The sequence below is a fragment of the Arachis stenosperma genome, chromosome 5 (assembly GCF_014773155.1).
Source record: "Arachis stenosperma cultivar V10309 chromosome 5, arast.V10309.gnm1.PFL2, whole genome shotgun sequence".
Lineage (NCBI taxonomy): Eukaryota > Viridiplantae > Streptophyta > Magnoliopsida > Fabales > Fabaceae > Arachis > Arachis stenosperma.
In genome coordinates, this window is record NC_080381.1 from 132,936,457 (window position 1) to 133,008,545 (window position 72,089).

The 72,089-nt window shown below is 32.5% G+C and overlaps 6 protein-coding genes and 1 long non-coding RNA gene across 8 annotated transcripts in view; 4 read left to right on the plus strand and 3 right to left on the minus strand.

The window, feature by feature from the left end:
- The window catches only part of LOC130980147 (uncharacterized), a 3,047-nt gene extending 183 nt beyond the window's left edge, over positions 1 to 2,864 (minus strand). Inside the window, exons 1-2 of the long non-coding RNA XR_009086885.1 lie at positions 468 to 2,864; positions 1 to 367 (exon numbers count right to left, since the gene is read on the minus strand). The exon at positions 1 to 367 is cut by the window's left edge and continues 183 nt beyond it. This is a non-coding gene — a long non-coding RNA (uncharacterized LOC130980147). The remainder of the gene's footprint in view (positions 368 to 467) is intronic.
- The window catches only part of LOC130980146 (protein SRG1-like), a 7,393-nt gene extending 2,400 nt beyond the window's left edge, over positions 1 to 4,993 (plus strand). For both annotated transcript variants that reach the window (XM_057903791.1, XM_057903792.1), the window contains exons 4-5: positions 3,593 to 3,917; positions 4,464 to 4,993. In XM_057903791.1, coding sequence (XP_057759774.1) covers positions 3,593 to 3,917; positions 4,464 to 4,736 — 598 coding nt within the window. In that variant the 3' untranslated portion in view covers positions 4,737 to 4,993. The remainder of the gene's footprint in view (positions 1 to 3,592; positions 3,918 to 4,463) is intronic.
- Positions 4,994 to 25,206: 20,213 nt separating this feature from the next.
- On the plus strand, positions 25,207 to 27,210 carry LOC130983023 (uncharacterized). The gene is made up of 5 exons (XM_057907190.1): positions 25,207 to 25,552; positions 25,623 to 25,726; positions 25,829 to 26,000; positions 26,150 to 26,272; positions 26,346 to 27,210. Exons 1-5 carry the CDS (start codon positions 25,367 to 25,369, stop codon positions 27,000 to 27,002), a joined length of 1,242 nt encoding a protein of 413 aa, XP_057763173.1. The 5' UTR covers positions 25,207 to 25,366; the 3' UTR covers positions 27,003 to 27,210.
- A 397-nt stretch (positions 27,211 to 27,607) lies between these two features.
- On the minus strand, positions 27,608 to 29,545 carry LOC130983071 (homologous-pairing protein 2 homolog). The gene is made up of 6 exons (XM_057907247.1): positions 29,439 to 29,545; positions 29,227 to 29,252; positions 28,562 to 28,829; positions 28,349 to 28,419; positions 28,056 to 28,244; positions 27,608 to 27,971 (listed from the first exon to the last, which is right to left on the minus strand). The coding sequence occupies exons 1-6, from the start codon at positions 29,464 to 29,466 to the stop codon at positions 27,873 to 27,875; spliced, it is 681 nt and encodes a 226-aa protein (XP_057763230.1). The 5' UTR covers positions 29,467 to 29,545; the 3' UTR covers positions 27,608 to 27,872.
- A 3,896-nt stretch (positions 29,546 to 33,441) lies between these two features.
- LOC130982709 (uncharacterized) lies at positions 33,442 to 37,851 on the minus strand. Its single transcript, XM_057906780.1, has 5 exons — positions 37,321 to 37,851; positions 36,276 to 36,369; positions 35,330 to 35,367; positions 35,100 to 35,235; positions 33,442 to 34,223 (listed from the first exon to the last, which is right to left on the minus strand). The coding sequence occupies exons 1-5, from the start codon at positions 37,681 to 37,683 to the stop codon at positions 33,811 to 33,813; spliced, it is 1,044 nt and encodes a 347-aa protein (XP_057762763.1). The 5' UTR covers positions 37,684 to 37,851; the 3' UTR covers positions 33,442 to 33,810.
- Positions 37,852 to 38,108: 257 nt separating this feature from the next.
- On the plus strand, positions 38,109 to 43,270 carry LOC130981440 (aluminum-activated malate transporter 4-like). Its single transcript, XM_057905037.1, has 6 exons — positions 38,109 to 38,647; positions 40,844 to 40,981; positions 41,260 to 41,523; positions 41,658 to 41,794; positions 41,946 to 42,092; positions 42,671 to 43,270. The coding sequence occupies exons 1-6, from the start codon at positions 38,335 to 38,337 to the stop codon at positions 43,268 to 43,270; spliced, it is 1,599 nt and encodes a 532-aa protein (XP_057761020.1). The 5' UTR covers positions 38,109 to 38,334.
- A 21,670-nt stretch (positions 43,271 to 64,940) lies between these two features.
- LOC130981751 (lysine histidine transporter-like 6) overlaps positions 64,941 to 72,089 on the plus strand; it is a 9,081-nt gene continuing 1,932 nt past the window's right edge. The window contains exons 1-4 of the mRNA XM_057905416.1: positions 64,941 to 65,059; positions 65,129 to 65,268; positions 65,926 to 66,309; positions 70,925 to 71,318. Of these exons, the coding sequence (XP_057761399.1) occupies positions 65,033 to 65,059; positions 65,129 to 65,268; positions 65,926 to 66,309; positions 70,925 to 71,318 (945 nt within the window). The 5' untranslated portion in view covers positions 64,941 to 65,032. The remainder of the gene's footprint in view (positions 65,060 to 65,128; positions 65,269 to 65,925; positions 66,310 to 70,924; positions 71,319 to 72,089) is intronic.

The following is a 72,089-nucleotide window of genomic DNA, read 5'->3' on the forward strand; positions in this document are numbered from 1 at the left end:
TATCACTTTGTACACTTTTCATAAACCCCTCTTCATTCTTAGGGGAAGATTAGGACTGACCCTAAGTTTGTCTTGAAGGATGTTGAACATATTGAATGATTAAGGTTTAGTTAAGGCATATCGATTTGGTCTCTTGCCGGGATATGCACCACATAGAGTTGTCGACTGTTTACCATTTATAGACTAAGAGATTGAAACTCGCTCAAAGTGCCAAATTGAACTGAAGCTAATAAAGCTCGATACTCTGCCTTTGTACTGCTATGACTCACTTTGGTTTGCTTGTGACATTTCCACAAAATCAAGTTACTCCCCATATAAACATAGTAGCTAGTAATGAAGCGACGATCATTTGGATCACTTGTCCAATCTACATCAGCAAAACCAGATAATCTAAAGTTAGTGCGTTTAGAAAACGTAATTCCATGACTTACTATGCCAACCAAGTACCTTAGGATATGCTTTACAACCTTTCAATGATTTAAAGTAAGATCCTGTATGAATTGAGAAACTCTGTTCACAGAATATGATAAGTCTGGTTGTGTCATAACAAACTTTTGTTGAGATAGATGAATGCCTCCATTGTCCAGATAAGTTTCCTCTAGACATAAGAAAAAGTTGAATCTTCCTAAGCGGATGATCCAGCACACAAGCCCTCAGCATATTTTCTAGGGTTTGTATCATCCTCTCCGATTGACCATCGATTTAAGAATGGTACGCAGTGCTTAAGCTCAATTGAGTTTCGAAAATTCTCTGAAAAGTTTCTCAAAATCTCGAAGTGAAACGAGGATCTCTGTCAGAAACTATGGTGTTAGGGATACCATGCAACCTTACAATCTCCTTAATGTATAAGCGTAGCAACTCCTCCAAAGTATAATTCATCCGGACGGGCAAGAAGTGAGTTGACTTCGTTAACCGATCCACAATCACCCAAACTGTATCAAATCCTGCCTGAATCCTCGGCAATCCAAACACAAAGTCCATTGCGACGCTTTCCCATTTTTATTACGGAATTTCCAAAGGTTGCTGATACGGAATTGACAAATAATTCACTATTATGTAGAACTACCGGCAAGTGCACCAGATCGTATCAAGTAGTAAAATTCACGGTGAGTGAGTGTCGATCCCACGAAAATTAAGGAATTAAGCAAATAATGATTGATTGAGAAATTTGGTTAGACAATTCATAGTTTGATGATGGACAAGTAATGAAATAAGCATGAAATGTAAAATGACTTGAAGGAAAAGTAATCAAAAGCTGGAAATGACTTTGAATGTAAAAAGCAGAAAGTAAATGATTGAAAAGATAGATTGCTGGAAATTAAAAGACTAGAAAGTAAAGATGACAAAATATAAAAGCTGGAAATCTAAATTGGAGGAATAGTAAATTGCAAGATTATAAACACAACAATGTAAAAGAGCATTAAGTAAATGAAAGCAAAGAAGGGGAATTAAGAGGATGAGAGGGGGATCATTGGGGGTTTAGAGATATTGAATTCTCTGAATCAAAATGGGTTTCATCTCTACTTTAATCATTCAATTATTGATCTCTTGGCAAATCATAAGTAATTAAATCCTAATTTTTTGGTGATTTGATTTCTCTTAACTTGATGAATTGCCAATCTCTTGATCTAATTGATCATGAGAAGAGCTGAAGGTTGGTCTCTAATTTAGAGCCACAAAATTTCATGAATCAAATCATAGATTGATTATATACCACATATCAATCTCAAATCCAAATTCACATCAATTGCGAGAAAGAACTTCAAGCATTAATTCTATGATTCCTTTCTCAATTCCTCATAGAATTCAGTTAGATTCAATTTCTTTCTCAAGATAATTGAATCATTGCGATAAATAACGAATATTCTCCCTAAAGAATAATTGAAGATAAAAATAAAATTACTATTGATCCATCAAATTACGATAGAGTTCTTGACTCCAGTCAATTAGCCACTCATGACTTTCAGAAAAGAATCAAAAGTGAAAAACACAAAAGGAAGAGTGCAAAATGGGGTTATATACTACTCTCAACTCCCAAAATTCCACTCCAGATCTGATTCAAATCACTACAATTACAATTCTATCCAACTTATGGTCCTCTTGCTTGTAGTCGAGTCTTCTTTCTTCAAAGATTGTGAGCCCAAGATGGTAAATTGCCTTGAGATTGAATGGCGTGTCATGGAAGTGCCACTTTGGTGGCACACCAAATATTGAAGGTTTTGTGAAGGTGGTTCAGCGTGCCACGCCCTTGGCATGCCCATTATGTAATTGTTCCAAGTTGTGAGGGTGTGTGGTGGTTGACACGTCAACCACACGCCATAGTGCACGCCAAGGGTGGTATTATGCTCCCTGGGAAGTTGGCCCAGCGTGCCACTTCCGAGACACGCCAGCTCCCATGCCCACTTGGAGAAGAATGAAGCTTCGAGGGCGTGTCTCTCTTCCCACGCCAGAGACACGCCCTTGCCATGCCAACTTTTGCTCTTTGAGGCATCTTTTGGGAAGTTGGCCCAGCGTGCCACTTCCCAGGCACACCCATGACACGCCAAGGGCTGAAGCTTGAGGGCGTGTGGTTTTGGCACGCCAACCACATGCCAAAGACACGCCAATGAAGCGCCAATGCCACACCAACTTCTGAGCTTGGGGGCGTGTGATTTTGGCACGCCAACCACACGCTATGGACATGCCAATGAAGCGCCAATGCCACGCCACTTTTTGCTATCAATCTACTGTGACTTAAGCATTATAGGCCACATAGTGAGGATATTATAGTAAAAGGTGGAGTGATGTTCCTAAGATTAGAATGGAGCTATTATAAAAGTCTTACTCTCCTTCATCATAATAACTAATTTTTTTTTATTCTTCCAAAATTTATAACTATTACATTTTTAAAAGATGAGAATTTTGAGGTCAAATATGCCAAGTACTCTTATTTGAATGGGGCAATGAAGGTGTTCCATGCGGTTGCTTCACTATATTAGAAAATATGAGGCATACACTTACTTTTGGGACTATAACTCTATTATGTAACCCTAATTTCTATTTCAACTCATCATTAAATTAATTCATAATAACCAGGCCATATGATATCTAGACATATATAATAAGTCCATACTTAACGAGATGGCTTAAACTACATAAATTTTCATATTATTAATTTCATATCAGTCATCAAACTATATGGTATTCCATAATATGTAATTATAAATAACCAGATAAATTTTCAGCATGTGCTTTGTATCTATTGTTGTATTTGTGCCTTTCTACTTTCATGGTGTATGAAAAATTGCCCATTAATAATTTTTTTTTTTTGTAGAACTCATCAAATGAAGTAAAGTATTCATCATTATAAAATGGAAAAGTTTAGGGGGCCAGCAGTTTTATTGAATTTGGGCCAGCATATAGCCAGCAGAGAAAGGTGAGCCATTGGATGAAATCTCATACCAATCTCACACCATCAAATCATGATTGATGGCTAATTGATGGCTAACAATCACAAAAACTGCTGGCCCCCTAGCATTGCTCTTATAAAATAATCACATTATGTGATAATAAATGCAACTAGGAAACTCTAACATCTCTTGTATCAATGCAGAGACAATCTTGATAGTTATTCCTTGCAACTCGGAAAACTTTTCATGGCAATCATTGGGCATATGGAAATGGCTCTCAAAACTAAACCAAATGAATTGTTAAAACTATTTGAAGATGTAAGTCAATCAATGAGATTGAATTATTATCCTCCATGTCCCCAACCAGAAAATGTAATTGGACTGAAGCCTCATTCTGATGCTGGTTCCCTTACCATCCTTCTCCAAGCAAATGAAGTAGATGGCCTTCAAATAAGAAAAGATGGAATGTGGATGCCTATTACACCGCTCTCTAATGCATTCATCATTAATGTTGGAGACATATTGGAGGTAATTTGAGAAAATTATTTTTTTTTCTCATGCTATGCTACATGAAGAACAACAAATAACATATTATAAGAAAATAATCACAACATAAAAGTTAATGTGCACTAAAGATTTGGAGAAAACTAACAACAATAAGTCATAAAAATAGATAGAGTAACTTTATCAATTTAGAGAGTGGATCACAAGCTTAAAAGTGTCTCTTTTTGGTTTAAATTGAAACAAATAATTTGAATTCATAGAATATATATAGCTTTAGTCATTGTCACCTAGCCATCAACAATTGTAGTCTATGTGTGACATGTTTTTATTTTTATATCAATCAACTCGATCCAACATGAATACCTAAGGACACTAGTGAATGTTTATATATTAGTGAAATCCTTAAAATCTTTCAACATACTCGACACTGATCATTTTAAAGTTAACAAAAATATTATATTTGCACTTTTTGGAATCTCAAAAAGTGTCTTATTAGTACACTATGTAAACCTTCAAAATATTTTTCTTTGAGAAATTTTTTTGTCTTCTTTAATTATGATTTTATTGCAGATACTGACCAATGGAATTTATCAGAGCATCGAACACCGTGTAACAATTAACTCAAAGAAAGAAAGAATTTCCATTGCTGCATTTCACAAACCTCAAATGAACAAAGTTATAAGCCCAATAGAAAGCTTGATTACCTCTGAAAGACCTGCACTGTTTAGGAGAATCAGCGTAGCAGATTACTATAAAAAATACTTCTCACGCCAGCTCCAAGAAAAATCAATACTCAATGATGTCAGGATCAAAAGTGATAATTGTGTTCACAAGATTTTATAGGATAGAATAAGAACAAAATAATTAATAATCATCATGTTCATCAATAACCACCAGTAAGTATAGGCTCATTTGTTCAAGACTTTGGGTCGAATGCATAATATATATATATATATAGCAAATGTATTAAGTATTAAGTAGAAAATTTGTGTCATGAATTTGAAATAACTTGAACTAGCTACTTGGCTTATTTGTGCTAGAGAAATGTTGTGTAATATATATGTACTTTTTATTTAAGAAAAAAAAATCATGGATATAGAAAAAAGTACTTACTTTTATTTTCATATAATCTATCGAAGTATTTCAAAGAATGTATCAAGTGGTTAGCTACTTCACTTGTCATATTAGGTGACAAAGTGAGAATTAAGCTTTAAACTTTGTCACTTTAGAATTTTAAGATTCAAAAAGGATTCTAAAATACCTCAACTGAAGTAACTTGTTTTCTACTAATGTTTTAAGTTGCTTTTCTTCATCAATTATATATTTATTTATTTTTACATGTGAATTTTATTCAAAAACAACTAGCATTCAATTTAGGCCTCACGATACTGAGTCGATATATTTAAAGTAGTACAAACAGAAATGTCTGATTTAAGCATGTTTATTTTTTATTGAAAATAATAATTGACTATGTTATGTTACCTTTATAGCTAACTTTATATATTAGCTAAGAGATTAAGTTATATTTTTAAGAATAATTGAATAATTTAACTATTCAATTTAAGTTTAATAGCAAACAAGGGTACTTTAATTTAAAATTTTTTATTTAATCGATCTCTTTATAATTTAAAAATTTTATTATTTCTCTTATGCTCAATTTATAAAACATTAGAAGAAGTGTTATTTAAGTCATTTATTACAAATTAAAATCTTATATAAGACTTGCCACTAAGCCTTGCCAGTTTCCTGTTGTGCTGGTCCTGCCATTTAGTTGCTCTATTTCTATTTTGCTTTTCTTGACTACGTGTGCCTTTGGATTTTTCTTGTGTTACTGTTCTTATGTTATAAAAATCTATTAGAGTGAACTTTTATTTTGTTGATATATTTATATTTATTTTCACTTACGATTTAATAAAGCATATAATGTTAAGTTTATGTGCATAATTTATATATGCTGACACTGTTTTCAGTGTTCTACTCTCTTTCTACTTCTAATGCTTTGTGATAAATTGAAATGCTCATATATATATATATATAATTGTTAATTTTTTATAAATATTTTAAATTAACAAATTATATTTGCGTTTCATCTTACAATTCTACGAATTATGATTCTACACTAGTCTTCTAAATCGAAATAAAAACTACGAGTTCACTGTTTTAGTTACAAGACTTTAGATAAGCATTCAAAAATAATGAATATCTCTTGGTTCCAAAATGTGAATATGTATCAATTCAAACTATTTGAAAACAAACTTTTCTCATTTTACTATAACAAGTATAAGGCGTTACTTCATTTATGTTAAAAACATTGTACAAAAGAAAATGGATGTGTACATCTTGCATTATTTTAAGGAATCAAGCACATAGTGAAAGAAGAAAATGTTTCTAACATTATTAAGACACTTTCTCACATTATATATACAAGTTAAGGGACCCTAAAAAAATGAATGTATTATTACTATTTTCTACAAGTGTTCATTATAAGTTATTTAATTTTTTTTATTTTCTTTCATTTTTCTATATAGGCTACTTACCTTAGAGTAATCTAAGTTATTCTTTTTATATCTCATATATACTAGACTAATAAACACATATTTGAGTAGTTCCTACATTCTGTATTTTATTGGAACAAGGATCTCATATCTTGTATATATCTTGTATATGTATCTCATACGTGTAACATCTTACTTAACTTTTAACACCTCATGATCGTACTAAAAGTTCAGGCGTTATTTATCTGTAATCCGTTAATTTCAAATTATAATTATTTAATATTGAGCCTTCGCGAATATAAACAGAATCCTTAGTTAATAAAACAAAATGTCTTCACTTTAATTCACTTAATCACATAATTATATCCACATAAAAATAAATACAAACTTATTCAAAACTTCTCAACTACAAGTCCTGCTCTTCTAAAATCTCAAAATGACAATTGATGAGGGGTAAAATATCAATTAAACAAACAAACAGAAAATACAGCATATATATATAGCTTGTAGATCGGTCGCGACTTTGCGCCAAAGCTTCCTGAACCTGTCATTGAAAGAGAAATTCTGTAGGAGTGAGAACATCGTCCTCGCAGGTTCTCAAACAGGAAAGAAAATACCAACAAAGTAAGGAAATACTTGCAAATAGAATTCATTTCATTATAAAAATAATTTATCCTTAAAATAACCTTTTGGAAAGCTTTGTGAAAAAATCTACTTTAAAAAATCATAAAAAAACTCCTTTAGTTTACAAATCAGTAAGATGAGTGATTTAAAGAAATAAATAGGACCAAAGGTGCGCCTAAAAGCTTCTTACCTAACTTACATTGCTCACTTCTATCCAACCGATACATAAAATAGAATAATAAGGCAACACCTAGTCCATCATGCCTCAACCTTCATTACCACATACCAGAAACTACCATCATCACGCCTCCATCAAAGAGGGTCTGTTGATGCGTGAGCGTCTTTTCTATCTTTTTCTAGTGAATTTGCATCTAATTTGTTGAGTTTAATAAAGAATTAAGTATCTTTTAGCCAATATGGATGCTACTTTGAGTCTTTTTTCAATTTTGTTTATTTTAAGTAGCATTCGGTTGGACTTGATGGAGTTTTTGCAGCACAAGAATCAAAGGAGATGGCAGCGAGGAGCGACGCGTACGCGTGATGCGTGATTTGGAGTTTTCCATGGCGACGCGTGCACGTGACTGACGCGTACGCGTGATTTGAAGATTTGCTCAGCGACGCGTACGCGTGACCGACGCGTCCGCGTGACTTGCGAAGAAGACCAGTGACGCGTGCACGTGATTGACGCGTCCGCGTGACTCGCAGAAAAGACCATCGACGCGTACACGTGACTGACGCGTACGCGTGACATTCGCCACGTGCAGAAAACGCAGAAAACACTGGGGGTGATTTCTAGGCCCCATTTTAGCACCCAAGTTAGGCGCGGATCCAGTGAAGTCAAGTGGTCCCCACATTACAAGACGTTGAGTAGTTAGTTAATTCTGATTTAAATTCAAATTTGAATTTGAAAATAGGAAAAGATATTATCTTAATTTTAGACATTAGATTTAAAATTAATTAGGATTAGTTATAAAATGAGAGACTTCTCTTCTATTGGGAGGTTCCATAAGGGAGATTCAATTAGGAAATTCTATACAAATTTACATTCCACATTCCATGAGCAACTAATCCTCCGTTGTTAAGGTTAGGAGCTCGGTCTATTTGTATGGATGGATTTTATTGCTTTTTCTATTTTAATTTATGCATGGATTTATAATTTAAGAATTGTTTTCACTCTTTATTTTATGAATTTGGGTGGAATAGAAGTATGACCCTCTTTCTATTTGAGTTCTTGTAAAACTTGAAAAATCTCTTTACTTGAACAATAGCTTTAAAACAATTTCTCCTAAATTTTAATTATTTGGATTTAACGGGATACGTGACATATAATCTCCTTATTTTTGGGTAATTAGAATTTTTGTGGCATATAAACTGAAATTTGATCATCACCTTCTAATTAGAATTAATTGACCAAGGAATTGGCAGTTAATGAATTTTGGAGGAGATTAGGAAGGTCTAAAGAATTATGGTCTAGTCACATATAGTTTGCCATAAATTAAATCCTACATAATTAAAATAGTTAGTAAGAAAAATCAATCCGGAAAAATAGATAACTCTGAAACATTAACAGTTTTTCTCCATATTTTATTCCCAACTTATTTATTTGTCTATCCTTTTGATATTCTGAGTTCGAACTTAAACCTTTTGAATATCTCAAAACCCCTTTCTGATTACCTAACTAAGCCAATCAATCATTCATTGTTGCTTGATCCATCAATTCTCGTGGGATCGACTCTTACTCACGTAAGGTATTACTTGGGTACGACCCGGTGCATTTACCGGTTAGTTTGTGGGTTATAAAATACCGCATCAAGTTTTTGACGCCACTGCCGGAGATTGATTGTGATTGACAATTACTCGTTGTTTGATTTTTTAGATTAGATAATTTTTCTTTTAATTAGTTTTATTTTAGTATTATTAATTTTTATTTTTTTAATTTTTTATTTATTTTTTCCTGATTTTCGTTTACCCAGCTTTTCCTTTATTTATTTATTTATTTTTCTTTATTTATTTCCTTTTTCCTTTTCGAACCCCCCTGTTTTCTCTTTCTTTTTAATTCCTTTTTATTTTCTATTTTTTTTCTCTTCTTTCATCCGTATATTTTTATTTTTTTATTTATTTTATTTTATTTATTTTTATTTTTTTATTTTCGTTTTTGTTTCCTTTCTTATTTTTTTATATTCTATTAGTTTTGTTTTATTTTTGTCTTTAATTTAAAAAAATTAAAAAAAATAGCACTAATATTTTTTTTAATTTCTGAAATTAAATTTGGTGTAACCCAGTTGATTTTATTTTAATTTTTCTGTTTATTTTTTTTATTTTTTTTATTTTTTATTTATTTAGTATTTCTATTTTATTTTTTTACACAGGTTACCTCACAGGAACTTCTCTACACTCTGACGTAGAGAGTCCCATCTTTTATTATTTTCTGTTTGTTTATGCGCAGGAACAGAGACAAAGAACATCTCTTAGACTTTGATCTTGAACCTGAAAGGACTTTTAGGCGTCGTTTACAACAGGCAAGACTTTACAAGGCTGCAGAACCCACTATGAATCCTAATAATGCTGATAATGCCAATGTGGTAAATCCGAATGGGGATGAGCAACAAAGGAGAGTGCTTGGCTCTTATTCTGCTCCTACTGCAGATCTTTATGGAAAAAGCATTCTGGTGCCTCCTATAGCTGCAAACAACTTTGAGTTGAAGCCACAACTAGTCACCCTGGTGCAACAAAATTGCCAGTATCATGGACTTCCCCACGAAGACCCAAATCAATTTATTTCCAATTTTCTGCAGATTTGTGATACTGTGAAGACAAATAGAGTGAACCCAGAGGTGTACAAACTCATGCTCTTCCCATTTTTTCTGAGGGATGGAGCAAAGCTATGGCTAGATTCTCAACTCAAGGAGAGTTTGAATACTTGGAACAAGGTGGTTACTGAGTTTTTCACTAAATTTTTCCCACCAAAGAAGCTGACTAAGCTTAGGGTGGAGGTTCAGACCTTCAGGCAGAAGGATGGTGAGACTCTGTATGAAGCTTGGGAGAGATACAAGCTACTGACTAAGCAATGTCCTCCGGACATGTTCTCCAAATGGACTCAATTAGATATCTTTTATGAAGGCTTGGGTGAAATGTCCAAGATGTGCTTAGAAAATTCTGCAGGAGGTTCATTGCACAAGAAGAAGACACTGGAAGAGACTATTGAGCTTATTGAATTAGTTGCTAGCAACCAATATTTATATTCATCAATAACATAACCATCATCATCAACCTTTTTCGTCAGTCTCTCTCTTCACAAACACTCTCGGCTGGCCTATCTTCGACGACGGCAAGGCTCTAGGGGTAACGGAGGTGAGCGGCGATGACCCACAACAGTAACTGTGAAGAGGCTTGCAGCTTCACACGACAACGACATGCACGGCACTGATGGCGAGACAGTGTCGTCGTCCTCCCTCCTCAACGTCGCGGTTCCCTTCGCGTCTCCCTCTCTCATTCAACGGTGACACAACGGCGCGGCGGCAGTGATGTCCATCGGCGCCGTCCTCTCTCTTCCCCTATCTTCCTTCCTCTTCTAGTTCTCCGTTTCTCCCTCTCCTCTTTTCATTCTTTCTTTGGTTTTCATATGCTGTTGAGTTTGGGGGAAAGGGGTAGGGTGAGTGGCGGTGAGTGTGGGTAAGGGTTAGGGTAAAATTTGGGTTTTGTTTAGTTAGGATTAGGGTTTGATTTAGGGATTTTGGATTAAATTGGAGTTTGGTAATTTTAATAAAATTAAGATATATTGTGTTAATTTGAGATCTAATTTAATCCTTTAAAATTATTTTAAAAAATATTATTTAATTATCAATTTGCTAATTAATTTTTAATCAAGTATTCTAATTTAAAATTAGAGATAATATAATTAGTTTTCTTTGTTTATAAAAATTAAAGTGTTAAATTCTAAAATTTCAATTATTTAAACTCGATCATATAAAATTCTTATTCTTTTACAACTGCTAAGTTTTATAATTTAGATATAAAAAATTATTCAATAATGATAAGATTAAGTTAAATTTCTAGTTTAATTATCAAAATTTGATTTAATTACTTTTAATAAAATAATTTCTGAAAATAAAGTCTTTAATGAATAAATAAATTGAAATAAACTCTTAATAAGATTTTTCCAAAAATTCTAAATCTTAAATTCTATTCACCTTATAAAAATTTTTGCCCTAAAAAATTAAAGTAATATACAAGAGATTACATAGCTTTAATACTTTACTTTTGAATAGTTTAGAAAAGTAAGAATTTTTGGCATATATAAAAATTTTCAAATACTGGATAAGCTATAAGAATTAGATATAAGAGAAAAATGTGGTGTAAAGCAAAAGTTATAAGATAGGCTCAAAACAAAAAGGTTACATGGTGTCAACATCAAGGGCTTTAACATAGCTCACCATCACAATTTTCAACTATACTTTCTCAAAGGATTCATCCAAAAGTTCTCAACCTTATCAATCATTTCGCAAACCTACAACTAGTCACAAGCCTAATATCAACAAAACTCTTTCACGTAAAACAAAGCTCCACAATATTCTGTGGCATCGCACACTTACCAGCTTCACCTTTTGCACCCACTAACCGTGTCCGAAGAACCAATGTATCATTTGCTATATCTAAAGATCACACGTGACACTAAAACAAATCTCGAGTTTACTCAGAATGACACAAGATTTTAGAAAGGAAGGACTCATAAGGACGTAAAAAATGAATGAAATTGCAGGTAAACAAAGATGCACAAGTAATGAAGTTTGCCAAAAAAGAACAATTGGAAACTTCGAGGATAACCCTTGAATTCAAAGAAATCCGATAGAGTCAATAAGAAGAAAAATAGCGCATTAGTTTGAAACAGATTCAAGTTGAGTCGAAAGTATGAGATTTTATAGAAGAGAAATGATAAAAGCTAATAGTAACGCATCGTAGCGGATCAAATTCAAACTATCACAAGGGTTTATAGCTCGTGGAAGAATATGAGATCAGCAACTGTGTTGCAAGAGTCTTAACATAGTCGGAAGCGCAAGCAGATCAAGATATACGTAAGGTACAGATTGTGAAGCAAAAAAATTTAAATTACATCTCAAGAAAAAGAAGGAAATAACAACACATCAAATTGCACGACACAATTAGAACGCATAAGCCAATACTACCTAATTAAAAGGAGCACTTAATATTTTCAAAGATTCAAGGATCGATGTCGTACCAAAATAATTTCAATGTCATGTCAAAGAATACAGGATTCATGAAGAGAAGTATAATGACAAGGATAGACGTTCTGAAAGATTCAAACAATAATTTACAAATAAGAGACGGATGTATTGAGAGTTTAAAGAACTTCAATAGAGATAATGAGAGGAACACTATGCATTTGTTAGAATTGAATTCAAGCTGAATCAAAGTACAAGATTCACAAGAAGAGAGTGACCAAAGTTAAAGACGTCGTTTACAAAATTTCAAGAGAATGTTTAGGAACGCAATCGAATGAAATATCCACAAAGAATAGATAAACTTAAGAGGAAGATCATCTTACTTTGTAAAAAGAGAAGATATGAAATAACTTTTAAAGGAACTAACAAAAGTATAGATGTTTAGTTACTTCGAAACATGTTCAGGTTGTGCAATGGTAAGCTAACATCGTTAATCAATAGGCAATCATGTGCATAAAGCTCTAATTCTTGTTATTCGGACAAGACCTACAATGTGACAGACACTCAGAGTATGTAATGAAGCATAATCAGTCCATTCCAAAGGCTCTAATAAGGATGAACTGCTCTAATACCATAATGTAACACCTTTACTTTTAACACCTCATGATCGTACTAAAAGTACTCCCAGTCTAAATCAGAAGTTACATCTCCCCTTTTTCCTCCATTCATCTCTCATGTATACATGTTGTCTTTCAATGCAAGCAACTTTACAATGCTTCAAAGCTACCACTAACATTTAAAAGGTAGAGTTCTACCTAGTCTCAACATCCATATAAGGCAAGCCCTTATACTAAATTTTTTCTATTTCAACACACTTTTGAAACCTAGTGGCTTTAGATGAAAAGATCTGACATATGTTACTGTACTACAAATTCTCAAGACCGATTCATCAATCTCTTTCAACCCTTCTTTTATAATTAAGTTTAGAATATGGGCACAACACTTCATGTGAATAAATTTACCATTCAAAAGAATGCTATTCCAAGACCCTAATCGCTGCTTCAGATATTTAATTACAACATTATTAGACGATACATTATCAACTGTCACACTAAATACCTTATTCAAATTCCAGTTACTTAAATAAGATTCAAATGTCGCTCTTATGGCCTCTCCTAAATGACTTGTCACTTGGCAAAAATTAAGTATTTTTTATGTAATTTCCATTCCAAATTTACAAGTGTGCTGTCAAACTCGTATAAGTAAAATTTTAAATTGAAGTCCAAGTGTTAGTTGTTAGACATACTCTACCATAATTTGTCGAGAGAAAATCTTGCAACTTCATCTATTGTTTAGCATAAAAAGCTCCAATGTCACATGCTAATGTAGTCCGTAAGAGAACTTTGAATCTTGCTTGCAGGGCATGCACAAATTTTTAGAATTTCAGGCTCTCAACAAAGTGAAATGGTAGCTCTTCCCCAATAAACATTTTCACAAGTTCCCTTCAAGCCTCCTTTTGGTCAAATTTCAGAGCAGTAGGTGAATTTAAAATACCATGCTCATCTATAGTCGGTGTAGTTGTTATTCCTTTTTGTTCGAATTATTGTTAGGATTTTGTTTACATCTTCTCAAATGACTACCTATTGAGCTTATTTCATTCTCATATTGTATTAAACTACCACAACATTTTCATTTAGTCTTTTTCTCAGTAATTTTTTCTACTTTAAAATGATCCCAAATAACTGACCAATTTTTACAAACATTTGACGGTAAAAAAGATGATTGAGTACTAATGGATCAGATATTCCTGATGCCTCAATATTATTATTATTAGTCATCTTGCTCTACATATAATATAGAGACAATATTAATATTAGAATACTAATCACTCACTAGTATAAATTTTCTTTTACAACTGTTATTCAAATGAAAAACAATAAAATGTTTTTCCCTTAGGGGTTAAATTTAATTTCCTAGTCCATTAGTTTAACTCCGATGAAAAGATAAACCATGTGGATTTATTTTGTAAATGTCATTTATCATTTGTCTGCATTATGCAATAATTAACCACTAATTTAAACAGGGTATGATATTATAGAAATATGCCATTCATTTTGTTTGCATTATTTATTTCATTGGTTAGTTTCATATGTCGAATATCTTTTTTTGGACTAAATCCCCATTTTGGTCTTTAGATTCACGCGATTACTCATTTTAGTCCTCGAGATTTAAAATTACCTATACTGGTCTTCCAGATTTAGATCCGGGCACCAATGTAGTCCCTCAGCCCTTTCCGGTGATGACTCAGCAAACGGAGTGCCATGGTGGCACTCTCTTTGCCACGCTGGATCCTGCAACGGCTAGCTGACGTGGCAAAGGTTGTATTCATACCCATTTTAGTCCCTAAAACCCTAATTTTCTCTTATTTATCTGAGTTAGGATCTTTTTCAACTTCCGTCTTCCTTTCTCTTCCTTCCTCTTGTCTTCTTATTCTTCTTTATCTTCTTCTTCTTCTTGTTGCTCTTCCTCTTGTTAAATCTTTGTCATTTATCGGTATTTGTTGCAGCACCATGGTGGGTGGTGGAAGCACCGCAGCTGGAAACTCGATTTGCTCTCCTTTAAGCAGTAACTGGGCCAGGTCACAAAGTCAGAACAGAAGTGCGAGGGTGCCGGAATGGTGTGGGTATGGTTATCGTCCAATTCTGCAATGGTCTGGAATAGAATCAAATTCAAACAAGCCATTTTTTGGATATTCCAATTATAATGTAAGTTAAATATATGATATTTTGCTCATTTGTTCTTGCCTGCTTCATTTCATCGTGTTTTGTTGGTTCATTTCAGACAAAGAAAAAGACTTGGTGTAGTATATTTGTTTGGGCTGACATTGGATAAGAGGAAAGCGCTGGAATAGCAGATTCTGATAGAGTCAATGGTAGAATGAAGATGAACCTAGCATGGAGGTTTGGGAGGTTGGAAAATGATGTAAGAAGTCAGAAATTCATGACCAATTTGTTGATGGTAGCTGTGTTTATGATGGTAGTATTTTTGTTAGTGATGTGTTACAAATTTTGAAGAAAAAATTATGGAAAGATTCGTGTGTAATGTAATATAATGGAATATGTATTGTGTAAAAATATTTGAATGGAATGAATAAAGAGTAATTTGTGGTATTCCTGTGACTTACACATGATTCAACAAAATTGAGTTATATTTAAATAGGATTACAATAAGCAAGTTAAACAGCAAACTGGATTTATATTAAATTAGTTATCAGAGTTGAACAAAAAAGATGCATAACCAAGCATCATGAGTATTAACATCAAAAGATCCAGTGTGATATCAAAATAACCAGGACTGATCTTAGTAGTCATTGTCTAAATTTTAACAAAACATTAAAAGCCTAATACCACATACTAATTTTCATAACCTCCCTAAACACAGCTAGCTAATTTCTTCAAGTCTTTTTCCTTGGTGCTTTGAAACCGGGAGTAGGCACAAACTTCATTAAACTTGCCATCCTTGATGTTGTTCCTGAGCTAGCACCCTGCAATGGATTGACTATGACAGAACTCGGTGGTGGAGAACTTCTTCTTCTTGCCAGCAACTTTGCAGGCCTTATATTTCCAGCAACCTATATCATGTAAAAATATTCAGGTTCCAAAGTTAAAATACAGTAATAGGTTATGATATAACAATGGCATTTACATCTTTACCTGCTGAGAATCCTCTTATTCAAAACAGGTAGGTTGAGACAACTCAAGCTCGACGGGTTGGACATCACTGGCTGCTGAAGCAATAGGTGCTAAATCAATAGGTTGTACATTTCCTCCTTCACCTTGTTGGTTCGTTCCATCAGAGGTAGCAACGCATGTTTGGTCGACTGTTGGATCTCCTCCCCCTTCACAATGCCTAAAGTTTGGGTACTTTTTAACTTTTTTTACCAATTTACTACATACCCAATTACGGTTGGCAGCCCTGTTTCTGTCCTCTCTAGCACAAGTGTGATCATTGTTGAATATTTTTATCTGCCAACAAGTATCCTCATGGTCTCTTGAGGCATACACCAGCCATGGACATTCCTTTACTTTACACACAGCTCTCACTCTTTTGCTATCATTTTTTTTCAACCTAAGCCTCCTTCCTTCCTGAATTGTGTACTCCTTAATAGCCTCTTTGAACTCCCATTTGGTAGTGAATTTCATACCAACCTCCAGCACTAACTCTCCAAACCTTCCTCCATCTCTAAACAATGGACAATCATCATCTGAGTCAACATCTATTATTTCCTCATCAGAGTTGGGAGGGGTCTTCATCTCTTCAGAATGCCACGAATTAGCCCCATCAGAATCGGCACCAGGATCAAGTCCAAAGTCTGCACCAACAAAACCAATGTCAACTTCGCCATCCGAGACATCCTCCACTAGTCCATCATCTTCAATAACAATTTTCTCCTTAAGTTTTGCAAATGCAGAGGCAGAGGCATGTTTAAACTTAAGAAAACTCCTCCTACCTTTGACAGACACAAACCCTTCATCTGAAGATGAAGAACTACCTTCCAAACCTGGCCTATATAGTTCATCTTCTGCACTCTCATAAGAGTCAGAAGAATCATCAGCATGAACTGAGTCTTGAGTAACATGTGCTATCCCTCTCTTGGAAGCAGATCTTGTGCAATGCTTTCTGACTTGGGTGGGCTTGCTGGAATTTGTGGCACTTGTAGGGTTGGTGGACTTTTTTGGGTTAGTATGCTTGGTGGATGGCTTTGGGTTAGTGGGCTTGGTGGATTTAGTTGGGTTTGTGGGCTTGGTTGGAGGTTTTGGGTTAGTGGGCTTGGAGGATTTAGTTGGGTTTGTTGTAGACTTGGTAATCATGGAAGGTATAGAGGACTTGGTAGTGCTGTTAGGTTTATTAGAAACATTGGTAGGCTTGGATGGTTGTGGTTTAGGTATGGGGACAATGTTGGCAGTAGTAGGAGTGGGTGTTGGAGCTGCACTTAGCCCAAGATTGGAGTTAGAATCTTGTTCATTTGGTTTAGAATTTGGAAGGGGAGCATCAACTAAAGTGGGTTTAAAATTAGTTAGAGTCTCACTTGGTCCCTGCCCAACATCTTCTTCATCATCCAAGTAGACAACACTAGTATCACCTTCTAATACCTCAGGAAGTGAGACACCATGCTCATAATACACTTCAACCAAACCTTTGTTTTTCTGAGCATAGTAACACATATCTATGAGTTCATTATCGCTGTCTAGATTCCTCAAACCTACTTCTAGTTTTCTCCCAGGCACAAGCCACTAACACTTTTGTATTTCACCATAACCAAGTTCTTTGTAGTAGTTTCTCACATAAAATACGTCTAGAGTGTCCACATCAAGATCGCCTAAACAAGCCCCGTTATCCGGAGAATAAACTAATCTGTTGTCTTCAGTTTTTTGAAAATTACCCACGTGATGTATCATAATATCAATCAATTCAGTCATCTACATAATAAAAAAAGAGATAATATAACCTTAGCTTATACATTATACATTATACACTATTCTTTGCATACTTCAGAGATGAAAACCAAAATCTAAAAATCAGTTGAAAATTGCACAACCTTAAAAAAAGAAAAAAAATAAAAACAAACAGGAATTTATATTTTCTTATAAAGCACATAGGTTCTCCATAAAGGTTTTATCAATTTTGAGTACTCATTTAGGTACTCCCTTGATGGAATTTGAATATAATGTAAATAAGGTTTACATGAAATTGTAGATAAAATATTGCCTTGACTTCTTTTTTAAGTGCTCATTTGATACTCTTATTTTAGAAATTTGATATGCTTTAGAAATATAGGTAACACAATTAAAACTTTTAAAAGGTTCTAACATAAACTTGTTTTTTTTAAAAAGTTTAAAAGGTTCAGCATACATCTAGTTATTTTTTTTAGTAGAATTGCCTCAACTATAAGAAGATATATGTAGTTTCAATTGGACAATATAACAGCATGTTTAGTCATGGATAAAATTGTGGTGAAAATTTTTGTAGATAAGTACAACAAACTTGATGGTCAAAATTGTTGTGCAGATTTTGGTTTTTATCAAAATTTACTGCATCAAAGCATTACTGCAGTAGTAGTAACTGATCACAATAATGAACAATGATTTTCTTCTAACATTTTAACTGCAATTCTTTTCTTCAAATTGCATGTTGATAAATCCCCCATTAACTTGAATTTTCAGTGTAAAATTCAAAATTGTTCAAAGATGAAAACCAAAATCCAAAAACTAGTTTAAAATTACATAGCCCTAACCCTATCAACATCATCCCCTGTTCCATTCATAAAAAAATAGAGCACCCCAACAACCCAACCCAACGTATAAGCAATCAAAGAAACCCTAGAAAAAATAGTTCCAACAAAGCATAAAGGTTCTCCATTGACAAGAGCACCAGCACCATAGAGTACAATCATACATGCATTCCAAAAAAAAATTAAAAAAAAATTAAAATCACTAAATCCCAACATGAACGCTTACCTTGGCTAAGAACGAGAGGAGAGCAACCTCCTTCCTTTGAAACACGATTCCGCTCTAACCTAGCCGTGTGTTAGTTCAACTTGGGTGATGAATGATTTCAGAAACTTTTCACTGGCACCATTGATTAGAGATGAAGAAGAATGATAGAGGTAGAGAAGAAGATGAATATTTTGTATGGGTCAAACTCGTTTCTTCTCCTTCATATACAAGCCACAGCCGTTTTTTACTTATTTGGGCGCTAAAGAGGGAAACGGCGTCGTTTAGAGAGAGTCCAGCGTGGCAGAGAGAGTGCCACCATGGCACTCCGTTTGCTTAGTCATCACCGAAAAGGGCTAAGGGACTACATTGGTGCCCGGATCTAAATCTGGAGGACTAGTATAGGTAATTTTAAATCTCGAGGACTAAAATGAGTAATCGCGTGAATCTCAGGGACCAAAATGGAGATTTAGTCTTTTTTTTGTCAGAACTTCTTATCAAAATCATTTGGCTAATATTTCCACTTCTTAATGATATCATTAGGTGTTTATCACATTGTTATGATTATTAGTAGGTTCTAAAATCCTCTAAGATTAAGCAATATTACATAAGAGATTTTAAGCAATATTACCAGAAATGCTTTACTAGAATTTAAACTTGTACTTCTATTCATGTTCAAGATTATTGTTTACCATCTCAACCAACCAGTACTTTAGAGATCAGAACAGAACAAAAGCTATATTCAGAAAATGAAGAGTCAAATTAAATTAAACTCAATAATCTTTAGGTGCGTACAACATTCATATCTTAAATTCTCAATTTAAATTTCGTCCCTAATAGTGATAAGAAAACTCACACAAAAAAAATGCAGTATTCCAATATAAAGACATAACAAACCAATGAAATTGTTTCAGAACAAATGCAAATTTCACTAAAATAATCCAGTGAAGAAAAAAAATTGCAAACTCACATCTAAAACTAGAACTAAAACAAAAAAACAAAAAAATGCAAATAAAGAAACACCTAGCAATATACCTAAACTTCGGAAGGGATGGAGCTGGAGGCAGAAGACGATGACAAGGTGACAACAGAGCTCACAGAATGGCAGACAGTAGAACTCATAGTTTCAACCTCTGGGAGAGGAAGGGGACGCACCGTTGCAGCTTCAAGCTCTATGAGAGGAAAGAGACACACCATCGGAGATGAAGAAGGGGATGCACCATCGTAACTTCAAGCTCTGGGAGAGAAAGGGGATGCACCTTTAGAGATGAGGAAGGGGACACACCGTCGCAGCATCAATCTTCCTGCTTTTGGGCCGGCTGCGGCGGTGACAACAAACACCGGCGGCGGAGATAACACGTTGAAGAAGGAAGAGGGCGAGACCAAGAAGGAAGAGGGAAAGACTAAGTGTTCAGCTTCCTATGTATGAACCAGAGTCTCAAATTAGCTATGATACACGGATACGGGACACAACATGACACGACTCACGTTGACACATGAATTTTAAAATTTGATAAGATACGAGGACACGCATATATATAAAATATAAAATTTTTTTAGATAATGATATTTTGATATTTTATTGATATTAAAACATAAATTAATTTTTAGTGTCTTATTTTAATTATATAAAGTATTTAAAATATTTTTGTTTTAATAAATAATAATATATACTATTTCTAAATTTATTTCAAGAATACATGTTAATAATAAGGCTGGACACACTGACACGTGATGGTATTTAGGTGTGTCCAAGCATGTCCAGAGAAAAATTGTTATTTTTTTATTAAGACACGATTGGACACAACAGACACACGTGTCGGACGAGTGTCAAAGAGTGTCGTATCCAAAATGTGTCTGACACACGGACACATGAACTTAGCAAAGTGTCTATGCTTCATAGGAAATTAGGATTTTTTATTTTGGATCTTGATTTGGATCTGGATCCGAATCTGAGATTGTTTAAATGGTTTGGAATAAAAAAAAACAAACTATAAAATAGATACAATTTGGTTTAGATTTTTTTATTTAAAATTGATTTTTTCAAATGGTTTCGTTTGGATTAAGTTTAAATCCAAAATTTGGATTTTTTTTTTGCACAGCCCTAATGCTTGGAGGAGGTGACAGTGCTTTATTGGTCCATGGAAAAGGAAGTCGTCTTGATGAAGAGGGGCAATGGGTTAGCCATGGCAACGGGAATTCAACGTGGCCGAGAAAGAAATGTGCACTGACGTCGCCTGCGATAGAATGTGATAATGAAGGGGTTATGGAGACAGAAAACCAAGTTGGGATACATTTAGTGGCGATAGTGAAAGCAGCAAAGGGTGGACTTGATGGAAGTAGTGCTGATGAGGATGCAGACATCATTAATGATAATGCGGATGATGGGGTTGAGGTTGTAGATGGTTATAGCATGGAATCTGTTACAAGGGTTTGTGTTGATGAAGAAGAAACAGATCAAGGTGGAAGAACATTAACGAAGGAAAATGGTGTGGTCTCTACACGTGATTAAGATGACAACGGAAATTTAAAGGAGCAGATGGTACCAAAGAAGGGACCGAGGGTACCCAAGATAGTCAGGTTTTTAAATTAGAGGAGTAGATGCTTGAAAATAGAAAAATATGGGATTTAGCAGTGGCATCAAGTGCAATGTTGTACAATGAAGAAGATGACATCATGGCAATTCTCTAACTGCAGAATAAAAAAAATTCTCAAAAAAGAAGATTGGTAAAACAAAAACAGAAAGCAAGACATTGCAGACCCAAAAATCACAAAAAAAAGTGTGTGATATTTACCAGTTACCTACCAGAGTCGGTCTATAAAAGGATATTTGCCAGCTATAAATTAACGAAAAACATGTGAGGAACAAGATGATTACTGGTCAGTGTATGGAGATAGCTACAATGTGGGTCTTTAAAAGCTTGATTCTCGATACTCTTCTCAATTTCAAAACAAAGAGGACCTGTCATAGGGAATTGTGAATTTTGGGATGGGTTAGAGTGGATTTGAAACTTCCAACAGAGGCAAGAGTTATACCAATGAAAGTTGGACCTAGTGAATCAGTTACATGATATTTTAAGGCCGGTTAAACTAACATATGGCAGAAAGAATAGAGTTGTATGAAAGTTTGACATAGAAGATATTTTTTCTACTAACTCTTTTGTGTAGATGTCATAGACAGAAACACTTCTGATGAGATTGTAACAAGTTACAGTTTTTTTAGAACTGTTTGAAAAAGCTTAGTTCCACGAAAGGTGGAGTTGTTTATTTGATTTGTTTTAATAGACAGAGTGAATACCAAGAAAAATTGAGTAGACTAGGAGTTGTTAACCAGGATGATAATATCTGTGTATTATGTGAAATAGATGTTGAATATATTCACTACTTATTTTTTGACTGTAAATTTACTTAATAGGTGTAGTCAGCATGGTTATCTGATTTTGGCAGGTTATGGTCTATTCTAGGCACGTTAAAGGAATATTTTGACAGTTGGACAGGAGTTCACAGTAGGAAAAAAAAACATAAGAAATGATTGATGTGTTTCTTTACGATTATTTAAAATGTCTCAAGAAAGGAATAGAAGGATTTTTCAGAATGAAGAAATAGGTTTAGAGGAAATAATCATAAAATTATTTTAAATTTATAAAAAATGAAGTGGTGTGGATCCCTCTTATTGTTGATGACAATGTTAGCGATGAGAATAAAATAAGTTTTGTCTTTGTTGTTGTTTTTATCTTCTTATTTTGTTAATCTTTTTTTTTTATTTTTATTATGTTGAGCTTTTTTTTTTTTAACTTACTGATAAGTTTTACGAAACTTACTCTAAAACTTGTTAATACTATATAAGAACAAGGGACCAAACACAAATCTTTTTGTTTATAAAACTTAAAATCAAGATATAACATGTTGATAAAGACAAAAATCATATATTAAGAAAAAAGAAACAAGTTTAAAAGAATAAAAGTAGCAATAATTGTGGAACTTTGGTGTTTTTGGGGCTCAACAATAATTGTTGAACTTAAGTATCGTGCTTACGCATAATGAAATGGACGTGGACCTATAACTGTGCGGGGTTTGCGTCTGATGCCTCTCATGAAATAGTCGTACCAAAACGATGATTACTTGTTAAACAAAGGATTTGCTTTTTCATTTATGTCCCTCGTTCCTTTCTTAATTCAACTCGTTCATATTATGAAGAGAACCTTCTTTGAAGGTGCATGGCGACTCAGACGCCACACTTCATGTTCTTTTCCTCGAAATGTTACCAACCGCGTAATAGCCATCTAGAGCAGGTTCCCTCTTGGTTCCACTGTTCCCAATACCTCCTTTCTTCTCTGCTAAGAAAGCCCAAATGACCATAATAGCAAAATGAACCATTTCGAAATTTTGAATGTATTCCATTATGCTTAACTCAGTATAATAAAATGATATAATATAGAGACTTATTTGCGCACAAAAAAAAAAGGAGTTGGGATTTTATTGGCTATAGAGTGTTGAGTAGGGAGCTCAAAATTGCTACAACCCGAAAGAAAATCTCTATAAATGAGTGAAAAAATAGAGTTTAAACAAAAAAAAAAAAAAAAAATCGGACAGAGAAAAAATTGATTGATTTGTAAAATTTTGGACATTAATTTAATTAAATAAAAATTTAAAGAACTAATTTGACTTGAACATTTACTCAATTTTAAATATAAATTTATTTGTATTTTTAGGACATTACGAGAACTACTAAATATACGAATTGGCTATCAATAGGTTTTGTGGTATTAATGTGGTACGTGGTATCACTTATAAAACACGCTTAGTTGTTGAAAACTTGAAATATGAGTCACACTAAAGGATAAAGCATTGTTGAAAACTTGAAAAATGTTTTGTTTTTATTTTTAGAGTAAAGTATCGTTTTTGTCCCCAACGTTTGGGGTAAATCCTATTTGTGTCCCTAACGTTTAAATCGTCCTATTTGTATTTCTAACGTTTGTAAAAGTGATTCAATGTTATCCTGCCATCAATTACACATTATAAACGCTTTAGTTTGAGTTTTAAAAATCTCTTCTTAAAGTTAGAATACAAATGTTTGGGATAGAATTGATGATTCACTCCAAAAAATAGCTCATCAAAAGTTGAAACTAATTTTTATAATATTTACATAATTCACTTTTCTAGGGATATAATTGAATCTAAACACAAATAGTGGGTATAATATTAAAATCGAATACATCCAAATGAGACCTAATTGAGAATGAATACATCCAAGTGAGAATAATTGAGAAATATAATATGATTTGTTAGTATAATTGATAGTAGGATAATATTGAATCACTTTTATAAACGTTAGGGATATAAATAGAACGATTTAAACGTTAGGGACACAAATAGAACTTACCCCAAACGTTGGGGACAAAAACGATACTTTACTCTTATTTTTAATATTTTAGTTTTAAATTTTGTGAAGATAAAAATGAAAAATAATAAAATTTCGTTTTCTCTTTTATTTTTGTTTCTAAATTTTTTTCCGAAAAATTCTAAAGTTTAAAATTACAACTATATATGGGTACACAAAAAATTGACCACCAAATTAGTAATTTATATAAAATATATATTAAAATTTAAAATATACATAAAAATAAATAATACATATATATAAATATATGATGACTAATTTTTTATATCCGTAATATTTTTATTAAACATATTTAAAATAAAATGTGAAAAACTAAACAACACATTCCCCAAGTGTTGTGAAAAATATTTCATTCAAAAAATAAAAAATATACATTTAAAAAAAATTATATATATTTTATATTTTAACATTTATTTTACATATACGGTAAATTGCCTGATTTTTTCCATGTATATAACATGAAAGTTCAACTTTTTAATTTTATAAAACCCAAAACTCATTAATCCGGTAATTGGCCTTACCAATGAGAAATAAGTATGTATTTCTCATAATCAAATTACAAATAAAAAGTATCAAAATATTATGATAATTTATTATTTTTTACTATTATTTTTAACTATTAATTTAATTTTATTATTTTAATAATTTAACAATATATTTTTAATTCACAATTTTAAATATTAATGATTAATTATTAATCAAAATTAACAAATTCTACCGTTTTTGTAGCATTTTTCATTAAATAATATCTAAAACATAGAAAATAAACAATAATAACATCAATTTTATGGTCTCTATAAGTTGGTGTTTAAATTTTATTTAATTTATCTTTTGTAATAAATTTTTATTTTTTAAAAATTATTTATTTTTATATCTTTTAAATTAAATATTAATTTTTAATTTTTTTAGTAAGTAAGTACCATTTTTTAGGTACAATAATAATAATAATAATAATAATAATAATAATAATAATAATATCATCGATGAGCATATTAAGAATATGATGAAAGCATTTAAGGTTTTACGGTTTTACACTTTTACCTCACCTCTAATAAATAAATAAGTAAAGTTATGCATGCAACAAAAAATAAATATAAATAAATAAATAATTGAATGACGAATTAGTTACTTGCCGACTGGTCCTCTGGTTCATTCTTAAACTAGCGTTTAAAAGATCCATTCTCTATAACTGGCATGAACGCCCTCAAGTTTGCGTGTTTCCAGAGGTTGGTGCCTGCCATAGTTGAAATTATTTACTCCGCTCCTCCTCTACTGTAAGATGGGTAAGAAGCTCGATGCTCTGCTTGGAAGAACTTTCAAGGCTGCAAAGTTCAGGCCTATCATAACGTTAGCCATTTCACGCATTGCTGTGCTCAAGAACCAGCGCCAGGTTCGCCTTAAACAAGCCCGTTGCGATGTCCTTCAACTCCTCCAACTCGACCACCATGAACGAGCTTTGCTTCGAGTAAGTTTACATGTATAATATTATTATTTGTTTTATAAAAGTCATACTTTGATCATTTTTCTTCTCATAGGTTGAGCATGTTATCAAGGAGCAAAATATGTTGGATGTGTACGACAAGATTGAAGGATATTGCAACCTTGTGATCGAAAGGATCCATCTCATTGAACAAGAGAGGTTAAATTTATTGCTCTACACTTCATAATTTGCAATTTTACTTGATGAATTTTTTTTTTTTTACTTATTAAATTCACGAGCTGTGTTTTGTTCTTTTTATAGGGAATGCCCTGAGGAACTGAAGGAGGCAGCATCCGGGTTACTCTATGCGGCTTCAAGGTGTGGAGATTTTCCAGAGATACAAGAGATTCGTGCAGTTTTGACATCTCGGTTTGGCAAAGAGTTTGCTTCACGGGCTATTGAGTTAAGGAACAATTGTGGAGTCCATCCTCAGGTACGTATCTTATATGATAATCAGTTATTTTAACAAGTCTCAGATTTCATCTTCCCATTATTTTGTTATGGCTGTGCTAATAAATCGCACTAGTTTTTTGAGTAATTTTTCTTTTCTGTATTCATCATTTTTTATGTGGCTACTTATAGATGGTACAAAAGCTGTCAACAAGGATGCCAAGCTTGGAAAGCAGAATGAAGCAACTCAAAGAAATTGCTTCTGAGAACAATATTATTCTGCAACTTGAAGAATTTTCCTCTGTTTCGGTTGAGGTAAATATAAAACCAAAGGAAGCAATATAGTTTTTTCTAGACAGCAAATAATGGTATCTGATGGTATATGCAGGAGCAATTCAATGCGGAAAATCAAAACCAGAACAAGCAAGGGATAGGGGAAGAGATTTTTCATAATTTCCCTAACAGAGGAAAAGATGAGGAGTTATCCGATTCATTTAAGGCAAGGAAAAAGTACAAGGATGTAGCTGATGCAGCACAAGCAGCTTTTGAGTCAGCAGCATTTGCAGCAGCAGCCGCAAGGGCAGCTGTGGAACTCTCCCGATCTGAACCCCATGATCCTGATGATCATAACACTTCAAGCCCCAAACCGAGAAAATTTTCTCATGGACATAAACCTCAACTGGAAGAGACAGAAGTCTTTAATGAAACTCTAGGAGATAACAAGAATATAAACAGGTTAGAGAAACCAAAAGACAGTTTAGGTTCCAATTCAATTGATGAGATTTTGAAGGTGTCAGTTGATACAGAAATTGAGGCTGATACTTTAAATAAGGAAGTAGTTTTTGATGAAAGTGATGACGATACCAATAATAAAATGAACATAAATCAATATTCTATGCCGATATCTCCAAAATATACTAAGGGTAAGACAGTTGGATCAGGCTCTCAGAAACATGAATCTAATAAAAAAGTGACAAGAACCAAGATGCAGAGTGGACCTCAGTTGGATTTGCAGAAGAGGCCAATTTCTGTGAGGACTAGATGAGTAGACAAGTACAGGTTGCTATTGAAAATGAATGTATGTTGCTTTCCATACTGCATTTTGGATGTGAGTTTTGCTAGTAGCTTATCTAAGCGTGTAATTATGGATTCAATATTTTTTATTTTTTTATTATCAAGATATTGTTTTGGATTTGCAGTATTGTAACTTGTAAAATTAATTTATTTAGGTGGAATAAAAATGAATGAAATCATCTGCAGTTGTTGCAACAGTGTCATAGAAATAGGCACTCTCTGGACATTTGCATAAGAAACAGAATGATATTTGATAATACATATGATGGCAGAAAAAAAAAACAGATGATCTTAAGAGACTTCTAACTGAGGTTGCCATTCATAATTGATATTGTATGGGCTATGTCAAGTTGATATAAATTAAACTCATTGTTAACCATTATGGTATTTTCTAGCCTAGAATTGTTCAATTTAAACAGAATCTGTCATACATGGCAAAGCAATTGTAAGAATCTTAACATCGTGCTTAAGAGTTATTCTTGGAATCTGTTAGATGTCAATAGTGATTCATCAGCAGAAATGATGCTGAAATCAAGTCGGAAAATGCTTCATATTGATAATTTTATATGACCTTGAAACATGTACATTAGTGAAGCATTCTATATTTCTGTCAAATGCAATTGATGTCAATGCCTAAAAAGATATAAACAATAACATTGCAGTGAGTCATGCTTGTAAATTCACTAGGGAACAAAGGCAACAACTAGGTCTGAATTGTAAGACAATTACATAGGGAACATAATTTTCAAACATGTTCAGGGAGGTCAGAACCCCAAGGAATATACACCCTAATTGTTTATTAGGAAGAGCAGACATCTAAGACTCCGTCCCTATAAATATATCAGTAACCCCTTGGCCTTTTCTTTCCTTGTTGGATAAGGTCATTGTATGATTGCAAACTCACTCCAACATCTTCATCATATTCTATTCCAAGCTCCTCCTGTCAAGTACAAACATGTATCAGTATTAGAACAGATACATAAAATAAAACAAAATCCGTGATCATGATGACCCAAAACAATACCCTTAATTCCTTGGGATCCTTAGGTGAATTCTCAGTAAGAGTGTCCCATATATCCTTGAACATTCTTTTACGCTTTCTCCACTGACTTATTTTCTCTGATAACATGGTCTCCACAGCCATGCGTTCTTCAGGACTCACCAGGGTAACACCTCCGCGTAGCTTGGTCAACTTGTTCTCCATTTCTTGAACCTGAAGCAGAAGCCAGAGATGGAAACAATCTTAGTCAAAATCTGCACAATTGCAAATTCTTTTATTAACAATGAAATTCAGCACTAAACATGCACACTAGCTACCTCCATCCTCAGATCTGCTTCTCTACCACAGATCTGTTCCAGTGTTAAATTTGACTGCAATGATTTAATCTCTGCAGTTACAAGTTACATTCATAAATTTCAGGATTCAAAAGGAGCTTTTTTGAAATCTCAAATTGATGAAAACTATCAACAACAAGTTTTTTGATAACATTAATCAATGCGGTGGTTTGATGATCACATAATTCAGTGTACCTGCTTCAACCTCATTAATAGTCTTTTTCTGTTCTTCAAGCTGCTTTTGCAGTTTGGCATTCTGTTCTTTCATCTGATTAAGCTCTTCACTGTTCAGAATGTTGAACTGATCCTGCCGGGCAAGGTATATCTTCTGCTTGCCATACTCCTTGAAAGAAATACGGCCACCATCAGCAAGATTGTCCAGTGCTTTCTGTATGGCTGCCTTCTTGAGGTTGAACTTTTGCAGAGCATCCGCCACATTTTGAGCATTTAAAGGCCTATTTTGCTGAGAAAACAAAGTGAAAAAAAAAAAAACCCAGAAAATAAACGAATTTTCCAAAGACCCAAATCAACATAAGTTAAATTATTCAGTTCAGAAAAGTGTGCTGTTTTCAATTACTTTGGTGGCAAAGAAGCTGAAAAGACCATAAGCAAAATATGGAAACCTCAATGAATTTCACCAAAGACACTTATCAATATAAGCAAAAGTATATAGTTCATAACCGTATGCTAATTTTTTTAACGCATAGAAACTAAACTGGCAAAAGAATAATAATAGAAATTGATTAAAAAGAAAGTGAGGACGATTCATGAACGCTACTGTTCGAAGAAGACATTACTTGTGAAGAACAAGCGCAAACAACCATTTAGCATCAAAAGTATATGACTACAACATAGGTTACCTCATTCACGAAGTTCAACACGATCGCTGCGAATTAAACGAAAGCACAAATAAATAAATAAAATAGATGAAATGTTCAGTTCAGAAAAGGAAATCGCTAAAGCAAAAGCTGATAACAGAAAGGGGAAAACAGAGAATAGAGAGCTTCAATCTGAATCTAACAATCAAAGAGAGCAAGGGTGGAGGAAGTGGGGGCGCCGGTGATGGATTTACCTTCCGCGCTATCCGATTTTGGAGCCATTGTTTGGAGTATGAAAAATGGGCGGGAAAATTTATGGAACTCCCTTTTCTCCTGTTTCAGTGTCAAGTGAGGATTGCCTGGCAAGTATGCTGGAGACTTGTGAAGATGGTTGTTTACGTCTTTACGACATCGTTTTACTTTTCTAGCTACAATTCACAATTATTTTTAGCTTAGATAAAATTTTCAGTCGTCTATTTCTTTTTGGGAAAAGCTATGCATATGGCTTGTATGCTTTACAAGTTCATTAAACAATAAAATCAAATTACGCGCTGCTCCACGTACGACGCGCTACATCCCTTCTTCTTCTCCTTCTTTTTTGATCGTTCTTTTCTCCTCCTTTCTCACTGGTTTGTTCTTCGTCGTTGACGTTAGTTCCTCCACATACTGTTACGGCACGTTTTCATTGCACCTTCTTCTTCTTCTTGCTACACGTTCTTCTTCCTCTTCCTCTTCTTCTTCTTCTTCTTTTCTTTTGTTTCTTGCCTTCTCTTTCTCCTTCTTCATTTACGTGCTTTTCTCTCTATTTTCTTTCTTCGTTATTCTCGATTTCTATTGTTTTTTGACATCAAGCTCTGAAATCGTTTTTGAAGAAGAAGAAGTAGCAGAAGAGGAGGAGGAGAAAGAGAAAGAGTTCTTAATTATGCATGGTTTTGGGTGTATTTCTTTAAATCCTTTGGGTGTATTTTCTGTAATCTTTTGGGTGTATTTCTATAATCGTTTGGGTGAATTCCTGTAACCGTTTGAGTGTATTTCTGTAATCTCTTGGGTGTATTTTATGTAATCGTTTGGGTGTATTTCTGTAATGCTTGCCATTTTTTTTGAAATGAAAAATACACCCATAGATATCAGTAAGATACACCCATAGATATGAGTCAGATACACCCAAAGATATCAGTCAGATATCACTCAAATACACCCAAAGAATTACAGAAAATACACCCAAAGGATTTAAGAAAATACACCCAAAATTCGTTGAAGTACATCTTATGCATAATTCAGAACTCTTTCTCTTTCTCCTCCTCATCTTCTGCTGCTTCTTCTTCTTCAAAAACGATTTTACCATGAAAAATCGAAAAAAAACGAGAAAACAGAGAGAAAAGACGTAAATGAAGAAGAAGAAGAAGAAGAGGAAAACGAGGAAGAAGAACGTGCAGAAACGAAAGAAAAGGAGAAGAAGAAGAGTAAGAGGAAGAAGAACGTGCAGCAAGAAGAATAAGAAGAATTTCAGAAACCATGAAAATCGAAAAAAACGAAGAGGAAGAGGAAGAGGAAGAGGAAGAAGAAGAAGAAGACAAAGACGAAGAAGAAGAGAAGAAGAAGAAGACGAAGAGGAACCGTTTGAGTGGCGCGCGTGTAGTTACGCTCCATTCAAAATGAGTTAATGCGCGTGTTAATGAAGTTTGGGCTGATAACTTGTAAAACTTGTACGGCCTTTTTACTTGTATGTGTAGCAGGCCCCTTTCTTTTTATTGTTTAAAACTTTAAATTTCTTAATATGGTAATCTTAGAAGTTACACTCTTCCATGTTTCCATTCTAATATGAAATTCCAAACCGAGTAACTATTATGCATCTTAAAAGATTTAATTTTTTATGAAATAATTATTTAAAAAAAATCTTGATCCTCTAAATATCAATTTAATAAAATGCTCTGTTTTTATAAGTGTGAAATATTTCATACCTTTGATTCATTTTTTTATAAAATTACTTGAAAAATTATTTACGAGATAAATACTTGAAAAAAACTATATATTTTTTTAAATTTCTTCCATTCACAATAAAAATTACTAAAATAAATTCTCTAGGCAATAAATTTGGAAGATGAAAAAAATCAAATTTTTCCAAGCAAATTTTTAAAAATTGCATCAAAATATGTAGCTATATTTGGTGCATTTTCTCAAATTGAAATTATCTTCATAAACAAAATGCCAATTTTTTTAAAAGTTACTTTATCCAAAATTAAAATTTTTAAAAGAAGTTTATTCTTCCAACTCACAGACACTTTACAACTTTTATGGTTAAAATATACAAATAGATACGACGTTGGAGTAAATACCTATAGTCATCCCTGAGATTCGCGTAAATACTCAATGTAATTCTCAAGATCTCGATTTTCCTATTTTAGTCCTCCAGATAGAATTCGGAACGCTAAAAGTGGTCCCTGGACATATTTCTGGTTATGAGTCATCAGCGACGTGGCTGTTTACCACGCTGGAGGAGTTCAACAGCTATCTGAGCTAGCCAATTTTCAATTTGTACCCAGATTGGTCCCTCCCTTTATATCTAACCCTAAATCTCCAAATTTTTGTATGCACGAATGCTGCAGAGCTCACCAGTTTCTCGATGTTGCTGATTTCAAGAAATCTAAGGCTACGGTGTGGATGCCCTGTATCAGACAAATCAATCTCTGGGCAAGCCACTAATGAGAATTGTTCAAGTTGAGGTGCTGCCATCCATAGAGTTGCCATAGATTTCAAACTCCCACAATTGTCGATATATAAAAAACGGAGACATGAAAGAGAACGTGACACCACAATAGACTCCATGTTTCCATAGTTGTTGATTTGAGGACGCACGAGTTTCGGAAAGGAATCCAACAAGGAGAAGGATGCAAGTGAATCACAGCTGCTACATATGTATAGTTCCTGAAGTGAGTGGTGTTGGCCATTCATTTGAATTTCTAATTCTCTACAACCCTCCATCCTCAACTGTTGTAGTGATGGGGAATAGCACTCACTGGAAACCATATCTGGGAGGAACAATCTGAGAAGCTTAAAGAAGTGAGGCAACTCAGTTGCGTGTTCGTAATGGCCTCCACCATGGATCCCACTAGATGCTTTCCTGAAATTGAAAGAGTGGAAATCTCAGGAGCCCTTGGAACACAACAACTCAGCTCATCGCACTCCTGCAAAGATGTAAGTCGATTTGGCAAATCTCCTCTCAACATCGGACACTTCCTTATGGAAAGCTTAACTCCAATGAAAGCCACTCCTTTCCAGCACCACATTGAGTGAATCGAAAGAGTTTCAAGCATTGGGAATGGTGGTGTCTCCAAACAAGATTTACCGTTCTGGTCAAAGTAAAACTCAGCACCCACAGTTGCCAGACTTGCAAAATATGAAATTGATAAGTGCTTCAAAGAGGGCAACTGTCCAAGTGAAGGAAGCATACAGCAACTCCTGCAAGGATCCAGTGATATTTTGGTGATGTTGTGGTAGGAAGAATGTCCCACCCAATCTGGAAATCTTGTATCCCTGTAACCCTCGATCTGTAACTGTTTCAATTTTGCATGCTGTTTCCATATGGGAATCAACTATATCCTCGTCTACTTCATCAAACGACCAACCCAACATCATAGAATCAATGCTATCCTTATCAGACATTCTTGTCATCAAAGCTTCATTGCCGTTCACCACATTCTCCAATTCGGCAATGGAAATTGATTGCTGTAGACTGAGGAGGGTGCGATGAACAAGAAGAGATGAAATTTACAAAAATTTGGAGATTTAGGATTAGATATAAAGGGAAGGACCAACGTGGGTACAAATTGAAAATTGGCTAGCTCAAAATTGGCTAGCTCAAATAGCAGTTGGACCCCTCCAGTGTGGCAAACAGAGGCCACGTTAGCGCTTCGGTGATGACTCATAACCAGAAATATATCTAGGGACCACTTTGAGTGCTCGGAACTCTATCTGGAAGACTAAAATGTGAAAATCGGAATCTTGAGAATTACATTGAGTATTTATGCAAATCTCAAGGACGACTATGGATATTTTGTGATGCATCACAATAAAATATAATGAGATGCGTGGAAGGAAGCCAAGTGAGCTGTTGAAATTGGTTTTATTGTTTGTTATTATTGTATATAAGTAGGAAAGGGCGCTGCACTTGAGCTTTAACCTTTAACACACCCAAAATGAAAGCAAGCCATAAATTTTTGGGTCTTATAGCAAAATGGGGGAGAGCTCCTTGCTCTGAGAAAATGGGGGTTCAAATAACTTTATTGGAAGATGCTAATCATTCTTATACAATTCACCTGGGTTCTAACGTCTACGAAACGTTTCAAGTTTTGAAGAAATTCTATCGACGAAAGGGATCAAAAAAGTGGTAGCAAAAGTTGTGTTTGCTCAGGTGAGCCAGCAAGTGAAGGCTTAGGTCCATAAAGCTACATCTTATTGCTCCAATAAAGTTGCCTAAAATTTCAAGAGATTACAAATATCCACAAGAAGGAACTGACAAAAGTGCACTTGATTTGCATATTTTGTAATCAATAACACTTGTAAAAATGTTCAAGTAAGACTCCTTCGGCTGAGAAGCTCTCCATGCAAGATAAACTGATTAAACACTTAAACTTTTTTGGGCTCCAAGCAAAGGAGATAAGCAATTATACCAACCACGGGTATATACCTAAGATAATTTACCAAGACAACCTTGTCTTCCTGAACATTCTGGAGGTTGTCTCCAAGTAACCATGGCTGGAAAATCATGTAAAGACATATGTCCCATATGAAGGCATAAGCCAACCTTTCTGATCCGAAGAAACCGACCAGGAATTCCCATCTATCTGCTATGCCACCAAAATTTGCATCTGTTCTGCCATATAGAGCCCACAATATAGACACGATACATGTAATCCCACCAATGAGTCCAACATATGAGGCACCATTGGTCATCAAGGAACCTAGTTCCGACCTTTTGCTTGGACCACTGACATCGTCAGCATTGTTCAATCGGATTGCCATATATGGGATCAAGAATGCTGCCATCATGAATATGTAAAGAAACTCAATTAATTGAACAAAAAGGAAAAATAACTTGGGAATAAAACATAGTTTAAAGTTTAAACAGAAACTTGCACATAGAGAAAAATTTTACATATACATCCAATTCTCCAATCACGAATTGACAACAGAAAAAAGTGTTTAACTAAACCATTCACTATCTCAAAGTTCATATAAATGCAAGTATCTAATTGGTCAATAGCATAAATCATTCTTTTAACGCTGTCGGTAGATTGTAATTAAATTCTTCAAACATATAGGGACCTCAATTGGCGGACAGCCACCCTTTTGTCTAGTCAAACCCCCAACATTACCAGCGCTGAGTTTCCCTAATCACTATGAACCAGAAAATTCTTATACTGCTTATGAATAGTGATGGCAAGAGTTGTAACTTTGGTAACCGTGTTAAACATTAGTGGAGAAGTGGTGGAAATAATACAGAAGTAATTAAAGACTCTGTTGGTTGGTGAACTGTCTTACCCAAAGAAATTGCGGATCAAATGCCACAGCTGGCATTTGACCGCTGACCAATTGAGTAGGATTGCAGTTACACCTTTTAATAAGGTAAAAGAAAATTGAATTGAATTCTTGCATTTAATCCTGTCAGCCAATTATATGAAGAGCATTACTTTCTTAAGTATATGAAACAGGGACAACTGTGAAGCAATTTAACTATATTTCACTAGTTTGCTTCTACAGAGAGAATATACTTGTGGTGAGTATATGATCATAGAGAATATTGACACTGAGCGCGACCAGACTATTCATCACTCCTTTCTGTTCTGAATTTAGCAAATAATCAGAACAAGATAACAAAAATGCATGTCACGTAAAGAGAGTCGAATGAAACTTACTGTTTGTGAGGAACATTTGAAGACCCCAGAGTACATCTAAAGAACCCTTGTATCTATCTCTCCTACAATCTGTGTACAGCACTGGGGCAAACATAAACGTCCAGGCAATCACAAAGTTGAACAGGCCTTCAGCCATCTGAAGCAAGAAAATTCTGAACATCATGGAGACTTTCAAATCAAATAATAAAAATTTGGATCCAATAATATGTACGTTGTTCAATAATGCTTACGGGATGAAGAACTGGGGCCTCAATCAGATGAATGCCAACTACTCTGCCAGAATGTCGTGTGAACATATCATTAAAGAGAAAGGATAAAAAAAAATGCATACAGTATATGTTCCCAAACTTAATTTTAAATATCAGGCTGCAAGTTTCACATGTTGCCTTTGCCTTTGTATTAAATAACCTTACATATCAAGGAAATATGACTAGACCAATTAATATTATTGATCAAGTTGAACACAGAAACTGCAATTAGGGGAAAGATACCAGTATGATTTTATTTGGTTTAGTAAACTTACCAGAACACAAACCTCAACGAAGTATAAGGTCACTCATGCATGGACCTATAAACAGAATAATATACTATACAATATTTCTCGTAGAAAATTTTACAGGAGCATATATATTAATAAGCCTGTTGTGTAGTGGCATGGCAACAGGAATGACCATATAAAGGAACGGAGAAAAGGATTCAGAGAATAAATCTTATCAAAACCAACTGAGGCTACATTGTAGCACAAAGCTGCTGTAATCCAAATATCCACAATATAAACAAAGTAAAAAAGGATCCATTTCAATAATCAGCAATGGAACTATAAAAATTGTGAAAGTATTTCTGGTGATTATGTCAAAGTTCCAAAGTTAGATTTTTGTGTTTTGTTGGGGAACCCCATATCTATGACTGCTATTGGCCTTGGTGGCTACCTCTGTTTTTTATCATTACAACTGTCATTGATACAAGAGTGCTTTTGATCATTATAACTATCAATGCTACAACCTAACTGTGAAATAAAAAATAAAATAAATAAAAAAACCCGGAATATTAGTTATCATCATTTGACAATGCAATTCTTGAGTCTAGAAGCTGCATGAAGATTCATCAAGAAAGAACAAACTACAACTCATTCATCATTTATGAGTGTAATTGGCAGCAGTTATTAAGTCAACATACCAAAGTTCATAAAAGGCAGGATGAAAAAGAAATTGAGCGAAAGACCCACAAGACTGTTGACTGTTTCAGAACTGATTGCCCATACAGGATCTCCCTGTTGCAATGCATGTCAAATTTTAGATTTGCAAGTCAAATCAATCTCACCAATATAAAATTTTCAGGAACAATAATCACGCATAATACAACAGGTTAAATCATTTACTTTCCCACCAGAGCAGAGTAAGCATCCTGGGATGATATGAGCAACTTTTTGATACAATCATACACTTCTTTTCTCTAATTCCATAATATTTTTAACCTGTTGCTTAAAAATAATTTAATTAATATATGCAACCCCATCTAGTGACAAAATATTTTTGTAGTTATTATTATGATTAAGTATTAATCATCAGAGATCATTGCCCAAAAGGTCAGCATTCTTTCCCTCTATATTGAACCAAACATATATACCATATAACATCATTGAACATCCAGATCATTGAACATCCAGCAGAGCCTACAATGTTACAATTGTGACTAGAATGTGCAAAACACATTTGATGTAATAAGCTTTAAAGTGTTCACTCACCAACTAACAGAACATTCATGCCAAGCATCATAATTTCGTAAAGTCTGAAAATGAATTTCAAAAATATATTTTCAAAAGTTGACTCTTCCATAATAACATCAATTATCTCTCTATTGATTATACACTTATTCCGTACAAGTCATTTACTCTATCTTTATCAAATGCTCTTCGAATACTACTATCATTAATCTAAAGATACAATTTTGTAAATTAGCTTTTGTTTTACTTTTCCTATTCCATGGTTCCCTACTAATCCTAAAGGAGAATGCATCCAAGTTAGCAGTGAACCAAAAATTCCAAAAAAAAATGTCACCATGTCAAAACGGAAATATAGTGATAAATAATTTAAAAGCAGTGACAATTTAAAACAGGTAATAAGTTCAAGGAAACATGGCAAAGAGCGATTTTAGTCTCTAAATTCTTTCACTTAATTGATACCGGAATATAAATGCGGAAAAAATCAAAAGGTGTACACACAGGGGCATAAGGAAGCAAGAAGAGCCACAAAATGTAGACGGCCTCTGCAACCCACAATGCTATTTGAAATATTCTCCTGAAATTACCATCGCTACCTGCCTCCGGCGAGGCTTCGGCTAACTCAACCGGTTTTCGGCGACCCGCGAAGCACAAAACGGTCCTCGAATTGGTGCTTCTCGCTTTGGGGACAAGTGGTTTTGCGGAGAAAGAGTTGAGGAGCGGTTTTGATTTGGGAGATTGGGGAAGAGAGAGTGAAGGTTTTAGGAGCAATTGTTTCGATGCGAGGAAGGAGCACAGAAGTGGTGGAGACGACGTCGTTGTGGTCATCGTTGTCATAGTTTGAGAGTAAGTAAGGTGGGGCATCGAGTGGCTTAACTGAGTAAATTCCCGCTTCAGACTTCAACTACTTCACCAACGAACGGTTCACCCAAAGTAGCGTGGATGTGGTTGTTACCCTGATCTCGAGTGATCCACAACAGAGTCTAACCTTACCAACTCATTCTTTGGAGATGATTTTATTTCAATGTGTTTAAGATTTCATTTTTATTGCAAATTCATATTTTAACATTTAATACATAATAATGGTTACTTATATATCTTACTTTTAAAAAATAAATTATCAAAAAAATTAAACTAAAAACAGTATATACTTCATGTTAATTAGATTAAGATAAAATTCAGCAATTAATTTCTTAAGAGAAAAAAAAAACAGAAAAGAGTAAAATTCTTAAAATAAAGAGCTTAACAAACAAGCCTCAATATGTTTTCTACTCTACGTTTCTCAATCGCTCCTTTTATCTTCTTTGGCGCATTTTCTTCTCCTTCACAATTTTTTTCTTTCCGTTTTCCTTCTTATCATTCACTCTTCCCCCTATTGAATAAAAGAGAAAAACAAAGCACTCAAGCGGAGAAAAGTAACCCATCATAATCACCTCCCCTAAACATTTTCTTCATGTAATTATGTTGGACACAAAAATGGCATAAGAGTCTTTGTGGTTATTAGAATCCATTCAAATGGATGCGAGGGTTGGAACCAGCAAGGAGAGTCTTCTCCCGCAGAGAAACTACACTGATTTTAATGGCAACAATAATGATGATGATGAAATACGATGTACTCGAATGCAAAGGATAAAAAATGGGTTCCGTGAATTTTGGTTGCACCTTCACCCAATGGATCGTTCTGGCTTTAGAAAACTGATGTTTGCAATCAAATCAGGGCTCTCCTTGGCCCTCGTTTCGCTCTTTATATATGTTGAACAGGAACAACTCAACAAGTATTCAATCTGGGCCATCCTCACTGTTATTGTGGTCTTTGAATTTAGCGTAGGTATTATTTTGAATTTTTCTTTCTTTTTTCTTTTCCTCTACCTTTAGCGATATTCTAATAATCTTCCTTTAAGTCTTATATTTAGTTTATGTTTCTTTTTTCTTTTTCTTTTTATTTTCCTTCACCCTAGTTTGAAAGCATATTCATTGACATGCTAACACCTTCTTCCTTAATTGATTTTGTCACGTAGTTAGAGAATCATTGTTCATTGACAGCGAATTTTTATTATGGAGAAAGCACTAGTGAAATTTAATACGTGGTTCATATTTATTAAAATTTGTTACAAAAAATAAAATGCTTTATATATTTAGTTATAAGAATTCAATAATAATTGCATTTATTTTTTTACTAGTATACCAGTAGACACAATATGTCTATTGATCTATTTTTTATATATTAAATACGTGCTAAAAATTAATAAATATAGAATTAGTTAAGATGACAAATTATTTATAACTTAGCTAAAAAGTCTTGAATTTAAGTCATGAAAAATAACAAAATAAATATTTTTTTATGAATTATATATAATTAAAGATATTCTAAGAAAGAAATTTAGACACCAAACTATTATGATATCCCCTTTATATAATAGAAATAGATAGAAAATAAATAATGATAAGGATGATTACTTGGTGACAGGGATCATTCATCTAGGGATGGAAAGGAAAGAATGAGGTGAAAGATTCTGTTCGTTCATGATAAAGTGATAATGTGATAAACAAGAAGAGGGCAAATCTATAAATTTTGGAATTGAATGTTGAACCAAGGGCCACTTTGTTGCAATTCTAGGTTTCTTATGAGAGAACGACGGCAGCATACCAAAAGTAGACAATGAACATCTAGCTAATAGAAAAGACTATTATCAATAATAGATATATCACCAATGACAAAGATATCCTCTCCATCCAAATGGAAGCATAAGAGATAGAGATCTCAATGATACTAATTAGGTTGTTATTGAATCTGAGTTTAATCATGAAAGGATGGGTTGATTTCTGCCGTTTTCAAGAAATATCTTGGAATGTCAGAGGAGCAATTAGCAAAGTTTCTTGTGTTCATATTGAATAGTTGGTAAAGAATAGTTTCCAATTTTAAGTCATTTACGTGGAAGATAATAAGCAAGGTCATAAGTAGGTAGTCGTCAATTACAACAATATTTATACGTCATGCTCCTAGGCAATGTATAACGTGCTTAGTGCGTGTTAGGACCCAAAAGTGGGGTTGCATGACGGTTTTAATGCTTTCTTTCTATATAAAATTAAGTAAGAGCTTCAAAGTGATACTAGTCTTCTCTTATAAGAAAAAATTTTCTGGTTCCAAAAGTTTAAACAAAATTCTTCAACATGAACCTTAGGAATAGTTTTAAAGAGTAACAAAGTTCATAGTTTGTTATTGGGAGATGGGAGATAGATTACAAAGCAACAAAATATAACTCTAGATGTAAAGAGATTCTTTCAAAAGCTCTTTTGTGGTGTGGAGGGTGGTAATTTGGATGTTATGAAGGAGCAACACTTGCCCCAACTTCCAAAATAGACATGTAGTGCTCTTATCATAGTAGTATTCAAGGAGGATGTTTAAAGGGTGGTTAAAGATATTGACTCTTTGAAATCTCTGAGGCCAGATGATTTTTATACATTCAAGGAATCTTTCCTCCTTCTAATCAAACTTATTTAAGGAGTGGCTACATTATATTGCCATCATGTAAGAACATCTTATCCTCTTCTTTGTATGTGTGTGGTGCATTTCATTTGATAGAGTCTTCAAAAAAGAAATTATTTTTACACAAGATGATGCGGCTAGCGAAGAATCTCCCATGTATGGCATCTTGAACTATTTGAAAGCATCCAAAATATATTACTACAATGGAATTGTTAACCTCAACAAGATTGGTGACCCAAATATATCAGTGTCAGTCCTACAAGATGATTGAGGTCCACAGAAAGACCGTGTGCTTGCTCTTTGTTTTCGTTTTTGTTAGCTTTTTCTTTTGTTCTTAGATTTTCACACCAAATATAAATATTATATAATATTAAAATTAGTATATTTTTTATCTATGTTACTTGATGGAAATGATCATATATGTACACTTTAGGAATCTATTTTATTTTTTCACTTTTTGCTCATATAGTTGATGAAGAATTTTCACCTTTTATGTAACTGATTTATTTATTTCATGTTTTGGTAATTCGAGCTTAGGTGCAACCCTTAGTAAAGGGTTGAATCGCACTTTGGGAACAACTTTAGCAGGAGGACTTGCTTTGGTTATTGGAGAGTTATCCATGTTAGCTGGAAAGTTTCGGGAGATTGCTATTGTATCTAGTATATTTATTGCAGGTTGAAATCTTCTTTTCCATTTGATCTTTCATTTTATTGGCAATATTTCATTCACTGTTTTCACAAGTGTTTCAATGAGATGTATATACACATTGATTGCTAACAATAATTGGACTTTTTCAAGTGAAGTTATATTCATATTATTAGCTCATTAAATTATTAATTATCCATAACTTTGTGTACCGAATAAGTATAAGACATCTTCTTGTAAAATAATCTAAATATTTATTTTAAGAAAGAAAATTGAGGATCAGTGATTTTGTTTTTCTTGTGTGCAGGGTTTTTAGCAAGTTATGTGAAGCAACACCCAAACATGAAGCCATATGAATATGGATTTCGTGTGTTCATGTTGACATTTTGTATTGTATTAGTGGCAGATAGTAAAGATTTTTTAACGACATTTTATTATAGGCTTATTCTTATAGCTGTTGGAGCTGGCACAGCTTTATTAGTAAATATCTTTATATATCCAATTTGGTCAGGAGAGGATTTACATGACTTAGTGGTAAAAAACTTTAACGGAGTTGCAGCATCTTTAGAAGGTGTAGTCAAATTTTCTTTTCACGCTTCTTCTCCAAATTTATCCTTATTTATATTTCTTACTTCAAATTCTTGTATTCGATTTGGCATTGTTATTTCCAGTCTTAGCTAGTTATTTCGTTGTAACTTTGTCTAGGTTGTGTTAATGGTTACCTTCAATGTGTTGAATATCAAAGGGTCCCTTCAAAAATTCTTATTTATCAAGCATCGGATGATCCACTTTACAGAGGTTATAGAGCAGCAGTACAATCATCAAATCAGGAGGAAACACTGGTATTGTATTAGATATAACTACTTTGATGCCCATAGCTCTCTACCTGACAATTTAACCTTTTAGAAAAGATAATTTCATAATATGAATTTGAAAGTTCTATAAGTGAAATCTTTTTAACTCTTGCTACCTTCTTTTTCTATAATTATGCAGTTAGATTTTGCATTATGGGAGCCACCTCATGGTCCATATTACAAGTTTAACTATCCTTGGAGAAGTTATGTTAATGTGAGTGGAGCCCTGAGGCATTGTGCTTTCATGGTCATGGCAATGCATGGATGTATCCTTTCCGAGATACAGGTGAATTAAGAAAAATAAAATATTATATTCAAATATTATTATTTCATATTGTTTAACTATTCCTTGACTTTGGATTCATTATTGTATGATATTATATTTGCATGTGGAACATTTGGTATGGTAAAAGTTGACATTAGGTAGTATTTGTTTTGAGGTACTGAGACAGAGACTGGAATATTGAAATTCAGTAGTACTAAAATTTCTGTCTCTGTCCCTAAAATTTTAGTATTTTAGTACATCCAAAATGTAGGGACACAAGGGACTAAAATTTTTAAGAATGGAGATTAAAACTTTAATAACATTTTATAACTAAAATATCCTCATTTCAATTAATTAATTCCAATTTTACCCTTTGTGCAAATTAAATTAGAGTTTTATTCTTGTTTTAATTTCTGTCTCCCACTTTGTACCAAACAAAATACTGAGATTTATTTCAATCTTTGTCTCTTAGTCTCTGTCTATCAGTCTTAGTCTTTCTGTCTCTGTCTCTCCACCAAACGCTACCTTATATATCATAAGGTCGGTATTATGTAACTATGTTCATGATTTATAGCTCATAACTTGTTTTTGTAATATAGGCCCCTGCTGAAAAGAGGATGGTGTTCAGTAATGAACTTCAAAAGGTTGGTAATGAAGGAGCCAAAGTATTGCGTCAACTTGGAAGTAAAGTTCAAAAGATGGAAAAGCTAAGCAATGCAGACATACTCTTTGATGTACATGAAGCTGCTATCCAACTACAAACGAAGATTGACCAACAATCATTTCTTTTAGTCAACTATGATAGCTGGAAAATGACAAGAAAGAATAATAAAGAAAATGAAACTCTTGATAATTCAATAGATATGAAAGTCTATGAAAATAAGGAATATTTGATCAATTTGATTAATAATGAAAATGGAGATGATAATTTAAATAGTAATATTGAACCCTCATTAGTTCGAGACTCATCAAACGTTTCACAGAGTACAACATCACTAAATAGATACTGGTCTCGGCCACATCTAACACTTCAAGGAGAAATTAGTGAGCCTGAACTCAAAGTACATGAAAGTGCCAGTTCCTTGTCATTAGCAACATTTGCTTCACTTTTAATAGAATTTGTTGCAAGGCTTCAAAATCTTGTAGATGAATTCCAAGATCTTAGTGAGAAGGCAGAGTTCAAAAACGAAACTTTATAGATAATGTGTGTGGTTATATAAAATTGTGTTTGTATCATGGGATAAAACTACTGTATATATTCAATTTGTAAATTGTAAAACTCATATTAGTGGATAAAAGAATATATTTCTTTCGTTTCTCTCATCTATATTTATCTGTTTATATCAATTTATATTATATAAAAATTCATACCCATACTTTTTTACATATAAGAGAATATCATGTTAGCATAATATAATACTATAACCTCAGTCTTTTAATTGAATATCCAATGCCTCATTAGCTTTTAAGAATTAGAGAGGATACACCACTAGCAATATTTCTATAGTGATATACCTTGTACAAAAAATCATAAATTTTGAATTTTCTTAAATTATATATGCACGTAAAAAAATCTATGAAGCTATTCTAGTTATATATCATTTAACTTGCACCTACAAAAACTCACAAATCATGGTATATAGACTCCAATAACATTATTCTTTGATAGAATATGTCCTTTTGACTCATCCTTTAAATGTAAAGGAATGTTATCTTCACTATTTTTGTATAACTTTTCTTGAGCACTTTTTAGTCATAGCGATAAATTATCTGATTGAAAAAACTGAAGAAAATATAAATGATTTGTCTTTTATACTATAAAAAAAGTGTACACAAAAAAGAATGCAAACATATTTCTCTTAAATTTAAAGTACTATTTAAAAAATTCTTAAATTCACACTTCAAATGAGAAATCTATAACAATGATGGTAGAGGTGATCATGTTTCGATTTCTAATCACAGATCCACAGTATTTAATTTATTTATATTTGATCTGCAATTTGCGGATATTATCTGATCCACAGGATCATTGGATTGGATCTAATCCACAGTCAAAAAGGATCGAAGTACGAACTTTACATTTCTATTCGGAGATCCGAAATTAAATTAAAAATTATAAATAAAAATATATAATCTCTTTTTAATACTCACTCACTCAAAATCCTAATCCACATTTCCTCCTCTCATCTCTACATTGGCTCTTCCATCTTATTGTTCAACCTTGCCACCACACTAGAGGTTGTCGACTCGCCTCACCTCCTTACTCCTCCTCTGTGTCACCAGACTGTCCAGTCCTCTCTTCCTCGGTCCATCTGCTCCTCTTCCCTAATTCTCTACCGCTCGCCTTATCACCGATGTTCCTTGTTCTGATCTTATCCTCCTCATCTCTATTCATTGCCATTGTTCAAGTGTTTGTTAAGGTTCGTCGTCACCATTCTGCTTCAAGCTTCTACTTCTTCTTTTGGCTTTTACTTCGGCGTCTTCTTCTGGCTTCTGCTTCTGTTTCTATTATGATGGTTTCAGTGGCTAAGAGAAGGGGGGTTGAATCTTAGCCCCATTTTTCTTGAATACACTTTCTGGTCTTTTAGGAGACTTTTTTGTTTTTGTCTCGTCCCTAGCCACGAGACTTTTTATTTTTGTCTCGTCACTTGGCACGAGATATTTTTTATTTTAGCTCCTATACAGCAGAAACAGAAATGGAGTAGTAGAGAGAGAAGATTACACCCAGATATATCCTGGTTCAGCTGTTAAGTGCAATGCAGCCTACATCCAGTCTCCATCACAATAATGATGGAATTTCACTATAATCATCCAGATTACAAACTGTAAAGTGCTAACCCAACTTACAAGGGAATTCCCACAGAATCATGAAACACAACATAGATGAACAAAGGAACTCTAAGACATCTATGGTTTTTTCTTTTAATTTTGCACTCTCTGCCTTTTTTCGCTCTATGGCTTTTTCATACAAACCTCACTTTTTGCCTTTTTTCCATGAGACTCAAGACATGACAAAATTAAACAGAAAAATTACAAAACAGAATACATTGAAGGAGAAGAAAATCTGTAAGCTTAGGTAGCTATGAGACTTCTGTGCCTTGCACTCTCACTTTCTTCCCTTGAATCAAACCGTGACTATTCACTCCTTTTATATAGAAGAGAAGGCTTCACAGTTGAAACAAAAACAAGTTTAACCACTTTTCCTTCAAAACAGATCCGGTTCGGCCACAGAGAGAGAAGAGGTAACTCATGCAAGACCCAACATGCAAGTACCTCTAGTTCTTCCTTGGTCATCACTCTTCATCAATCCGAGCGCTCCATCCTTGGCTTGCTCTCCAAGATGGATTTCTGGCCCTTGATGCTTCATGATGATGATGGCTTCATCTGCTCCAATCTCTGCCTCTTCCATCACTTCGCCACTCTAGCTACTTCCTGTGGTGGTTGAGCAGAATCAGAGACAAGCCATGTCTCCAAAGATTCCCTTCTTGCTAGCCGAATCTCCTTCTTTCTTTTTGAGTATGAAGGACCTGAGATTACCTCACCAAATCTTGTCACTTTTGGTGATAATCTCAGCCACAGCATACTTTTATTGAGTTATGTTTTCTTGCCATCATTAGTTTGATGGTCTTGATGCATGCAGCTTCTTCTTTCTTTTGATAGCTTAACATAGCTTCCATTGTTTCCTGGATAATAACCGAAGAGAGAAGCAAATAGAGAGAGAAGAGAGAAATTTGAAAAGCATTGATTTAGGAAAGAGAATAAGATTAAATGAAATGATTCTTTTCTTGCTGAGTAGCGTGTAGTCATTAGTGCTACAATCAAATCAAGTGTCTTGCTTTCTCTCTCATAGTTCCCATGTAATAAATGACAATGTAATAAATTTTGAAATCCATCACATGGTGAAATGCTTGGATCCGTTGGAAGCAGTTTTGCTTTCTTTCTTTCATTTGTTTCGGATCATGCATGAGGAATTAACATTGGGTTTAGTTGTTACAATTATTTAATTCTGGCCCAATAGTAACATTTTCTTTCCTGATAAATTTTGGATCATGCATAGAGCAAATAGGAAAGCATTTTCAGCTTGGACTTGTAACCATAATGGATTATATTGGCCCAAGTAACAAAAAATTAATTCAGCCATACTCATCATATTTTATCAAAACCAAAGATTGAATGTAATTTGGCTTACACCAAAAATTTATTTTTCAGCCCAAATAAACCTGCATTGCAAAAATTAATTTAATCATTCAATCCAATATTAATTTAATAATTCTTGCAATTAATTATAGTAATAATGTTTGATCATCACTTAATTAGAAATAGAGTTTTCCAAACTCATCAATCTCCCCCTTGATGACAAACATTATTAAAAATTGAAATGGAAAGAAATTAAAAGATTGAGTAAAGAATACTCCCTTTGAATTTTAAATTTCTCCCCCTTTCAAATTGTCACATGGCTCCCCCTTAATATATGCCATTTTTTCCAAGAGAAGCTTTATACCTGTAACAATTTAATCAAGCTTCAAGTAACAATGTTATTTAGCATATTCATTTCATGATGCTAAATGCTTGATTTATGAGCAAATTTGAATGATATTTACAAAACTTATTTGCTATCACAAATTTGATTTTCTGCTCAAACACACCATAAACAATCAAAAACTGTTTTGGTAGTAAACTTGCTGTTCAAAAATATTTTTCACTAAATCAGAGTAATCTTGGTAGGAAGAATATTTTTCATTCATGATTTAAACTTTCCAAACACAGCGATTTTTATTATTAGGAACTACCAAAAATAAATCCAACTAAAAATCATTTTATCAAGGTAAGTAAAATGTATTATAAACACAGTAATCACACATTTTACCAAGATAAACATCAAGTACTGGCAGCAATAAAGGCAAACCGAATGCATCAACATAAACCAAATGCATTGTTTATTCTTCAACAGAGGTGATCATGAATTTTCACAAGATGAAAATTTTATCCCCTGTTTTCAATTTCCCTGTTCCAATTTCAATTTTTTAACCTTATTCTCCCCCTTTTGTCATCAAAGGGGCACCTGCAATCAAAATTTAGTCATAGGAAACAAGATATGCAAAATATAACCAGACAAAATAGAGTATCACAGAGTATCTCAGAGTTATAGCAGTATCTTAACACAAAACAGAGAAATAGAATGAGCCTATTTAAGCCAATATCTTAAACTTAAACAGAAAGTTAATCATCAGACAAATGCAGATTAGATTCTCCTTCATTTTCTTCATCTCCCAAATCTTTCGCCAAGTTTTTCAGCATTAGACCCACTCTGTCTTTGCATCTCATCCATGATCTTTCAGATTCATATGCTAGTTTACGTGCAGCCTTATGAGATTGTATCATGACTTCTGACATATTTGAAAATTCTGTGAGAATTTCTTTGATAGACTTTGTGGTCTTGGAGGACTCAGGTCTGCCCTCAGACTCACTTTCTGAAGCCATGGATTTCTTGCTTTTGGTTCCTTTCACTGCTCCGCCTCCTTTGACCATTGACACTTTGTTCTCTACTTTCTCATTCAAAAGATCAACTTTAAAGAATTCAAATATACTGGTTAAGAACATACCATAGGGCAGATTTGCCTTTCTGGTGCTCTTGACCGAGTCCCACATATGGCGGATCATAATATAACCAAAAGAAATGGGAGTAGATGTAATGAGTGCAAATAAGATGAGGGAGTCAGAATATGTTACTCTATTGTGAGACCCGCTTTGAGGAGTTAGGATGTGGGTGATGATCCTGTGAAGCAATGAGTTGGTGGAGCCTAAAGCTTTGTGAGTAGGAATATTTCCATCCAAGCCTGAGAAACGCTCACATATGTGTTGAAGAACAACTGTATGGGTGACGCCAACCTGTGAGTCCCACATTTCGGCCATGTATGCTCTTGGCCCTTCATCTTTGTATCCCAAGGCAGTTCCAATGGTGGCAGTGTCAAGAGTGATGTGAACTCTTTTTACATATGAATGGATGGTGCCATCAATTAGGCGCATGTTGGCGTAGAACTCACGGACCAGTCCTGGATAAACTGGCTTCTGGATTTAAAGCAGAGGAGTCCATTGAAGCAGTTCGAAGAGAAGGGAAACATTTATTCCCTTGTTGGCGACAGTCTCAAGATTGACAAGGTATGTCAAACAGAGATGACACTTTTGTATGACTTCCTTGTGGAATTCATAAGAAGTGCAAGAGTTGAATCTGGCAGGATCGAAGTGGGAGTGATTCTTGGCAAATTTATTTTTGAACTCCAAGGATTCCAGATTTGCCGGTTCCATGGTGTTGTGTAGAGCGAAGCCCTTTGATTTCTGACCACTTTTCCCAGGGGTGGCTTTCTTTGGTGATGGTGGTGGTGATGCGATGGGTGAAGTGTGAGATGATTCTTCCTCAACACTCGGCTCCTTATTTTTGCCTCGGCCTGAACTTTTCTAGGCAATTACTTTCTTTCTCATGGTGGAAGTTCATTTGGATGGTGGTGAAGGAGAGGATGAGGATGTAGAATGAATGTGGATATGAGTGTGGGTTTGTGGAGAGGGGGGTCTTTTGAGAAAGGCAAATGCGTTCACTTTTCCTAGAGGCCGTTTTCTTCTTCATGATGAAGAGAAGATATGGAGTTGGAAGAAGAGGAAAGGGCCGAAGAGTGTGGAGAGTGGAGAGAGGTTAGAGGTGCATTAAATGTTGATTGGAAAGGGAAGTTAATGATCAACATGGCGCGGTTATTAACCAAGGGATTTTTAAAAAGTGGTTTCCTAGAATCAAGGGATTAGATGGAGAGAGTGATTTGATTTGACAATAACCACTTCCAATAGGATTTGATATGACAACAAAAAGATCTTGATCATCATAAAATGAGGGATCAATCAAAAAGTCAATGTGGGGTTAAAGAGATTTTGTGGGGCCCATGAGGAATAAAGTCTGCACAGCCTCCCCCTTAATTACAGCTTCTCCAACATGCTTGAAATTTATCTCGTCCATTCCTACGAGATAAAACTGAGCAGAGTTAGAATTTCACAGATTTTCAACAAAACTTAAATCAAATATTCCCAAGCTCTTTCTTAGAGAACATAATTTGTCTTCACAGAGGGGTTTTGTAAAAATGTCAGCAAGTCGATTTTCAGATTTTACAAATTGAATATTAATAGTACCCTTTTGCACATGTTCTCAAATAAAATGATATTTGATTTCAATGTGCTTTGTTCTTGAGTGCAAAACAGGATTTTTTAAAATATTTATTGCACTCATGTTATCACAAAATAGTGGTATACTATTGATCTTTAATTTGTAATCTTCCAACTGCGTTTTTAACCATATTAATTATGAACAACAAGCAGATGCAGATATATATTCAGCTTCAGCTGTGGATAGAGCAACTGTGGCTTGTTTCTTGCTTAACCACATGTTGAGTGAGCTTCCAAGGAAACAACACATGCCAGAGGTAATTCTTCTATCCACTCTATCTCCCGCATAATCTGCATCACAAAACCCTACTGCACAAAAATCATCAGATTTTGGATACCACAAGCCATAATCACATGTTCCCTTAATATTTCTAATGATGCGTTTAACAGCCGAAAGATGGGATTCTTTTGGGTGAGATTGAAATCTTGAACATACACCCACACTTTGAACAATATCCGGTCTAGAGGAGGTAAGATACATTAATGAACCAATCATTCTCCTATACCGTGTTTCATCCACATCTTTGCCATTATCATCCTTTTCAAGTTTATTGTTTGGATGCATTGGTGTTCCCATTGGTTTAGAATTTTCTAGGCCAAACTTTTTGGTAAGTTCTTTTGCATACTTTCCTTGGTGAATAAAAGTACCACTAGGAGTTTGTTTAATTTGGAGGCCAAGAAAGAAAGTAAGCTCTCCCATTAAACTCATCTCAAACTCACTAGTCATGAGTTTTCCAAACTCTTCACACAAGGATTCATTGGCCGAACCAAACACAATGTCATCCACATAAACTTGAACTAGAAGAATATCATCATTAGATGCTTTAATAAATAAAGTCGTGTCCGTGGTACCCCTTTGAAATTGATTTTCTAATAGGAAGGCACTAAGCCTTTCATACCAAGCTCTTGGAGCTTGCCTAAGGCCATAAAGAGCCTTTGAAAGTTTGAAAACATGATTTGGAAAATCTTTATGTTCAAAACTGGGGGGTTGGGCCACATACACTTCTCTATCAATAAAGCCATTAAGAAAAGCACATTTGACATCCATTTGAAATATTTTGAAACCCTTATGGGTAGCATAGGCAAGAAGCAACCTAATTGCTTCCATTCTAGCTATCGGAGCAAAAGACTCATCAAAATCTATTCCCTCTTCTTGATCGTAACCTTGAGCCACTAATCTAGCCTTGTTACGAACAACTTATCCATCCTCACCAAGTTTATTTTTAAACACCCACTTAGTACCCGTAACTTTCTTACCATCCGGATGAGGTACTAAAGTCCAAACCTCATTCTTGTCGAATTGAGCAAGCTCCTCTTCCATGGCCTTGACCCATGATGGGTCTTCAAGAGCTTATTTCACATTATTGGGCTCCATTTGTGACAAAAATGTAAAGTTGCTTGGTTCGGATTGTCTTTTGGTTAAGGATCTTGTTGTCACTCCTTGGGAGGGATCACCAATTATGAAGTCATGAGGATAACCCCTCATAGACTTCCATTCTTTAGGCTTCCTTTGTGGTGTTGAGCTTTGATGAGTTTCTGTTGGTCTCACTGTTTCAGTTTCTCGTGCTGGCTCAGGAGACAAAATAGAAATGTCTCCTCCAATCTGACGAGACAATTCTGGACTGACAGATTCTTCAATTTGGGCAGACTTGGGATTTTCTTTGCTTGTTCCAGCTCCTTCATAATCTGAATCAATATCTATCACAGTACTGGGAATTAAGTTAGAATCACAAAAAGTAACATGTATAGATTCCTCTATGGTTCTATGTTCTTTAAGGTAAATCCTATAGGCCTTGCTAGTGGTGGAGTATCTAACAAACATTCCTTCATAAGATTTTAGATCAAACTTACCAAGATTTTCTTTGTTGTTAAGCACAAAACATTTGCATCCAAAAATATGAAAGTACTTAAGATTTGGAGGGGTTCCTTTCCACAGCTCATAAGGAGTTCTTTTCAACCCTTTTCTAATTATTGTCCTATTCAAAATATAACATGCTGTATTTACAGCTTCAGCCAATAGAAATTTTGGAACCTCATTCTCACATAACATAGCCCTAGTCATTTCTTGAAGGCTTCTATTCCTTCTTTCAACAACCCCATTTTGTTGAGGTGTTCTAGGACATGAAAAATTATGAGAAATTTCAAAGTCATCACAGAATTTTTCAAAGTCTTGGTTTTCAAATTCTCTTCCGTGATCACTTCTCAAATGAGCTACTTTTAAATCTTTTTCATTTTGAATTTTCTTGCAAAGGGTTGAGAAAGCATGGAAAGCATCACTTTTATGAGCAAGAAAAAGTACCCAACCAAATCTAGAGTAATCATCTACCACTACCAAACCATAGTGTTTACCTCCTAGACTTTGTGTTCTAGTTGGACCAAAAAGATCAATGTGTAACATCTCTAATGGCCTTTTGGTTGAAATTCCATCTTTTGGTTTAAAAGAGGATTTGACTTGTTTGCCTAATTGACAAGTATCACAAGTAAGATCCTTATCAAATTTAATTTTAGGAATTCCTCTAACCAGATTTTTCTTCACTAGCTTAGAAATTTGGTACATGCTAGCATGACCCAACTTTCTATGCCATAGCCATTTTTCAGATTCAAGAGATGTAAAACATGTTACATTTTGTTCTTTCAAATCCTCAAGAGTTAATCCATATACATTGTTGCATCTCTTAGCTTCAAAAAGAATATCCCCAATTTTTTCACAAACAACCAAGCATACAAATTTTCTAAAAATTACTTCAAATCCTAAATCACACAATTGACTTACACTAAGTAAATTATGTTTCAAACCATTGACAAGAAGAACATCATTTATACAAGATGAAAAGTTTTTACCAACTTTTTCAACAGTCACTATCTTTCCTTTTCCATCATCACCGAAAGTGACAAGTCCTCCATCATATTCATCAAGCTTTATGAAGAAGGTTGTCTTTCCGGTCATATGCCTAGAGCATCCGCTGTCCATGTACCACATATTTTCCATCCTCTTGGATGCTAGGCATACCTACAAAATAAGCTCAAGTGACCTTAGGTATCCAAATTTTCTTGGATCCTTTCACGTTAAACCATCTCATATGTCCCAAATCATTGTAATAAAAAATAACCTTGTAAACTTTATCACCAATCATTCTTTCACCAAAGAAACACTGAACGGGAAAATGACCACTTCGGTTACACAACCTACAAAACCTTGGAGTTACTGTTTTGTTAAAGTAGGTGGGATCTTGAAACCTTGTATCATTGGATGAAGAAGCTTTATCTTTAAAGGAAGGTTTCCTATCAGATTTATAAAACCCCAGACCAGCTTTATCAAAGAGTGATTTTTGACTAGCCAAAATTTGATTAAGATTTTCAGAACTTTGAGTAAATTTGGCTAAGTCATTTTCAAGACTTTTGACCTTTTTCAGCAACTCTTCATTTTCCTTAAAACAGTTTACATATGCAACTACCGAATGATCACTTTCACAACTTCTAAGTTGAGCTTTCAATTGCTTATTTTCTTCCACAAGATCACAAGCAGTTTCGGCCTCCCTTAGCTTTTCTTTGAGAAAATCGTTTTCAGCTTTAAGAATGAAAATTTATTGTTCAAGATCTTGATTATCAGTCAGAAAACATCTTATTTTTTCAGAAAGGTGATCTATCATAAGATGAAGGTCTTCAGTGTCAGGGTTTTGAAAAAATACCTTATCTACATGATTTGCCAAGAGACAAGGCTGTGACTTGGTCTCAGATTCTTCATCACTGTCTGAGTCATTTTCTAAGTCTTCCCATGATGCAATAAGGCCCTTCTTCTTCCCTCCTTTTTTCTTCTCCTCCCTTTTTAACTTAGGACAATCAGATTTGTAATGCCCCATTTCCTTGCAGTTGAAACAAGTCACTTTGCTAAGGTCTTTCTTCATTTTTCTTGAGCTGCCGCCTTTGCCTTTGAACTTCATCATTTTTCTGAATTTTTTGGCAAACAACACAAATTCATTTTCAGAGGAGTTATCACTGGATTCATCATCCAGAGGGTTAGTTACAGAAGAAAATGCAATTCCTTTCTTTTTTGACTCCTTTTTTAAATAAGTGTTTTCAAAAGCAAGAAGGTTTCCTCTCAAATCATCAAGTGTCATGGAATCAAGATTACTGCTCTCAGAAATAATTAAAGCTTTTGTTTCCCACTCTTTAGTGAGACATCTCAGCACTCTTCTCACAAGCACAGAATCAGAATGTGTTACTCCCATAGCATCCAAGCCAACAGTAATGGTGTTGAACCGTTCGAACAGTTCATCAATGGATTCTCCTTCCTTCATTGTAAACATTTCATATTCCCTATTTAACATGTCTATTCGAGTCTTCTTTACAATGGTGGTTCCTTCATGAGTGATTTGTAATTTATCCCAGATTTCTTTTGCCGTTGTGCATCGTGATACCCGTCGGTACTCCTCGAAGCTGATAGCACAGTTGAGTAGATTTATAGCCTTGTCATTTAGCTCCACTTTCTTCCTATCTTCTTCGGTCCAGTTTACTTCTGGTTTAAGAGTGACTACTCCTTCAACACTTGTGTTAGTAGAAAACTGTGGTCCTTCTAGGATGATCTTCCAAAGCCTGTAGTCTACTGCTTGCACAAAGATCTTCATTCTCTCCTTCCAATAGGTATAGTTTTTCCCATTGAAAAAAGGCGGTCTATTGCTTGACTGCCCTTCTGTGAGATTGTACGATACCATATTTGAGCCACTGCTTTCTACCATGAGGATCTTTTCTCCAAGCTGCAAAGCTTGATCTCTTTGAGACCAAGCTCTGATACCAATTGATGGTTTCAGTGGCTAAGAGAAGGGGATTGAATCTTAGCCCCCTTTTTCTTGAATACACTTTCTGGTCTTTTAGGAGACTTTTCTGTTTTTGTCTCGTCCCTAGCCACAAGACTTTTTATTTTTGTCTCGTCAATTGGCACGAGATATTTTTGAATTTAGCTCCTATACAGCAGAAACAGAAATGGAGTAGTAGAGAGAGAAGATTACACCCAAATATATCCTGTTTCAGCTGCTAAGTGCAATGCAGCCTACATCCAGTCTCCATCACAATAATGATGGAATTTCACTATAATCATCCAGATTACAAACTGTAAAGTGCTAACCCAACTTACAAGGGGATTCCCACAGAATCATGAAACACAACATAGATGAACAAAGGAACTCTAAGACATCTATGGCTTTTTCTTTTAATTTTGCACTCTCTACCTTTTTTCGCTCTATGGCTTTTTCATACAAACCTCACTGTTTGCCTTTTTTCCATGAGACTCAAGACATGACAAAATTAAACAAAAAAATTACAAAACAGAATACATTGAAGGAGAAGAAAATCTGTAAGCTTAGGTAGCTATGAGACTTCTGTGCCTTGCACTCTCACTTTCTTCCCTTGAATCAAACCGTGACTGTTCAATCCTTTTATATAGAAGAGAAGCCTTCACAGTTGAAACAAAAACATGTTTAACCTCTTTTCCTTCAAAACAGATCCGGTTCGGCCACAGAGAGAGAAGAGGTAACTCATGCAAGATCCAACATGCAAGTACCTCTAGTTTTTCCTTGGTCATCACTCTTCATCAATCCGAGCGCTCCATCCTTGGCTTGCTCTTCAAGATGGATTTCTGGCCCTTGATGCTTCATGATGATGATGGCTTCATCTGCTCCAATCTCTGCCTCTTCCATCACTTCACTACTCTAGCTACTTCCTGTGGTGGTTGAACAGAATCAGAGACAAGCCATGTCTCCAAAGATCTCCTTCTTGCTGGCCGAATCTCCTTCTTTCTTTTTGAGTATGAAAGACCTGAGATTACCTCACCAAATCTTGCCACTTTTGGTGATAATCTCAGCCACAGCATACTTTTATTGAGTTATATTTTCTTGCCATTATTAGTTTGATGGTCTTGATGCATGCCGCTTCTTCTTTCTTTTGGTAGCTTAACATAGCTTCCATTGTTTTCTGGATAATAACCGAAGAGAGAAGCGAATAGAGAGAGAAGAGAGAAATTTGAAAAGCATTGATTTAGGAAAGAGAATGAGATTAAATAAAATGATTCTTTCCTTGCTGAGTAGCGTGTAATCATTAGTGCTACAATCAAATCAAGTGTCTTGCTTTCTCTCTCATAGTTCCCATGCAATAAATGACAATATAATAAATTTTGGAATCCATCACATGGTGAAATGCTTAGATCCGTTGGAAGCAATTTTGCTTTCCTTCTTTCATTTGTTTCGGATCATGCATGAGGAATTAACATTGGGCTTAGTTGTTACAATTATTTAATTCTGGCCCAATAGTAATATTTGCTTTCTTGATAAATTTTGGGTCATGCATAGAGTAAATAGGAAAGCATTTTCAGCTTGGACTTGTAACCATAATGGATTATATTGGCCCAAGTAACAAAAAATTAATTCAGCCATACTCATCATATTTTATCAAAACCAAAGGCTGAATGTAATTTGGCTTGTACCAAAAATTTGTTTTTCAGCCCAAATAAACCTGCATTGCAAAAATTAATTTAATAATTCTTGCAATTAATTATAGTAACAATGTTTGATCATCACTTAATTAGAAATAGAGTTTTTCAAACTCATCATATTAAATTATGTGTTCTGGGTTCTGCTCCTATTTCTTTTAAGTTCTAGGTTTAGGATTCTAGTTTGATTTTCTATTTTAAATATGGATTCTATCAACTATTAAATTTAGATATACTACTATTAGAAAATTTTGGTTCTATGATGCGTGAGCATCTTTCCCTTATTTTTTGTCTATTTTAAATTAGAATTTATTGAGTTTAAGTATATTTTAGTGTTAAAATCCTCCTTGGATACTACTTTGAGTTGTTTTAATGTTTTAATTATTTTAGGTGAAGTTCGGATCAGTTTGGCAGAGTTTTGCGCAAGAAAAAGAAGAATTAGAGCTGCCCACTAAGGCGCTAAATACTAAGATGGCATTTAGCGCCAGCAACTCAGCAACGCAAGAGGAGTTTCTGCCCTCAAGGGCACTAAACGTCAAACCTGGCGTTTAGCGCTAGGCAATCCGGATCACAACCTCATCAAAGGAGCATCTTTAGTTGGATATAACTTTTAATTACTCTATTTTATTTTATTTTAATTAATTTATAAACAAAATCTCTTAGGTTTAGAATTTATTATTTTATTTTAGTTTCAAATCAAATTAGGTTAGATATAAAAAGGAAAAGATTCACCCTTCTGAAGATCTTCTGACTTCAGCATTTTCACATTTTCTGAACCCTAGTTTTCTCTCTGAAACTTGAGTAATTAAACCTCCTTGGTTAAAGTTAGGAGCTCTGTTTATTTATATCGATTGAGACTATTACTCTTCTATTTTGATTAATGTATTGATTCAATTTCAAGGATTACTTTCGTTCTTCATTTTATGAATATGGGTAGATTGGAAGAATAACCCTTATTCTATATGCGTTCTTGTGATTCTTGGAAGAGATATCTCACCTGAACAACAGCTTGAAAGTAAATTCCTCTTAAATCGTTAATTACTTGAACTAATCGGGATACATGACATATAATCCTCTTAACTTTGGGTAATTAGGATTTTGTGGCCATAAACTAAAATTGAACTTAACCCTCTAATCGAAATTAAGTGACCAAGACATTGGCGGTTAACTAGGCTATAAGAGACTAAATCACTAATACATTAGGGTTTAGTCACTAATAGTTTGTCATGAAATGGATCTTGCATGATTAAAATAGTTGATAAAAAAACTTAATCCGAAAAAGTAAACATCTTCGATACCTTAATTGCTTTCTCTCGTATATCTCATGCCACTCTCACTGTTTGCATTTTCTATTCTCTGAACTACTATTTAATATTTTTTGAACCCTTAAAATATCACTTTCTGTTTACTTGACTAAAGAATCATTCGACCATTGTTGCTCAATCTATCAATCCTCGTGGGATTAACCATCACTCACCTGAGGTATTACTTGGTACGATTCGGTGCACTTGTTGATTAGTTTGTGGATCTAAAAATTCTGCACCAAATTTTTGGTGCTGTTGCCAGAGATTGACTGTGATTAATAACTGACCGTTGTCTGATTACTTAGATTAAGGGTTTTCCTTAGTTTTATTTGTCTACATTTATTTTAATATTCGAATTAGGTTCAGTTTGTTTTTCATTAATTTCAAAAATTAAGTTTGCTGTGGTCAAGCATGTTGTATTAAAGTGATTTATGTTTGGTCATTTTATATCAAAATGGATTATAGTAAAATAAATATGGTTTAGATTGCATTACTCAAAATCACTTTTAGATGAAAAATTACTAAAATAAACATCAATTTAAATAATTTTTTATATTTTATTATCATTTTAATTTAGATATTTAAATAATCTTATTAATTAATTTTATAATAAAATTAATATATATTATTTTAAATAAAAATAACATATAAAAATTAACAAAATAAAATTAAAAATAATAAAATCAAATATTTATCTTCATAGTAACGAAAACAAATCTAAAAATTTTTAATGATGTATTTTATATAGTATATTTTTAGTTCTCTTAGTACTCTTTTTTAGTATTTTATAGTTTTTTATTATTATTATTATTATTATTATTATTATTATTATTATTATTATTATTAATTTTTTTTAATTTACTTTACTTAATGGAATCAATAAATCATATTATAAAAAAATAATAATAAATATAATATATAAAAATCACAATTATAAGAATGTATAATGTCAAATAAAAATTTAACAAAAAATAAAAATAATAAATAATAAAAAAAGAGAGTTCATATAAAGAGAAATAATAAGAAGGCCAATTTCATAAATAATACAATAACATGTCTATTTGGTAAAGAAAAAATAAATGTTTAGGATAAATGGTTAAAAATCCGTTAGTGAAACGCAGAAGTTATAAATTGTTGCTTCTGATAAACATGATTTTAAATAAAAAATCACTGTTTTTGCCAAACCAAAAATTAGCTAAACAAAAAATTAAAACTTTTAAGAAACTTAAACGTGTTTTTTCTTTTCAAACAGATTTGTCAAACACACCCTAATCCTTCATGATCCGTCACCTTATAACTCAGTCTTTATTGTGCATTATGAGTTATAACTCGGCGTTAACTATCATTCATTCTTTTGCTTGTAACTAACACCTTCATTACCGACTTAATGACCATCATTTCTATCTTAATGACCAAACGGTCATAACATCAATTCTATTCATCAATTTTATGCCTATAAAAAGAACCTTCTATATCTAATCTCAAGAATACATTCTATATTCATAGAATTATTATAAACACAATATAACACATGATAACTTTCATTTCATGTCTTACATTCTATATTCATAGAATTATTATATACCTCTTAAATACTTACTGACTTGAGCGTCGGAGTGTCTTTTGCAGGTACACACCCCCTTGTTCTCTCCTTACCGACGTATAACTCATCCCGACGAGAAGCTTGAAGACATTCATCGACGGACGAGTTATACACCGGCTAAACTCAGCAAGAACAATTGGCGCCGTCTGTGGGGACGAGTAAAATAATTCCCACTCCCCTTAGGTTCATAAAACTTGATTTACATTCAAATTTTTGAACCAATCTCAACAATCTTGTTTAAGATTTTTAATACCTCTTATCAAATTTTAATCTATCGTAACTTTTTATAAAGTATTTACTTTATACATTCAAATTGCTTCATTTTTACGTATCATAAATCTCATAATCGATTAATGAACCAATCCGAGAATAAACTCGGCTTTCAATCAACCCTAAACGAACTCGGTTTTCAATCAATCCGAGCACAAATTCACTTATCAAATTTGCTTTTTTTTTTTTCAAAATTCTCTATTTACACAAGTAAAATTATATATTTTATTCAACATACTTTTACATTTATATTTTGAGTAACTAATACTTACTGATTTATTAGTTATATTCAAAATTTAATATATGTTCTATACAATAATGACATATAACAACCATGTCAATTGCATTTTTATTTCTTATGTATTATATTCTTACTGCTTAATGATTTCATTTATACAATTAAATGACAGTAATGATGAGTTTAAATATTAAAATTGGATTCCATCAAAAATTAATTATATATCAATTGTATATAACTATTACACTATTCATTTTATACTATTAAATTTTATGTTACTATTTTTTTAATGTAGAAAATTAAACAGGCAATTTACTATTATTACACGAGGAATATCCCTCGTCATACTGTAACTGCTAGAAACATTATACTAAATGTATAATTCATCAATAACTGTTATCTTACTGCTTTATTATCAAATTAAAGCATGTCCTACAAAACAAAATTCAGATATTCACATTTGGCATGTATGACATTCATATATGTCGTCTTCTTCTCTATAATTATCAACTTTAAGGTATATATTTTTTTTACTTTGAACTATTTTACTTTTACAATATATATTACTCAATATATGTTACGACTTTATACCTATTCATTTTCTCAATTTATGTTATTCATGTTAGACCTTCATTGTAAATTGTAAATATTCAATAACTAATTGCTTTGAGAGAGAAATTTATCAATAAGTTGTTGTGGGTCGGAAAAATTCCTAAGACAATTAACCATTATATCCTCGGATTATACAATCGATTCCGTCAATGGATATCTATCTCTGAACTTTTCAGTTCATATACAATCAAATGCTAAAATTGTTCTTAAGCGGAAAAGTATCCCCCACACAACTATCTTGATTGAATGACTCTTATCACTCAATTATTTTTTGAATAAGTGCCGACATAATAACCCGACTAAGCTTGGGGCTCACCATATCATTATTCACTCATCTTTTAATCGAGTTATAACTCATTTTATTTTCTAAGCTTAGCCTGGATCATATGATCGGCGGACAAAGCTTGGGGGCTGTGATCCGTCACCTTATAACTCAGTCTTTATTATGCATTATGAGTTATAACTCGGCGTTAACTATCATTCATTATTTTGCTTGTAACTAACACCTTCATTACCGACTTAATGACCATCATTTCTATCTTAATAACCAAACGGTCATAACATCAATTCTATTCATCAATTTTATGCCTATAAAAAGAACCTTCTATATCTAATCTCAAAAATACATTCTATATTCATAGAATTATTATAAACACAATATAACACATGATAACTTTCATTTCATGTCCTACATTCTATATTCATAGAATTATTATATACCTCTTAAACACTTACTGACTTGAGCGTCGGAGTGTCTTTTGCAGGTACACACCCCCTTGTTCTCTCCTTACCGACGTATAACTCATCCCGACGAGAAGCTTAAAGACATTCATCGACGGACGAGTTATACACCGGCTAAACTCAGCAAGAACACTTCAGCAAGATGCCAAGATATAACTCCTATTTTCAATTATTATTTCTTGGTTTTTTTTTTTTCTCTCACGTCTAAATAGGAATACAAAAGAAACTTTGTTTTCATTCTATAATTTATTACAAATTTTCTTTTATTGATAACAAATTAATTTTTTACATAATTACGTTAATTTTAATATCATTTTCGGTTGAAAACTATTCATGTTAACTCTCTTTTTCTCTCTAATGTATTTTTTTTTGGGTGACTCTCTCTCTAATGTATTGAGTTTAAATATTTGCATATATCTAGAACAAAGAATTGACAATTTAACTATGAGAAAAACTCAAGTGCAAGTATTTTTTTTAATGTTAGCCAACATTACTACATTAGTTAGCAATTTAGTATATACATTTTTAGTCTAACAATTTATTTTTATATTTTTAGTCTATATTTTTAAATATTATTAATTAACTACTGATTAAAAACATAAATTTTGCTAATTCTGTAATATTATCCTTTAACCGATTTGAATTAGTTATCGAGCCTTCAACTCATTCATACGTTGGCTATTCTTAACTCTTGTTATTATTTTAAAAAGTGTCACGAAAATACCAAATTTTAAATTATTAAAATAGGAATCTCCTCAAAAACTATCTCTTAAAAGAGTAGGGACGGAGTTTAGTTCAGACAAGTGGGGTCATGATCCCTCAAATTTTTTATAAAAAAATTAGTAGTATTTTTTTAAAAGATAAAAAATAATTCAATTGGCTTAAATATTTACTATGACTTAAAGTATCCAATAAGTTTAATAAGCAACACTCCCTCTATCTTTAAGTTTAAATATAAAAAATTAGATATTTTTTATTTAATTTAATATTATTTTATATTTTATTATTTATTTAATTTAATTTTTATATGATAAAAAATAATAGAATATTCAATAAGTATTAATATTATTGTATTGGTATAAATTAATAAAAAAAAATTAATAAATATTATAAATTTTAATATTTATCCTTCTAACTTCTTCTTTATATATTTTATATGATATATATTCAAATTTTTATATAAAATAATAATAAAAAATCAAAGAATCGATGCATTTTTTAAGATGAAGGCTAATATTTAAGAAGGAGAACATATAACTTTTACAATATCAATACCTGTAGATAGTTCTTCTACTTTAATGAATCACGAAAAAAGTAAAATACAATTTTTAAAAGTTCAAAAAGTTATATCTTATGAGTTTAAATTGACCATAATTTTTTAGAATGAGACTTTAAAAAACGGCTTTAAATTTAGCAATATCACCCAAATCAAAGAGATAAGGATAGACGAGCTTATTTTAAATAGAGTCCATATCAAAAATATCTTGACAATTATTTTTTATCTGGCTCCTTCAAAATTTTGTTCCGCCACTGTAAGAGAGATATTAATATTTTTTATCTAACATTTATCTAAAAGACACAAGTTAAGGTTGCAATTAATAAAATTTTTAAATATTTTATTTTAGTAAATACACAATATATTTTAAAAACTTAAATTTTATATCTTTTTTATAAATGTTTTATTTAGTAACTTTATCATATGTAAAACACATGTTATAGTTAGAATTGGAAGTGGGCCAAGCTATTCGATAGAGTTGATGGTTTGTCTAATTTTAAACTCGACTCATTTTATTAAACATGACAAGTTTGAGCTTTTTGTAAAGTCTATTAATTGAAAATGTCAAGTCGTAGCTAGGTTAAAAAAAAGCCTACCAAACTGGTTGGATTAGCTTGTCAAAATAATTTTTTTTGTAACAATAAATTATTCCTAATTTAGACTTTTAACTATTCACTTGTATTAAACGCAAAACAAAATTAAAAACAATTAATGGTCAAGATTAGTTAAGATTGTAACCTTTTTTTTGTTAAAAAAAAGTTTATGAATTTTAAGTGTGGTTATAATCAGCAATTGATATATAAATAAATTATGCTTTACAAATTATGAATTATAAATTTTAGAATGCATTTAATAATGTCAATTTAAAATTTTTAAATTTATTGTTTTGAGTTATAATTCACGAAACAGACTTTTTAAATAAGTTTATGGGCTTTTTGGACTTTATACAAGCCAGATTCGAATCTGAAAAAAAATCTATAAAAAATAACAAATCTAAACTTGAACCATCTGTATACAACCTAAGTCAAACTCATTAAAGTTAAAACTCAGTTTGAATCTTTTTCACCTTCTAATTATAGTTAAACCATTATTATTATTATTATTATTATTATTATTATTATTATTATTACAGGAGGGATTAACAATTTATTAACAGTTGAAACTTGAAAGTTCTAGAAGTTAGTGGCCATTTGCAGAGTTAATGAGTCGGTCCGCTCCATAGACAAGTATGCATCAGCTGTGACCAACCGACCATCTTCAATTCATGCTTATTTCACGGTCCTCTGTTTCTTACCTTTTTCTTAGAAATAAAATAGATTCCTTGGTTGCCCCTTATCAGTAATAATTTCACTTTCAACGAAAAAGAATCAAATGAAAAAGAGAACAAATCAAAGCTTATTTGGGAAATAAAATGGTTAGAAACTTAGAATTAAGGAAAAGGGGTAAGTAAGCTGCATTAATGATAAAAAGAAAATAAATATGAAAAAAGATGAAGATAATATTTTGAAACTTTGTTTTTTGTTATTTTTTGGGTATATGCTAAACATATATGGGACTCCTAGCCATAGCAGCCAAATATTAAAAACTACTACTGGGGTGCACTTTCTCTTTTCCTCGTTCTTCACTCTTCATTCCTCTCCACCAACTACAACATGAACTCCCAGCCAGCCATAAATTTAATCATTAACGAAGAAACAATTAGGAGCTTTAATTTCATTCCAAGGCCATAGTCAATAAGGGTAATGATTAGAGGGTAGATCCCTTGCCCTCGCCAACAAAACGTTTCACATCAATGCCCAATTCCACAAATTAAACAAAAACCAATCCCATTATCCCCATCATATTATTATCCCTACTACTCTACTGCTAAGCACTAACTAACAAGGGAATTTAGATATAATAGCTATTAAAAACTTTTACTCACCATTGCTTTTTCCAATCTTATTTTTTAATCTTACTTACTATATATGTGGTCCTTATATTTATCAAATGACATTATCACGACGTTATTATACTTTATCATAATAAAATTATGTATAATTTAACCTTATATTTATTCTTAAATATCTTTTAGTTAACTGATTTAAAGTCTTTTAAAATGTTTTTCTTTTTCTAATTATCTGTTTATCACTCATTTGATATATTCTTGTAGCTAATATTTACACCTAATAATGGATTATAAAAAAAATTATTTATAATTTTGACACTAAATTGTAAGAGTTTATTTTACACTGCTAACATTTTTTATTACTACTTCTCTTAATATATAATATAAATAAAAAAAAGAAAAGAGTATATGAGAGTATTTAATTTGGTTACTTTTATTATGCATGTAGTTAAGTAAACTCTCTTAGCAGCCCCTTCACTTACCCCACTTATAAAGTAATTAAGAAGCTTGTATGGTTCCCCCAACAGCACAATAAAATTAAATGATGAAATACTAATTAAAGTGATATTCCTCTCCAAACAAATGATTCTCTATGTTATCTTTTAAAAAAAGAAACACATAAAGCAAGAAAATTTTTCTACAAGCTAAGTCTCCTACAATGTAGGTGGTCAGGATTTTGGACTAGATGCAAAATAAAATATTAGAAGATACTGAAGATGGAATAAATAACATAAATTAGTTTATTTTTATTTTAAAAATTTTATAAAAAAATAAAAATAATATTTTTCATTTTGATAACATCCAAAAATTAAAGAAGACACTTAAAATAAAAATAAAAACAATTATATTACATAAGCATTAAAAATCAATCACATATATATAAATTCATGTAAAAAAATGAAATAACTACCTATCACCACTTGGAATCAAATGTTATAAATAATATATATAATCGAATTAGCTTTACATTTATTTGTAAATATTAGACTTTATTAATTAATTAAACAAATTTTGAGAAGATAGTGTTTTGTGCATGCATTAGTGGGTTTACCAAATATTGCCACATAGATCTAGAGGGATTTGATGTGGCACCATGACTAGTTCATTCAACTGAGATTCCATATTATTAGTCAAGCTCCTATTGAGCATAAAAAAACAAGTCAACAATATGCACTAAATGTAGGGTACACATACATATGTACATTATTATTACACGAAGAAACGTAAGGCATAAATCAAACCGCCACATATAAATAAATAAATCATGATGCAAACTTCTCACTAACTATAACAACACTCCTCTTTCTCTCGCTTTGCTCTGCTTTGTAAAGGGGACAACAAAATGATCTCTGCTTCTTCCCCTTCTAAGGTAACAACAACTTCTTCAATCACCTTAAATGCTTCTCCACAATTTCTTACTCTTTTCTACGCTTTGCAGGAAGTTCAATCTGAGCAAAAATGGGTGGAGAATGGCCCCCAAAGAAGGGCCAAATGGTGGTACTCAACCTTCCACACTGTGACAGCCATGATAGGTGCTGGTGTTCTTAGTCTGCCCTATGCCATGGCATATTTAGGATGGTAAACTTTTTTTTTTTGTGTTTTTACTCAAAGGTGATTAGACTTTTCGTGTCAATTTACCAACTTTTTCACGAAAAGTTTCATCCTTATTCCTTAATATTAGGACTTTATATCTTTTGTGTTGTAATTCAGATATTAAATCATAGAATATTAACTTGTAAGAACTAGATTACTACGGAATTACACAATTGAAAAAGCAAAATTGGTTACAGACTTACAGTACTAAAATACCTCAAAACTAAACTACTAGAAGCTATTCTTCACAGTTTACTTCCTTTAATCATTACACTAGCTATTTATACTAGGGAAAAGTCATAACTTATAATATTATAGAATTTTGCATTCTTTAATTATTATAATTGTCCTAAAAACATTCTAATGCATAAACATTCCACATTAATAAAGAATTGTATCCAATATAATTTAATAATTATTTTTATGGTTTGAAACCGTAATCTTGAGATTATCCAGAGATAATTGAACTGTTGTTCCAAACTCTCCTTTATAACTGGCCCAAAATAAGACAAAAATAATGTAAATTTTCTTATTATACGTATGCCCATTATTCTATATTAGAAATTTTTTGGATCTGTCACTAAGCTCATCTAAAAATGAAAACTTAGCTTCCTTTGGTTTTTCTAATTCTTGTCTGTGCAGGGTTCCAGGGACTTTAATGTTGTTGTTATCATGGCTCCTGACTTTAAACTCAATGTGGCAACTAATCCAACTGCATGAGTGTGTTCCGGGGACCCGGTTCGACCGATATATCGATCTTGGGAGACATGCTTTCGGACCAAAACTAGGACCATGGATTGTGCTGCCACAGCAACTGATAGTTCAAGTTGGGTGTGATATTGTTTACATGGTGACTGGAGGGAAGTGCCTGAAGAAATTCATGGAGATTGCATGCACCAATTGCACACAGCTCAAGCAGTCATATTGGATTCTCATCTTTGGTGCCATCCATTTCTTTCTCTCTCAGCTTCCTAATTTCAATTCTGTTGCTGCTGTTTCCTTGGCTGCAGCTGTCATGTCACTAAGGTAAACTTTTCTTCAATATTAAAAACATTCTTTTCTTCTCCATTGCTACTTGTTTAAAAAATTAAAAAAAATAAAAAAAAATATATTTTTTGTCCATGACATTTGCGATTTTCTTTTTTTCTTTTTAAATATTTATAACGTTTAATTTTTTTTAACTTTTTGAATTATTCAATTTTATCATTGATATTTTTAATTTGTGGCAAAATTATTCTTAAAAGTTTTTAATTTTGTTCCTAATATTTTATATAAAATTAATATTCAAGAATAATTTTAACACAGATCATCACAAATGGTAGATAAAAAAATAAAAAAATATACTTTTTTCTAAAAAAAGTGTTTGGTTAATATATATTCTAAAAGAATGTAATAAGATTACTAGTAATAAAAATTTTTAAATATTTATTATTTTAATAAATATAAAATAAATATATTAAAATTTTAATTTTTTATTTTTAATAATAAATTTTGTATTTTTAATTTTAACATATATTTTTAAAACAAAAATTAGCTAAATCTTTGTAGTCTGTCAAGTAAGAAATCAATTCTTACTTGAGTAACCATTTTTTGGTATTGACTGAGCAACCACCATTTCTATATATAACATACAAGGTATAATTATTAATTATTGATTAATTTTTTATTAATTATTATTTATTATAACTTTTTATAAATAAATATGAATTAATTAGTTAACTCAATAATAATAATAATAATAATAATAATAATAATAATAATAATAATAATAATAATAATAAGTTGTATCCGTTACAAAGAAATTCTTGAAAATTTTTTTTGAATTAAATTAACAAATAGAATCATTTTAGATATTCAAGTTAAAAATATTATATTTTTCATTAATTCAGTAATTAAGAAAGAGTTGCTCTTCAATAGTTATTAGTTAATGCAATATCTTTTTTGTCTTTCAATTCGTCTTTTAATCCATTTACTTTATATCTAAAAATATGTATTAGACAAATGTATAGGATAACTAGATTTGAAAAATGGTTTTTTCACTACATTATTTTATGTTTATTATTTAAAAAATAAACAGTAACTGTATGATATAAATTTATTCATTAGTATAGATAATATTTTTTATATTTTTAAGTGATTTTTTCCATTCAAATTAATTTAACTCCGTGTATCACACCGGTCAGAAAACTATTATTTGATTTGTCTAAGAAAAACGCGTGTTAACTAAAATAAAATAGCAAATAAATTTTATTTAGTAATATTTGTACAAAACTATTTTTCAATGACACAAAAAAATTTTATTAAATGTTTATTTAATTTATACTTGTTATTCTCAATATGACAATATATAACTATTTCTGCACTTATTATATAGAAAGAAAATTGGAGAAATTTGTTTTAGGAACTATACTTTGGACCTTCTTACCTATTTTTTTTTTTTTTTATCTGTTTGGCTTGTTGCGCTCTTTCTTATAAATCACAAAATTGACGATTTACTCTATTTTACAAATAAACTTTTTCCAACTAATTTTACTGAGTACTAAATATAAAACAATAATAAATAAAAATTAAATTGATAATAATTTAGTATTTTATTTAAGAAAGTATATTAATATAAAAAATGTTATTAATTACAAAGAGAAACACCCAAAAGATTTAATTTTGACGAAAACAATAGCAAAAGAGGAAAATTAAATAACAAAACTGTCAAAATAGTATTAATTTAACAAAAATAACAAAATTATTTTTTATAAGAAAAAATATTTTTTCTATTTAAAAAACTAATTGTGCATTTGATTTGAATTTTTGTGAAAATATTAAGATAATTCTTTAAAAATTGTATGAAAAAATCCAAAAAATGATTTATCTATAGATCCTTTTTAAAAAATTTTGGTCATTCATAAAACAAAAATCCCAAAAAATTACTTGGTATAAAATTTCCAAATTTTTCAGATGAGGTCTCACTTTTCTAATTATATATGTAAAAGTTACATTAAAATTTAATCCCTAAAATCCTCTTTATACATATATATCTCAAGATAATATTATATTTTGGAAATTTTATCATTTCGTTTTTTAAAATTACTTTTATCTATACTGAAATCTTTCAAGTATACTTTTACAGTTCACCCTATTGAAAAATTGATAAAACGGCCCACATGATTCATTTTTCCTCTTTGAAAATGCTAATTAATATTTTGTTGATATTAAAAATTTCAAATAAAACTTTTGGAAAAAAAAAATATGAGATGAAGGGAGTATATATATTTGTCATCTCTGAGTGTTTGGCGAGCTATCTAGTCTAGTAGTCTAAAACTTAACTATCCATAAAATAAATAGATTTGGATCCTCTAAAGTTTGAATTTCACTTTAAAGAGTAAAATGTAATTTTTTACTATTGAATAATTTTTCTTTCATATTTATTTTTGGTCCTACCTATAAAATCAATGGTGAGAGATCACACTTTACTCTCTAAAGTGAAATTCAAACTTTAGAGAATCCAAATCCAAAATAAAGAAGTGAATTTTATAGTGCCTATAGAATGATGCCTAACTTTTATTTAATTTATTTATTATAATAAATTTTAAATATTTAATAATTATTTATTTTTATATTTTTAAAATAAAATATTAATTTTTAACCTTTTAAAAAAATTAGACAAATATTTATAGGCACCTTAACCATCACCAAATAAAGAATGGAAGAGTCCGGGAAAAGATATATTTTGGAATGCTTCCCAAAAACCTGTGAGGAAAGCGAAAAGTCCTGTCCCAAAGTTGCTGAATTTCATATATAGGTTTACTTTACGCAGAAAGATCTGAATATATAATGCTATGGTACCTATATACATTTGTCTAACTTACTAAAAGGAAAAAAAAATTAATATTTAAATTAAAAAATATAAAAATAAATAATTTTTTAATATTTAAAATTTACTACAAAAAACAACTTCGACAATTTAGACACCAAAGTTAAAGGCATGGGAGAATTGGCCTAAATAAAATAATTGCAGTTTTGTTTGTCGAAAAGCAGAAGCCTCTGTGGCTTTCTAAACAAAGTTGTCGGCACACAATATCCTGCTTTTGGGAAAGATTCTATGCTTGAACATGTGTTTAATTACCAGTTAATTAAAATAAAATATTTCACAATAATCATATAATCTTTATCTTGTTTTCCTTCTAATCTCACTGCTTGCCGTTCTAGTAAAGAATGAAGTTCACACATACATGTATTGGCCGTAACCAAAACTAGTTAGCTGAAAGTTAATCTGATTTTAGTTGAAAATTATTAAATTATACAACTTTGATTGGCATGAAAAATCATCCATTCGTTTCTTAATAGGTACAACTAGGTGTCCTTTTGTTTCTTTCTAAATTGAAAAGGAGAGAAAAAATAGATACGACCCGCGAGCACCCTTTACAACTATGAGAGCAAAACAACATTTCAAGAACACAGATTTTTATGCCTGTTCGATCTATTTATTTATTTATTTTGGAGAATTTCTATTTGTATTTGATTACCATTCATTTACTAACTAGATACGTATTTTCTTCCCCAAATTTTGAGACGAAGAATTGCAAATAATAGAGTAAAACAAAAACAAGCAATTAAAGCTGAAATTTTATAAAATGCTCAAATCCTGATGAATAGCTAAAGTAAGAAAAATAAAAGACAAATTTGAAGTATAGTGTTAAACATAAACAAAATTATGCATGAAAGATTATAAAGATGACAAAGAGGAGATCCCAAAAGATGTTAAAATAATTCAATACACTCTAAAAATTATTTTGATAAGTCAAAATTGTCATTCTCTGATCTAATTTTCTGTTGGTCTAACTAAAATTGCAGCCACATGTATTTTGTAATCTTGATGCAATAGCTCAAGAAATTATTTTTAGGTTGTCTTTGTCTGAACCACCATCACTGCACTATAATTAGAACAACCATTTTGCCTTGTCAAAATAATTTTTGGAATGCCGTATTGGACAATTTTCTAACTTTTGGGTATTTTTTCTTCTTTCTGCATTTTTGTTTATTTATTATTGAATTTAAAAGTGTTTAAAAATTGTATTTGGTCAGAATTTCGATAGATCCACACTAAAAAAAGTCGAATTCGATTAAAGTAAATATATATAATTTTTACCTTTAGAGTAGATCCGATAATTTTAAATCGAAATGGATAAAATATGCAAATATGAGACATTTCAAATTTATATATATATATATATATATATATATATATATATATATATATAAAACATTTTTCATGAAAATACCAATTTTTCTCCTTTTTTTAGGATGTTTTGCTTTAAAAGTATTATTCATACATTATTTTTTTAAATAACAAAAATAAGATAACAAATATAAAAAAGGAAGAAATAATACAATTTAACCAAAAGTTTATCCATTATATATTACTAATTTCATAACTAAAATATATCACATAGTACTTTTTTATTGCAACTGAGTTAAAATTTTTTCTTCCAAAATTAAAGAGATTTCTCTTTCTCCCTCTTTCCTTTTTCATCTCTTTCTCCTTTACTTGTTCTATCTCTATTATATATTGTTATTAATTACTAATCTGACAAAATTAAACATATCATCACATGATGATGGTGGTTTTGGTTGCATTGATTTTCAGTTATTCAACAATCTCATGGGTGGCATGCTTGGGCAGAGGACGGATTGAAAACGTTAGCTATGAATACAAGAAAACGAGCAGAATGGACCTAATGTTCAGGGTGTTCAACGCATTAGGTGAAATCTCATTTGCATTTGCAGGCCATGCAGTGGCCCTTGAGATTCAGGCCACAATTCCATCAACTCCTGAGAAGCCCTCAAAGATTCCAATGTGGAAAGGTGCTGTTGGTGCTTATTTCATCAATGCCATTTGTTATTTCCCTGTTGCACTTATTGGATATTGGGCTTTTGGGAGAGATGTTCAAGATAATGTTCTTATGGCTCTTGAAAGACCTGCTTGGCTTATTGCCTCTGCTAACTTTATGGTATTCATTCATGTTGTTGGTAGCTACCAGGTATGCATGTTCCCAAATGTTACAATAAAATAAAATCTCTTTAGTTAATGAATATATTAATTTGGAGACCAACTTGATTCAATAATTGAAATTTCGAAACCAATTTAGTTAAAGAAAATTTAGTACAATAGTTATCTTAATTACTTTTTTACTTTATTCTCTAGCATTAACTTTATATATACTAGCCTCATTAACTTAGTTTGCAAAATAAAAATTCTTGGAACAATACTTTTTAGTAATTTTGGTCAATATTTGGCCAACACAAATATCAAATTATCTTCGATAAATAAATTTTAGAAATTTATGTGTAACTTCTCATAAATATAAATACAAACTGTATTAATTCATGTGTCTAGTAAATATATGTATAAATTATATTTTTATATGCGTAAATTTCTGTAAATATGAGTGTAAATTATTACTCTTTATCAGGTGCTAACCCAAAATGATAATATATATTTGTTGGTTATGTAGTATTATTATTTTCAAAATATATTTCCTTTTTCCTTCGATTCCAAATAATTCTCTAATTTTAATACGTACATCATACATATAAAGATAATTTAAAAAATAAATAAAAACATCTTAAGAATGTTGGATAAATTTAGATGAGTATATATAATTATTTTTGTTAATTCTCTTTCTATAACTCTCTCTTTTTGCTTATTCTCTTTCCTTCATTTAGTAGAGTTTTTAGTGATAACAATTAATACTACCTAAATTTTCTGAAAACGCAATTATTTTGGTCAAGTAAAATTTTGGATTGGAGGG

What these genes read in the sequence shown, in the direction of transcription:
- LOC130983023 (XM_057907190.1), top strand. Translation starts at nt 25,367, where the DNA reads ATGGGTAAGAAGCTCGATGCTCTGCTTGGAAGAACTTTCAAGGCTGCA. An exon ending in CATCTCATTGAACAAGAGAG is followed by an intron (nt 25,727 to 25,828) that starts GTTAAATTTATT and finishes TTCTTTTTATAG; the next exon opens with GGAATGCCCTGAGGAACTGA. An exon ending in ATTGTGGAGTCCATCCTCAG is followed by an intron (nt 26,001 to 26,149) that starts GTACGTATCTTA and finishes GGCTACTTATAG; the next exon opens with ATGGTACAAAAGCTGTCAAC.
- LOC130983071 (XM_057907247.1), bottom strand. Translation starts at nt 29,466, where the DNA reads ATGGCTCCAAAATCGGATAGCGCGGAAG. An exon ending in TGTTGAACTTCGTGAATGAG is followed by an intron (nt 28,830 to 29,226) that starts GTAACCTATGTT and finishes TTGTTTTCTCAG; the next exon opens with CAAAATAGGCCTTTAAATGC. An exon ending in TATTAATGAGGTTGAAGCAG is followed by an intron (nt 28,420 to 28,561) that starts GTACACTGAATT and finishes TTGTAACTGCAG; the next exon opens with AGATTAAATCATTGCAGTCA.
- LOC130982709 (XM_057906780.1), bottom strand. Translation starts at nt 37,683, where the DNA reads ATGCCCCACCTTACTTACTCTCAAACTATGACAACGATGACCACAACG. An exon ending in TCTTGCTTCCTTATGCCCCT is followed by an intron (nt 36,370 to 37,320) that starts GTGTGTACACCT and finishes GCATTGCAACAG; the next exon opens with GGAGATCCTGTATGGGCAAT. An exon ending in CCTGCCTTTTATGAACTTTG is followed by an intron (nt 35,368 to 36,275) that starts GTATGTTGACTT and finishes CTGGCAGAGTAG; the next exon opens with TTGGCATTCATCTGATTGAG.
- LOC130981440 (XM_057905037.1), top strand. Translation starts at nt 38,335, where the DNA reads ATGGATGCGAGGGTTGGAACCAGCAAGGAGAGTCTTCTCCCGCAGAGA. An exon ending in ATCTAGTATATTTATTGCAG is followed by an intron (nt 40,982 to 41,259) that starts GTTGAAATCTTC and finishes TCTTGTGTGCAG; the next exon opens with GGTTTTTAGCAAGTTATGTG. An exon ending in AGTTGCAGCATCTTTAGAAG is followed by an intron (nt 41,524 to 41,657) that starts GTGTAGTCAAAT and finishes AACTTTGTCTAG; the next exon opens with GTTGTGTTAATGGTTACCTT.